The sequence below is a fragment of the Phoenix dactylifera genome, chromosome 4 (genome assembly GCF_051530095.1).
Source record: "Phoenix dactylifera cultivar Ajwa chromosome 4, Ajwa_hap1_PhDact_Kaust_v1.1, whole genome shotgun sequence".
In the NCBI taxonomy this organism is placed as follows: domain Eukaryota; kingdom Viridiplantae; phylum Streptophyta; class Magnoliopsida; order Arecales; family Arecaceae; genus Phoenix; species Phoenix dactylifera.
The window spans coordinates 46,482,830-46,554,918 of record NC_143193.1 but is presented as its reverse complement, the minus strand read 5'-3'; the positions used below and the strand labels follow the sequence as shown (position 1 = coordinate 46,554,918).

Genomic DNA, 72,089 nt, shown 5'->3' with positions numbered 1-72,089 from the left:
ACTTGGATAAATTAAATTACCAGACATCTGAATTCATTTATGGATTTTACTTCCTTGTTTATAGAGCAATTCACTTTACATATACTCAATGTTTTGTCATCATCAAAAAGGGGGAGATTGTGGAGTGATTGATTAAAACCCTATTTGATTTTGATGAGCTCAAAGCATTTGAGTATATCTCTTGTTTACTAATGAATTCAATTAAGTGTTTCAGTGAAAATCTTGTCTAAGTGTCTCTAGACTTGGTTCATAATATTTTGGATAAGTTAAGAAGTCAGCTTGAACCAAAGTCTGAGACTCGAGTCGACTCCAGAGTATCACGAGTCGACTCCAAGCGTATCAAGTTCACTGGCACGAGCTCGAGTCGACTCCGGATCAGTACGAGTCGACTCCGACTGAGAACAGACAGACGAACAGAAAGCATCAACTCAAAACCTGTCAGCGAGTCGACTCCTGAACTGCGCGAGTCGACTCCGATGTTCACCGAGTCGACTCCAGGGTAGTATGAGTCGACTCCTAGGAGTCACAGGCAGAAAAGTCAGAGAGCAGTTTTCGGGTCTGAGATTCGAGTCGACTCCAGTGGAACGCGAGTCGACTCCGATGGTTGGCAAGTCGACTCCAAAGAAAGTGAGAGTCGACTCTCAGAGGAACACAAGAAAAAAGTCAGAGAACGTTTTTCGGACTCTGAGATTCGAGTCGACTCCCGCAATACGCGAGTCGACTCCTAGACACCGCGACCCCAAAGAAGACAGAAGACCAATCTGCTGTGTCTGAGAGCCGAGTCGACTCCTAGAAAGCTCGAGTCGACTCCAAGGCAGCGGTACACCAAAAGGGCAGAAGACTTAGTTTCGGAAATTGAGAGCCGAGTCGACTCCGGGGAAGTTCGAGTCGACTCCAAGACTGGACGAGCCAAAAGACAGAAGATCGGGAGTTCGGGCTCTGAGCGCCGAGTCGACTCCCAGGACAGTCGAGTCGACTCGAGTTGGCCAAGTTGAAAATTGGCTCCGTGGACTTCATGGGATGAGCCGACTCCGAAAATGCCAAGTCAGCTCCAGAAGTTGGCGAGTCGACTCCGAGTCAAGACGAGTCGACTCCCAGTCGAAGAGGCTACTTTAATTCAAATCCGAAACAGTTGCCGAGTCGACTCCAGAAAAGCATGAGTCGACTCCCGCTACAGCCGAGTCGACTCCTGATCGCGCGAGTCGACTCCAACCCACCAACGGACATATTGTCAGGCTGTGCAAAGTGTGCAGAACGGGCAGAAAAAGGTCTCTAACGGCTAGTTTCCGTGGGGGTTGGTTTAAATAGCCACAGAGGACTGTAGCAAAGTAGAGAACAACTATTCCACTCAAAGTAATCAAGCATTCAATCTCTGCAACCTGTTCTTCAACGAAAAGAGGGAAGAGCGGCATTAACTCCATCCAACTTCCTCTTCCCAGCAATTAAAGAAGCCTCCTCCTGCATTCAAGTCAACCACACATTCAAGAGGAGACCCGAAGTTCGAGAAGCCCCACTCAACTCCAACTCAAACATGTTTGAGGGCTTCTAACTTTTCTTCTGTTTATATTGTTATTTATCTGCGTTTTGAGAAGCTGTGTTTTTTGTTTGTACCTTTTATTTTCACCTGGTCTTTACTTGGTTCAATTGGGGGATTGAATCAAGGGTATTGAGGTTGGTTGGTGAGCCGAGTGTAAAACCAACGTGTGTAAGGGTTCGATTGTGATCCCGGGAAAACAATCGGGGCGGTTCTAGTCGGTGAGCCAGAAAAAACCGACCGAGTTCGTTGTGAGCTCGTAAAACAACAAGTTTGGTTATGAGCTTGGAAAACAACCGGCTGTAATCCAAGGGGTTATAGTGAATTCCCAAGTGAGACTTGGGGAGTGGACGTAGGAGCAAGGGTTAGCTCCGAACCACTATAAAACTTGGTGTTTGTGATTGATTGTCTCTCTTTCTCTTACTCTCATATCACTTACAGCACATAGCAATTAATTAAACAACTTGCAATAGTTTTAATTAGTCATCCACAACGTTTTAAATAGCTAAATTATTTTAAAACCCAATTCACCCCCCCCTCTTGGGTTGTCTATCTGGGCAACATATCTTTCCGACTTTGGGCTACATCCCGGTCACGTTTCCGACCCGTGACGGGGCAATCGATAGTATCACATTTCCAGCCTGTGACGGGGCAATCGATAGTATCACATTTCCAGCCTGTGATGGGGCAATTGATAGTATCACATTTCCAGCCTGTGACGGGGCAATCGATAGTATCACATTTCCAGCCTGTGATGGGGCAATCAATAATAACGAGATAAGCCCAAAGTCCCTGTTCATTTAATCAATTCACACACACACATCAATTCCTTTTTCCATCTTATATCCGGCCTAGACTAACCAAGGTCACGTTTTCGGCCCGTGACAGGGCAATCAATATAACATGGTTAGTCCATCCACCATATCCATTGGTCTAATTATGTAAATGTAAATTATGCTCAGGATTGTATCCATCATACTATCAATTACAAACAAATATAACCAAAACACGATTTAATACCATCCTATCATAGGAACCATATTTATAAATCCAATTATGCAGGTGTAGGTTATGCGCATACATGCATCCACCATAGAACCAATCATAAGCCAATACGATCAAAATATAATTTAATATAAAACTATTTTTGCTTTGTCTGGATCATAGCATATCAAATATATATGGTGTAAAAATATTTATATCATGCAGGATTGGCGTACAAGGATTCTTACCCTTTATTGAAAACTCAGACAACTAATCACCCGCCCCCACGACGATCTATGAACCGGAATACGCAGGACTCTGCTCAGCGTCCTCTCGTCCAATAGATTGTTCCCCTACAGAACCAAGGGATCATTAAAATTTATCAAAGATATATGATGATCTAGGACCCCTGTTTAATCCTCTAAAGGGTCCTCTAAAGTCTAGCATCCCAAGACTATCTAGAGTCCTCAAAGCCATGATCTCCCCGGATCCAAGTGTAAGGAGAGAACCCAACAACAAATAATATAATAAGAGAAAAATATAATAAGAGAAAGGGAGTGGAAAGACCCTCTCTCTTTCTCTCTTCTTCCTTCTTCCCGACGGAAAGGGGAGAAGGGGGTTCGGCAGCAGGTGGCCCACGGCCGGCGACGCCCCCTGGTCGTCGGCCTGTGGCGGTGCCACGCCCGGCGACGGCCGGCCGGAACGGAATAAGAAACCAACGGCTCGCCGACAGTCGGCAACCAGAGCTTCTTGTCTCCAAATCCAACGGCTCGCCGGCCGGATTCAAGAGGAACAAGGATCCAGAGGTTGAGAAAGGAGGAGGGACGACTCACGTTGCCTCCGGCGAGATCCTTCCGGCCGGATCGACGGCGGCCACTTCGATTCCTCCCGCGGCAAGGTAAAACCCAATCTCCCTTCTCCCTTTTTTTTTTTTTTTTTTTTTTTTGTGGAAGCCTGTCGGCTGATGCCCTAGGAAGAGAAGGGAGGAGATCCTCGCTGGTAGGGTTTTATCGCCCTCTAACCTCCCCTCCGATGGATTTGGAAGGAGGGGAGAAGGGTTTGAAAACAGGGGAGGGAGCCAATCGGGAGTCTCCCTCCCCCCTTTCTCATGCGTTGGGCCGCCTTGCTTGGAGGCCGGCCCAACCACATGTGGGCCTTTACATTTATTTTCTAACCAATAATCTTTTGAATAATATTGTAAAAGTAGTATCAATTAATTTCGGTACTCTATTAAACATTTATTATCTAATAAATGTATACATTGACTCCTCGGTGAAATTTCTGGGTCCATCCCAGCCAATTTTTCAATTTTCATTTGTTTTAATTTTCTTTTAAGCAATATCCTATGTTTGTACGAATCAATTTTTATATAATTAAATGTGCCATTAAAATGCAGAATATGCAATGGGCAGCCAGATATCCACACAGGGAGACGTGTATAGCTATGGAATACTATTGCTAGAGATGCTTACAGGAAAGAAGCCTACAAAATGACATGTTTAAGGATGGCTTAAACCTTTATAAATTTGTCGATATGGCTTTCCCAGAAACAGTCATGGAGATTTTAGATCCACAAATTTTGCAAGATGAAAGTGAAGAAGTTGATGGCAATATTAGAAATGAAGATTTAAGTAGAATGCAACTGATGAGATGCGTAGTTTCATTGATTAAATTGGTCTCCTATGCGCCAAAAAATCACCGAATGAACGACCGAGAATGCAAAATGTCACCACTAAAGTTTGTGCGGCCAAAGAAATATTATCAGCAGTCGAAACTATTGAAGAGGGAGCAAATTTGCCTGAGTAAATGGAAGTGCACCATATTCGGGTTACCGATGTTTAATAAAAGAGCCTGTTGTAATTATTGCATATTTTCTAAGTTCTATTTCTTTTTTCTATTCCTTGTCACAAATAAGTGTGCCTTGTCATCATATTATGTACTTAATTAAGCTACCATTGCCTGAGAGTAATTTGAAGTTTTCAGGAAAGAACAAACGATGTTATTCTAGTAGAGAGTAGTGTCAACATCTATGAATAAAATAACTTTCAAGAATCCTAAAAAAGAAAAGTGTTTGGGCTCAATTTTCTTTTTTCTTGCCCCAACTTGATTAAATCAAGTATATGTATTAAATCAAGTATAAGTTCAACACATAGATGAATCAAGTTTTTTGTTCTTTTATTACAGAGTAAAGATTGGACAAGGTCCAACAAAAATATGGATGAATCAAGATAAATGCGATAAAATTTTTCTTTAGTGCAAAGTTTCCGAGTTTGAGTTCCATAAAAAGGGACATCGGTTATATTTTGAAGTCCACAATCAATTTCAAACTTGGAGGTGTACCACCAAGCACTTGCATGGTTGGTACCACCCTTTGCGACCAATGGGGGTTTGATTCCATTGACCCTAATTAACAGAGCCTAATTACCGAAATGCAAAGCAGGTTGGCCGAGAGCTAAGGAGTAGCTTCTGGGATTCGACAGACCAAAATTACAGCTCCAAGAAGTGAACACGACCTATAAGAAAGTCCACTTACTGGAAAGCTTCCGGCGAGCGACCCTTCAATGCTTAAGTTAGTCAATATCTAGAGCAACAGTGGGAGTAGGAGAGAAAATGAGGGTGGAAGAGTGCTCGAGTGAGAAAGTGTTCGAGCATGCTTAACGAGAGTCCCCCGGTCACCCCTATATATAGAATGGGGCAAGTATTCGTTACCTTATTCATCGGATGGCACGATAATTGTACGGTAACGGCTCCTCGCAATATATCCCCAATATTAATTGTCACTACAGAAATAGCGTCGGCAAAAACCCCGCCGACGCAAGAGCAAGCGTCATAGACGCGTCGGTGATACCTGAGTGGGAAAAGTTTTTGCCGACGCAAAAGGAAAGCATCGGCAAAACCAAAGATTTACCGACACTTACTAAAGCGTCGGTGTAGCTTCTTTTTCCGATGCAACTTTGCGTCGGCATAGACTACTACTAGGGCATGCCGGTATAGTTGGAGGGGTTTTTGCTGACGCTTATAAGTGTCGGTGAAAGGGTTTCAGCCCGTTCCAAACTTGCATTACATTTACATCAACACAAATATTCAGATCATTCAAAATATTCATATTGTCATATATGATTAAATTTACATAATAAGTTTAGAATTACAATGTACTTTGAAAAATATAAGAAAGATACATATAAAACTCCTTAAATAACAGTCTAAAATGTATCAGGGACCAGATTCAGTACCATCATCATCTCTACGAGCTATTGAAGTATCAAGAATCTACAAACAAAAAAAGAGAAACTTTAGAAGTTAGGAATATGAAAATCATTAACTCATGCAAAATAAGTGATAATTATGTAAAATCATCAAATATATATAGTTATTTACCTGAGGAGGAAGAAATCGTTGTAACATAGATGAAATATGCTCAAGCTAAGACTGCAAAGTTTGTTGGTTCTGCTTCAACTCCGCCAACTCTGCCTGATGGCGATCCTTCATATCTTCAATTGTTGCCCGAAGTCTACTAACTTCTGCATTGCTACTACCTTCTCCAGCATTTCTTGTATACATGCCCACCGCAGACAACTGAGTGGGGGTAACTCCAACGCCATAACCTCTCACTCTACCATAACGCTCTGGGCCCAATAATTCAGCAAGCACTTGAGCTTCGACATGACTGGTTGCGTCGGATGATGATGACTCCCCGATGCGCTCTGAAATAAGAGTTGTTGCCCTATCCTATATTTCTCAAAAGAAAAAGTTATATTAATGTTTGCCAATAATAGAACAAATAAAAATATCGTTGAAAGATTCAAAGATGAATACATACAACTATATCTCTTGACTCCTCCCGAACAAAACTGCCATCTCGGTGGGTGTGAGTCATCTTATAAAACTCCACCTTACCAGGCTCCCTCCTATTATCATCCATCTACAACAAAATATCTATTGGCAAGCTAGTTATCATGATACATGCTATATGATAGAATAATTTAAAATAGTTTCAAAGAGTTTCAAAAAAACTTACGAATTCAGCTTTACGTCGAGCATAACTCATCGAGTCTGAAGTATGAGGATAGTCTGAGAGACTCGGGCAGCTCTACCAATGTTGGAATATATCTTCCAAAAAAAGAATAAACAATATAAATTTATAATCTAAATTATTAGTAAATACAATCTAAGGTATTGAAAAAATATACACAACCTGAGCTTTCTCGGAAAATCAATAGTGGACAAGCTCCCTCCACTGATGAGGGATTACATCAGGAGAACAAACACGAGCAACCTCCTCTTCTGTCATACCATCGTCCTTTCAGTCCGCCTTTAACTTGGCCCTATATTCTTTCCACTTGCGGTTGACAGACTTCAACACCCAATCATGGCTCTGTTTAGGGAGCAAAAACTTTTTCTACACCAAAGTAATTAAAGAATGTTATAACAATGTTAAATCAAAAAATAAAATTGTGATAGTAAGCAAATTCAATTCTTTACCTCAATAACTTTAAGAAGCTCAACCTTATATAAAGGAAGCATTTAATTCCATTTCGTATAGTTGAGCAGACACAATTGACCCTTCCGCGCAACCGATCCTAGAAAAATCGATAAAATGCTTGCAGCCCTCTTGATGGGCTGCCCCAGTTCATTGCAATGTACCACGATCTTCTTATCCTCGCGTAGGCTCCACACGTTCCGTGCTCGAGTGGGTCCTCGTGTCCTCCTCACTCTGCCCAGTCCATCTATAAAAATAAAATAAAATATCCATTAATTAAAACATTAAAGGCAAATGATTTAATATAATTAGATTGTAAGAAAAATTAATATATAAAATGTAAATTAAATTATCCTAGATGTGCACGTCATCCATGTCTGGACAATCAGCAGGTGGCACATGCTCAGACTGAGACTCGTGCTGAGTATGGAACTCATGCTGAGAATGGGACTCGTGCTGCTGGGGCTCGTCGAGCTACTGGGACCGCAGGAACTGATCGGAAGAAGATCTCACGGATGTGTGCTGAAACTCAACATCTCTGAATTATTTTCCTCGCGGCATGTTGTTACCTAGTATGCACAAAAAGAAGCAATATTAGTTAAATAATAAATAAAATCTAAATAAATTGCTAATTAATTCAATGTGATCAGCTGAGCAATTGAGTATACATAATGGAGGTGTTATACACTGTTCTAGTATGTTCCCCATTCCATAGTGTTACACTGTTCTACCAGCATGGCGACACTTTTGTTGCCAGACCAAAGCGTCTCCAAAAGTGAGCATACTAGGTATTCTTCAGTGATCAGCACATACAGTGATCACCACCACCACCAGCAGCAGCAGCATAGCGGGTGACTTCTGATTGTGGTGCTCACCAATTCTTTGGTAAGATTGTTTCTGATGCTGAGCTGCTCGATACACTACCCATTGTTTACTCATGATATATTAACAATTCATGCAACTCTGAATCACAACTCATTCTTGCATAAGAGCTTTTATTTCTCAGAAAGAAGGGTTGTAAAGAGATGTTATAGATGCTAAAAGGAATGAAAGATTTTATTAATGTTTCGCCTTCTCCTTCGTATTGACCTGTGTGCTAGTGTTCTTGTTAATGCTATAAATCTTTTTAAAGCAAATTAGCAAGTATAAATCTTTCTAAATGATTTTCTCAAAAATCATTACCTAATGAAACAGAAGAAACATATCAGTAATCACATAACTGTCAAAATTGCCACGAGAGAGAAAGAGAGATGTAATTCATAAGTGCGGGAACAATGTATACATGTTTACAAGTAGGGCAAGTATCACTCCTTTCATCCATTGAAGAATACATTGTATGTGCTGATCTTTATTTCTCATTTTGACACTTTTTTAATAACCAAAAACCTCTAAAAATATTAAGGCCCTGTTTGGGGGAGCTGTGAGCAGTAGAGCTGTTAGAAGTAGAGCTATTGGAAGTAGAGCTGTCTGAAGTAAAGCTGTTATAAAAAGTTGTTTGCTATTTGGTAACTACATTTGTAAAGTGCTGTGGCACTTTAACATATGTTTGGTAAACAAACTGAGAAAGTACTTTTGTATGACAAAATTACCATAAAAGATATTGCATAGTATTATACAAAAGAACATAATAAAACATAACATATATTAATATATAAATATACGATATAGTATAATATTTTTATAATATAAAATAATATTATTATAATATAGCATAATAGTAATATAATTATTAGAGTAAATTAATTTTTGATAATATAACATAATATTAAATTATTTAACATAACACATTAATGTATTATGATATAATGTAATATATATTATATTTATAGTATAATACAATAATAAAGGTATAAAATATTATAATTATTAGTATAAATTAATTTTTCATAATATAACATAATATTAAATATTTAAAATAACATAATAATGTATTATGATGTAATCTAATAAAATATAATATTTATAGTATAATACAATAATAAAGGTATAAAATATTATAATTATTATTAAAAATTAATTTTCCATAATATAACATAATATTAAATTATTTAAAATAACATATTAATGTATTATGATGTAATGTAATATAATATAATATTTGTAGTATAATACAATAATAAAGGTATAAAATATTATAATTATTAGTAAAAATTAATTTTTCATAATATTAAATTATTTAAAATAACATATTAATGTATTATGATATAACGTATTATGATATTATATTTATAGTATAATACAATAATAAAGGTATAAAATATTATAATTATTAGTAAAAATTAATTTTCCATAATATAACATAATATTAAATTATTTAACATAACATATTAATGTATTATGATATAACGTATTATAATATTATATTTAAGTATAATACAATAATAAAGGTATAAAATATTATAGTTATTAGTATAAATTAATTTCCATAATATGACCTAATATTAAATTATTTAAAATAACATATTAATGTATTATGATGTAATGTAATATAATATTATATTTATAGTATAATACAATAATAAAGATATAAAATATTATAATTATTATTATAAATTAATTTTCCATAATATAATATAATATTAAATTATTTAACATAACATATTAATGTATTATGATATAACGTATTATAATATTCTATTTATAGTATAATACAATAATAAAGGTATAAAATATTTTAATTATTAGTATAAATTAATTTTTCATAATATAACATAATATTAAATTATTTAAAATAACATATTAATGTATTATGATGTAATGTAATATAATATTATATTTATAGTATAATACAATAATAAAGGTATAAAATATTTTAATTATTAGTATAAATTAATTTTTCATCCTCCGAATGACCATTTAGCTCTCTAACAATTTTTCTTGCGGAAGAGAGTCTAACGGGTAGAGTTCTTGGCTCCAGCAGATTTTTAGATTTATAAAGGGACAAACTATGTAATTATTATATTTTAATATAGGCATTTTTGTCAAAAATACAGCTTTCCGACAAAACTGAAAATAGCATTTTCGGAGAGCTCCAAATTGGAGCTTCTCCCCGAAAGCTGTTTTCAGCTTCCCGCAAAAGCTGAAATAGCTTTTCGAAAATTTTACCAAACACCATTTTTTATCTAAAAGTACTTTTGGAGAGCCAGAAAATACTTTTTGGCCCTCCAAAAGCTTCCCCCAAACAGGGCCTAAAATTTTATTTATGAAAAGAATGTTTTTTAAAGAATTAGACATCCCCTTGGAGACTGAAAATATTTTTACGACAGACTAAATATTTTTAAGTCAATGATATGCACTTAATAAACCTTCACCTGTTGTTCAGTTGGCTTTCCAATGGCTTCCTTCCCCATTCTCCTCAAAAAACAAAATGTCAAAGAATTAAAGAGATAAGTGCATAAATATGGAGATATCATAAAAATTGACATAGTTCTAAGCGTTTATATCATATTAGGGATTGCAAGCGCTGCCCCAATCATACACGAGTGAAGCATTCCCAGGACGTTTTAAGCAAGTGTAAGATCTCCAAAACATCACAAAAGAAGTTACATGAATTGGCATTCTGTAAAGTTACATGTCTTAAAGTTAAAAGTATATTACAGCCCCATGAACCAAGAGGAACAAGACTATAAAAGAATAATAAATGACGGGAAATAAAAACTCTTTAATCCATCTGAATAGCTAGCATAGCACTTAAAGAAATGGGATGAAGGGAGAAATTAAAATCATATAATGCATATTTAATACTTTTTTGTTTTTAATGGTTGCAAGTGCATTGACATATCTATCAATTTCCTCTCACAACCTATTCCCTGTCCAAAGCCTGAAAGGGAAGGACAGCAACAGAAAGTCTCGTGACGGACCCCACCAACCCTCTATCTCTCTCTCTCTCTCTCTCTCTCTCTGTCTCTCATATTCTCTTATACTGGGATTAAATTGGCTTCTAGGCCTGAACAGCATCCTTAAACGAAAAAGAGAAGAAATGGAAGTACCAATGTACCAAATACCAATGAGCTCGCTACTCAGTGTGACCCCCCCCCCCCCCCCCCCCCCCCCCCCCCCCTCTCCTTCCTGGAAATACAAAAAAAGAACACCAGATTAAAGACACATCGGCCAAAGAACCTAAGAACACAACGAAAAGAAAAACATAGCCTAAAATGCATCTAACCCTGCTTTGTTTCTAATCCCAACATTTTGTGAGATTTGATTGTCATTGCTAGCATACTTCCATTAGCATTACCCAAATTCAAGAAATGCAGTAATACCCGGTAGAAACAAATAGAAACGGTCGCCAAAACCATTAATTTCATAAGCACACTACAAATTCCTTCTAAAATAAGCATTCAGCATACGAATCATTAAGATGTAAGGTTTCATTTTTGTAACCTATCTTTGCCTCTAAAAATCTTTTGAATTACCTTTTTCTCAGGCGGAGGGAGATGGGGTCGGCCGGTCGGCGCCGCAGAGGAGGGAGGAGGAGAGGAGGATGCGGACGGTCGCTCGGCACCAGAGAGGAGGGAGGAGGAGAGGAGCTTGCCGTCGTACGTCGCTCAGCGCCGGAGAGGACAAGGGTCGGTCGCTCGTCATCGGAGAGAAGGGAGGAGGAGAGGAGCTAGGGCTTAATCGATCGGGATGCAAAATGAGGAGGGGGCCGACCGCTTGGTTTTGTTGTTAATTTGACTTTTGACGACGCTTATACGCGTCGTCTTAGGACGGCTACGACAATGCTAATAAGTGTCGTCTATTCCTACGCTTTTTAAAAAAGCGTCAGCTTTTTCTATAACATTACGATGACGCTCTTGCGCGTCGTCTATTCTTAAGAATTGCCGACGCTTAGTTAAAGCGTCGGCAAATGTTGGCGGTATTTCCTTTTTTCCCAACGCTTCTCCCTAGCGTCGGAAAAAAAGCGTCGGGAAAGGCCGATTTTCCTGTAGTGTGTGTTGATTGCGTATTTATGGCCGAGCTGGATCGACTATTGTCGAGACCATAATTGTCATTCCTTTAATGACCTTTGGCATTATTCTGATGCTCGACTGACCGGCATAACACGTCGACCAATGCCGAAGTCATTCACCATGTTTAAAGAAGAGGTCAACAAGATCGAAACAACCCGAGGTTAAAATGACCAATATTCTCCCCATCAAATCATATCATAGTTTTAATTATCTATGTATTGATTTTTGCATTGCCCTTGCATCCAATGTAAAATTATGTATTGATTTGGGCCCCCTACTTCGGCTTTTGGTGAATAATTACCATTAAATTCTAGATTGAAATCTGTCAAGCCATAATGTCATTCCATCACATGCACATTTTTTTCCATCAGCAACTACACATCAAAGATCTTCGTGATCGTCTTCCTGGACGTAACCTGGGATTCAGTCAAGTATTGATCTTTTCTTTCAAGATATGCATAATAAAACTTGGGCAATGTGCATTGGATAGTATTTTGACAAAGTGCAAATCATTGTCTCTCTCTATTTTTTTTTTTTTAAGAACAATGATAAGTTTTAACCCCACCCTCTCAGTCTATACCATGCATCCTTCCTCCAACTGTGCTAAAATCACGTTCCTAGACTAGATGTGAGAGAGGACCATAAAAAATTCGGCCACATCCGTTCTCGTATATGAGTCTATCTGGATATGGAGAAAAATTTGAGCATATGACTAATATCCGTATCCATATCTATATCCAAAAAAAATGAATATGAATATGGATGGTCAACTACCCGATCCGTATCCAAATATGCGATTTTATTTATAATCCTATTTAAGTTTATGTAGAACCATGTCAATATACTGTAAGTTTGATTTTACTATCCACTTTGTAAAACCTTTTATTCTATAATCATAAAGTTTAATTATCTGACTTATATCCATATTTATATCTATACTTTCAGTATCCGATTTGTATCCCTATCCATATAAAATAAATATGGATATAAATTTTTGTATTCAACTAATATTTGTATCTATATTTGTATTTGTCAAATAAAATAAATATTGATATGAATATAATATGATCCATTTACGATTCGATTTCAGCCCTATTCCAAATAAATTAAGCTTAAAGTTTATGAAACTGAAATGCTGAAAAATATGGGCGGGAGGGTTGACACCTTTCGGCATCAAACCCTATGCCCTGCCTTAAGGGCCAAAAGATGGGTTCTATTCTAATGAACAGCCGGTGGTGTCAATTTTAAACTCACAAGCATGCCGGCACTGTTGGGCAGCGCCACAAGTGGCCAAAATGGTTCGAGACCGCGCATTTTCTGAAGTCGGTCTTTAAAATATTTTTAATTTCACATCTTTTTATATTACATGATTTATTTGGTGGTCCTCTGGTTTGATGGCAACATTTCAAGAAAAGCGATACATAAAATCATTTGAGCCACCCAGGATCGAGTTGTTCCTTGGACGTCGGTGCAGGGAAAGCTCAAGAGACTATTTTCCAACATCCAAGTCTTTTGAGCAATAAAAGAGCTTGTTGTAACTATCAGCAGACCTGCTCATGACCAGCTGGACAAAGCCATCGGGTTAAGCTTTGCACTTCAACACACGTCCCGGCTCAAACGTTTCAGTGAAACGTTCTCCTAAACGGCGTTGTGTCTAACGGATCTTCAACAAACCAGCTGGGCAACAAAATCCTAACAACCTTCTGACAACTCTGATCTCTCCGATCTCTATATATACCCTATCAAGTAAACCGATATGGAATGAGCAATGAAAATATATTCTTCTTCTTCTACATTTCATCTTCTTCCTCTATTCTCTTCTCAATCTTCATAATTGTTATCATGGTATCAGAGTGGAACGACCTCACTGGGACAACCTCAACTGATACATCTAGTCTTCCTCCTACAAAATGAAGGGATTCTGAAGCTTATGCAGTCTCCAAACTTCAACCTCGAAGTTGTTCTTCCGATGGCCTCACCTGGATCAATAGATGCTACCCAATCAAATGAAGGACTTCAAGCAATGGAAGATCAAAGCATTCCTCCTAAACTGAAGTTTCTGCTGAATAACATCTCTAATCTGGTATCCACTCCTCTCACACATGACAACTTCCTCATTTGGAAATCCCAAGTTTCAAGAGTTGTTAAGGCCAGCGGATACTTAAGTTTTTTAGATGATTCTTACATCTTAACTTCATCTACAACTTCACTTGATAATTCCTCATATGAAGCATGGATCCTTGTGGACCAATTCCTTGCTACAGCCCTGTCTTCCACCATTTCTTCCTCTATTCTTCCCTATGTGATAAACCTGGAACACTGCTACCAGATCTGGGCAGCCCTTGAATGTCGGCTTAATTCCTCCACTAGAACACATATCATCCAACTGAAAAATGAATTACATAACATCAAAAAGGGAAATCAGTCAATGTCTCAATATCTTCAAGAAATACGGCTGAAAGTCGACACTCTAGCTGCAGCAGGCTCTAAAATAGACTCTGAAGATGTTATTCTGCACATTCTCTCTGGGTTATCCACATCTTACGATGCTTTCACTACAGCCATTCGTACCAGATCCTCATCTATACCATTAGATGAATTATATGCCCTCCTCAGCAGTGAAGAACTTATTCTTCTCAACAAAGAGAAACAGCAAAATTCCCAGGATGTTTCTTTTGCTCTCCCTGCTTTTCGAGGACGTGGAAGGTACAACTATTATTCTCCTTCATCTCGTGGCAGGGGAAGAGGACGGCAAATGCCCATATCTGGACCCTGGATCAATTCTGGCAGAGGCAGAGACAACAGACCATCAATTGAATGCCAAATCTGCAAGAAGTTTGGACATTCTGCTACCCACTGCTGGTACAGAATGGATCCAAATTTCAATGGGAGATTTCTAGCCACTGCTTCGTCTTCATCAAGTCATCAAGCTCTTGCTACTACCCAATCTCCCAACACTGATGCTTGGATCATAGACAGTGGTGCTACCAATCATCTAACAGGTGACATTTCAAATATACCAAATGCCACGACTTACCAAGGTACAGATCAAGTGTTCGTTGGAAATGGAGATAATCTCTCCATCAGTCACACTGGTAATGGCACCCTTTACACTCCTAAATTTCCCTTTCATCTCTCAAAAATCCTTCATGCTCCACAAATCTCACATAACCTGCTGTCCGTTCATAAACTCGCAAGTGATAACAACTGTGTTATTATTTTCGATTCTGTCAGCTGTGTTATAAAAGAAAAACACACCAATCGAATCCTTTTTTAGGGTCACTGCAACAATGATGGTCTATACAAACTGCCCTTCACATTCCTTCAACAAAGTACCGCATTCATTTCATCCCACAAAGCTCTCACATCGTCAACTCACCCTGCTGTCAACTGGCACCAGCGTCTTGGTCATCCAGCATCATCAGTCCTTTCCCAAATCGCCAAGAGAATAAATCTACGTATTCCATCCAAGTCTACTACTCTTTGCACACCTTGCAGCCTTGCAAAGAGCCACAAATTGCCTTTCAATACAGTCGGAATTTCTACCAGTTCTCCCCTTGAACTAATACACTCTGATCTATGGGGGCCATCTGTAAAGACCCGCATGTGGTTGGGCCGGCCTCCAAGCAAGGCGGCCCAACACATGAGAAAGGGGGGAGGGAGACTCCCGATTGGCTCCCTCCCCTGTTTTCAAACCCTTCTCCCCTCCTTCCGAATCCATCGGAGGGGAGGTTATAAGGTGATAAAACCATACCAAATCAGGGAGATTTCCTCCCTTTCTTTCCCCTAGGGCATCAACCGAGGGCTTCTACACAAAAAAAAAAAAGAAAAAAAAAAAGAGAGGAAGAAATCGGGTTTCTACCTTGCCGTGGGGAGGATCGAAGCTTTCGCCGTCGATCCGGTCGGGAGGACCTCGCCGGAGGCAAGGGGAACAGTCTGCTGGACGAGAGGACGTTGAGCAGGATTCTGTGAATTTCGGTTCTTTATCGCCGTGAGGGCGGGTCATTGGTTGTCTAAATTTTCAACAAAAGTAAGGATCCTTGTACGCCAATCCTGCATGATATAATATTTTTATACTTAGATATGTATGATATGCTATGATCCAGACAAATCAAAAATAGTTGTATATTAAATTATATTTTGATCGTGTTGGCTTGTGGTTGATATTATGATCGTATTCGCTTGTGGTTGGTATCATGATGAATGCATGCATGCGCATAACCTATACCTACACAATTGGACTGATGGATGTGGTGCTCTAAACTAACCATGTGATATTGGTTGCCCCGTCACGGGCTGGAAACGTGACTGTGGTTAGTTTAAAGCCAGAAATAAATATAAAGGAATTGATGTGTAGATGTAAACTGGATTGTATGAAAAGGGACTTTGGGTTTATCTTGTTATTATGGCAGGCCCCGTCACAGGCTGAAAAATGTGGTACTTTGGTAGGCCCCCTCACAGGCTAGAAATGTGGAACTATAATGTGCAGGCCCCGCCACAGACTGAAAATGTGATACTTTGGCAGGCCCCCTCACAGGCTAGAAATGTGGAACTATAATGTGCAGGCCCCACCACAGGCTCAAAATGTGAAACTTTGGTAGGCCCCATCACAGGCTAGAAATGTGAAACTCTAATGTGCAGGCCCTGCCACAGGCTGAAAATGTGATAAGTTGGTTGCCCCACCACAGGCTGAGAAATGTGACCGAGATTTGACCCAAAGTCGGAAAGATAATTAATCCGGTTCAAATTGAAGGAAAGGCATTAAAAATATAATACGGATTTATGAGCTATTATATGCTATATTATTCTTGTATGGCTGGACTTTTATTGATGTTTGGTGTACATATTTATATTGATTATTTGAGCTTTGATAGTTGGTTTATGACTTCATGGTATGTGATTCGACTTGCCGTGGTTTTCATATTTATATTATTATTGTGTTGGTGTGGATGTGTAGGGATTCTTACTGGGCTGTAAAGCTCACCTCCTTTTTTTTCTCTTCTTTTTCTTTACCAGAGTTGCAGGATGCATAGTTTTGGATGGGATGGGCGCAGAGTGCGAGTACCAGAGTCATTAGTTAGTTAGTTGTTTATCCTTCTTTGATGTCGATGAACATTTGAAGAGCTCGTAATTGAACTAAATTGTTTATTTGACATGTCGGATTTGTTTATTGAATTATTAAATTAATTGTGGATTTATTGGAATTTTGTTAATCATAGGCCTTGCATGATCTTTAGGGCACTGCTCTAGAGCTCATGCGGCTGGTCGCGTACCAGACCCCGGGTGCTGGGTTCGGGGCGTGACACCATCACCAACAACCTCACCCCAGGGATCTCGGTATTATGCACTATTTCTTGATGATTTCACTCGTTTCAGTTGGGTATACCCACTGTCCTCAAAGTCTGATGTATTCGACATTTTTGTAACCTTCAAATCAATGGTTGAAACACAGTTCTCCACCAAAATTAAACTGTTTAAATCTGATAGTGGGGGGGAATTTGTTAATCGCAGATTTCAAACACTCTTTTCTTCCTCTGGAATAATTCACCAGTTGTCCTCTCTTCACACCCCCGAACAGAACGGAGTGGCTGAGAGGAAACACAAGCATATTCTCGAGACAGTAAGGAGCTTACTCATTCAGTCCTCTGTCCCTGCATAATTTTGGGTTGAAGCTCTTTTAACCGCTGTTTACTTAATTAATAGGCTACCAACACCACTTCTTTCCAACCAATCACCATATGAAAAACTCTTTAATCGCCCCCCAGACTACAGTCTACTAAAGACTTTTGGATGCAGGTGCTTTCCATGGCTAAAACCTTACACCACATCCAAACTTGAACCACGCTCCTCCCCTTGCATCTTCTTTGGATATAGCTCAACACATAAAGGTTATAGATGCTATTACCCTGTCACAGGCCGCATTTTCATCTCCCGGCACGTCCGTTTTGATGAACACCACTTCCTATTTGCTACAGCCAAAACAGAAACCTCCAATCAACCAGCCCTACTACCATATCCACTTCTTGTTCCAGCTACTCATACAGCCTCTACTCCTCCTACATCTTCCTCACCATTAAGCTCCACCAATCAGCATAACTCCCCCATCATCCCTACATCATTCACAGAACACACTGTCCCGATTCCTGTTCACCCAGCTCCTGCTCCAGAAACAGCTGAACCTTCTCAGCTCCCTGAACAGCAATCTTACACTCATCCAATGATCACAAGATCTCAGACGGGAACACTTCGGCCAAGAAGGATTCTATCTTTGCAACATGAAGTAACTACTCCAACTGAACCAACCTGCTACACCATTGCTTCAAAGGATCCACAGTGGAGGGAAGCAATGTCCCAAGAATTCAATGCTCTGCTGGAACAAGGAACCTGGGATCTTGTACCTAGAACACCAACTCAACATATTTTAGGATGCAAATGGATCTATAGAATTAAACAAAATTCAGATGGATCAATTGCCCGCTTCAAGGCCCGACTGGTTGCTCAGGGTTTCCAACAACAATATGGTCTAGATTTTTTGGAAACCTTCAGCCCTGTAGCTAAGTTTCAAACTGTTCGGGTTCTCATATCCATGGCCTTATCTTCCGGCTGGATCATTCGGCAACTCGACATATCCAACGCATTTCTTCACGGCACACTTGATGAGGTAGTGTTTATGGAACAACCCAGGGGGTTTACAGATTCTACTCTATGCAATCATGTTTGCAGGCTAAAAAAGGCCATCTATGGTCTCCGTCAAGCGCCAAGACAATGGTTCTCCACACTTTCTGGGTTCTTACTGCACCTTGGATTCAAGTTTAGCACAACAGATCCCTCCTTGCTAATTCTACACAAAGATCATACTGCCACCTATGTCCTGATTTACGTTGATGACATCTTGATATCAGGAAATGACTCAACCGCCATAACCAATCTCATCAGCACTCTACATCAAAGATTCAAAATCAAGGATTTAGGTACCCTGGCTTATTTTCTGGGTATCAAGGCTGAATACAGCTGTGCAGGGGTCTACCTTAATCAAACTAAATATGCCACAGATCTTCTAAACAAGGCAGGCATAATAGACAGCAAGGCAGTGCAGACACCCCTCTCTCTCAAACATCATCCAACCACTGTATCTGAACCATTTCCCAACTTGGAACTCTACAGAAGTCTTGCCGGTTCTTTACAATACCTCACATTAACAAGACCGGACATCTCATTTGCAGCAAATTTCCTCTGTCAGTTCATGCATCATCCACAGCAAACTCACTTTCAAATGCTGAAAAGGGTACTCAGGTATATCAAAGGAACAATTCACAATTCTCTACACTTTTCACCCGGCAACTCAGTCTTAACAGCCTTCTGCGATTCAGACTGGGCAGGGGATGCTTCGGACAGACGCTCCACAACGGGATTTTGCATTTTTCTGGGGACAAATCTCATTTCCTGGTACGCAAAAAAACAACCAACAGTTGCAAGATCTTCTACAGAAGCAGAATACCGGGCTCTCGCTGTTACTACCACCGAAATTATTTGGCTCCGGCAACTACTTCAAGATTTTCAGATTACAACAACTCTACCAACTGAGCTATTTTCTGATAATATTTCTGCAATGCTATTGGCCTCCAATCCAGTATTCCACGCTCGAACGAAACACATCGAGGTGGACTACCATTTTGTTCGAGAAAAAGTTCGCTCCAAGGAGATTCACTTATCCCACATCTCCTCCATAGACCAGCCAGCAGACATTTTTACCAAATCCCTCTCCTCTACAAGACATTCATCTCTCTGTTCCAAGCTTCATATTCTAAAAGAACATTCAGCTTGAAGGGGGATATCAGCAGACCTGCTCATGACCAGCTGGACAAAGCCATCGGGTTAAGCTTTGCACTTCAACACACGTCCCGGCTCAAACGTTTCAGTGAAACGTTCTCCTAAACGGCGTTGTGTCTAACGGATCTTCAACAAACCAGCTGGGCAACAAAATCCTAACAACCTTCTGACAAATCTGATCTCTCCGATCTCTATATATACCCTATCAAGTAAACCGATGTGGAATGAGCAATGAAAATATATTCTTCTTCTTCTACATTTCATCTTCTTCCTCTGTTCTCTTCTCAATCTTCATAATTGTTATCAGTAACCATTGCACATTTTCTAAGCTCTTCTGCATCTTTTTTTCTACTCCTTTTCACAAATAAGCGTGCCTTGTCATCATATTATGTACTTAATTAAATTACCATTGCCTGAGAGTAATTTAAAGTTTTTAGGAAAGAACAAACGACGTTATTCAAGTAGAGAGTGGTGTCAACGTCTATGAATAAAATAAATTTAAGTTTTCATTATCTCTGTATTGATTTCTGCACTGCCCTTGCATCAATATATATATATATATATATATATATATATATATATATATATATATATATATATATATATATATATATATATATATATATATATATATATATATATATATATATATATATATATATATATATATATATATATCCAGATTGGAGTCCACTACTTTAGCTTTTGGTGAATTACCATTAACTTCTAGTTTGGAATTAGTCAAGACGTAATGTCGTTCCATCGTATACGTGCATTTTTTTTCCGTCAGCAACTACACATAAGATCTTCGTGATGATCTTCCTAGACGTAGCCTTGGATTCAGTCAAGTATTGATCTTTTCTTTAAGTTTACATCTTTTTATATTTAAATGATTTATTTGGTGGTCCTGTGGTTTGATGGCAACATTAATTTCAAGAAAACCGATACATAAAATCATTTGAGCCACCCAGGATCGAGTTGTTCCTTGGACGTCGGTGCAGGGAAAGTTCAAGCGACCGTTTTCCAATCCAAGTCTTTGGGGCAACACTTGCCACCTTTTCGAGAAAATATAATATATTGAGACGAAGAAAATGGCAGCAGGGGCAAGGAAGGCGACTTCAATCTTTGCGTGTTGATACTTCTGCCTCTTTTGGTGTCTTATGGAGCTCGTAGCACTTTAGACTCCCTTCAACAACAAAAAAGATCCTTCGGTCTCTTTCTTTTATTCTTCTGAGGTGGGCTCCCCAGCGACCTCCATGCTTCTGCGTCGCATCACCTGCTGGGCAAAGGATTCTGAGCGCTAGATGGCGATAAACCAAAGAGGTGGAGATATCTTAGAGCCATTAATACGTGGGAGACCTGCCCATGTTTTGTTGACTTCGAATCCCATCTTAATTGGCTCCTCCTCAGGGTATGCCCACTCCTAGGGGTGGCAAAATATGACCCGACCCGCCAACCCGATCCGTATTCTACCGACCATAAACAGGTTTGGATTTGATATAAACAGGTTCGGGTCGTAAACAGGTTGACCCGTTTAACCTGTTTATTAATTGGGTCGAATACTGTTGCCCAGATAGACAACCCAAGAGGGGGGGGGGGATGAATTGGGTTTTAAAATAATTTTGCAATTAAAACGTTGTGGATGACTAATTAATGCTTTACCAAGATGATTAATTAATTGCTATGTGCTGTGAATGAAATGAGAGTAAAAGAAAGAGACACACAATCACAAACACAAGGCTTTTATAGTGGTTCGGAGCTAACCCTTGCTCCTACGTCCACTCCCCAAGTCTCACTTGGGAATTCACTATAACCCCTCGGATTACAGCCGGTTGTTTTACAAGCTCACAACCAAACTTGTTGTTTTACGAGCTCACAACGAACTCGGTCGGTTTTCCCTGGCTCACCGACTAGAACCACCCCGATTGTTTTTCCGGGATCACAATCGAACCCTTACACGTTGGTTTTACACTCGGCTCACCAACCAACCTCTACACCCTTGATTCAATCCCCCGATTGAACCAAGTAAAGACAATATGGAAAGAATAAGAAACAAACAGAAAAACTGAGCTTCTTAAAAAGCAGATTTGCTACAATATAAACTAGAGAGAAGTTAAGAGCCCTCAAACACTTTTGAGTTGGAGTAGAGTAGGGCTTCTTGAACTTTGAGTCTCCTCTGGAATGTCTGATCGACTTGAATGCAGGAGGAGGCTTCTTTAAAATGCTGGGAAGAGAAAGTTGGATGGAGTTAATGGCGCTCTTCCTTCTTTTCGTTGAAGACAAGTATGCAGAGAATGAATGCTTGATTTCTCTGAATGGAATGGTGCTTCTCTACCTTGCTACAATCCTCTGTGGCTATTTAAGCCATCCCCCATGGAAACTAGCCGTTAGACACCTTTTTCTGCCCGTTCTGCACACTCTGCACAACCTGACAATATGTCCGTTGGGGGTCGGAGTCGACTCGCGCGATCAGGAGTCGACTCGGCTGTAGCGGGAGTCGACTCATGCTTTTCTGGAGTCGACTCGGCAACTGTTCCGGATTTGAATTAAAGTGGCCTCTTCGACTGGGAGTCGACTCGACTTGACCCGGAGTCGACTCGCCAACTTCTGGAGCTGACTTGGCATTTTCGGAGTCGGCTCATCTCATGAAATCCATGGAGCTAATTTTCAACTTGGCCCACTCGAGTCGACTCGACAATCCTGGGAGTCGACTCGGCGCTCAGAGCCCGAACTCCCGATCTTCTGTCTTTTGGCTCGTCCAGTCTTGGAGTCGACTCGAACTTCCCCGGAGTCGACTCGACTCTCAGTTTCCGAAACATAGCCTTCTGCCTTTTTGGTGTAGCGCTGCCTTGGAGTCGACTCGAGCTGTCTGGGAGTCGACTCGGCTCTCAGAGACAGTAAATCGGTCTTCTGTCTTTTTGGGGTCGCGCTGTCTCGGAGTCGACTCGCGTATTGTGGGAGTCGACTCGAATCTCAGAGTCCGAAAACTCCTCTCTGACTTTTGCCTTGTGTACCACTGAGAGTCGACTCTCGCTTTCTTTGGAGTCGACCTGCCAACCATCGGAGTCGACTCGCGTTCCACAGGAGTCGACTCGAATCTCAGGGTCGAAATTCGCTCTCTGACTTTTCTGTCTGTAACTCCTTGGAGTCGACTCATACTACTCCGGAGTCGACTCGGTAAACATCGGAGTCGACTCGCGCACTTCAGGAGTCAACTTGCTGACAGGTTTTGAGTTGATGCTTTCTGCTCATCTGTCTGTTCTCAGTCGGAGTCGACTCGTAATGATCCGGAGTCGACTCGAGCCCGTGCCAGTTATTCTGATACGCTTGGAGTCGACTCATAATACTCTGGAGTCGACTCGAGTCTCAGACTTTGGTTCAAACTGACTTCTTAACTTATCCAAAATATTATGAACCAAGTCTAGAAATACTTTAGACAAGATTTTCACTGAAACACTCAATTGAATTCATTAGTAAACAAGAGATATACTCAGATGCTTTGAGCTCATCAAAATCAAATAGGGTTATGATCAATCACTCCACAATCTCTCCCTTTTTGATGATGACAAAACATTGAGTATATGTAAAGTAAATTGCTCAATAAACAAGGAAATAAAATCCATAAATGAATTCAAGTGTCTGGTTATTTGATTTATCCAATCTTGAAAGGTGTGAAACAATAAATTTTGGAGTTAAAGCTCCCCCTTTCATTTGGAATTATATAAGCCTTCATATCATGCAATCAATTGTTTGGCTTATATATATTTAATGATTTAGCTTTCTTAAAAATTCAGATTCTCCCCCTCAACATATGCATTCAACTTTGTTTTGATTCTCTGAATTTCCTTTTAATGCATTGAAGTTTTTGAACTGAAATTTTTGGTTTTTAGAGGAAAAATCTGACAATTTGTTCTTGAGTTGGATTCAACTAATCTCCGAATATCCCTTGAATAGATTCTGGAGATTACTCCATTAGGAGCCCCAACAGAGAGATAATGAGCCTCGAGGTACCAAATCCACTAAGAACAAATTATGTTTTAATTTTTGATTCTCATTTTGAGTTCTTTTATGTTGATTCCATTTACATATCTACTAAATATTTCTCCCCCTTTTTGTCATCATATCAAAAAGGAGGTAAGCAGAACAAACAATCACTTAGAGATCAAATTGCACACAATTGAAGAGAATATATCTACTCATTGTATTGATGTGTATATAAATATATTTTAGAATACAATAAGTAAAGCAAAAAAGTACATGTCAAAATAACACAAAATGATCTAAGGCTTCCTCGAGGAGGATGCGGCTCCTCCTCTCGAGGATGTGGCTCCTCCTCTCAATCTGTTCTGCTCCATGAGGAGGATGACCGCATCTGTAACATGCCCGAGCTGAGAGATAATGGACGAAGTGGCCCTGCTATGTGTAGTGGAGAGCTCGGTCACCGACTTCTGAAGTGCGTCCAGCTTGTCGATGAGCACGTTCGACAAGCGCTCGGCCCCCTGAGTAGTGGTGCTCATGTCCTTCCGGATGTCATCGTGCATCTTCCGAGTGATGCCCGTGACCTCACTCATACTGGAGAATTGAGCCTGGATCAGGCTCCGGACGTTGTAAATCTCTTCCCGCACATGGGCCGTCATCTCAGTCACGGCTGTCAAGGAAGGGACCAACGCTGACGAAGGTGTAGGAGTGGGAGCAGGCACTGAACCCCGGAGCTCCCGAAGTAGATCATCTCGCAAATCTCGGACAATCTCCTGCCGCAACTCCCGGAGCTGCTCAGGAGCGATCCGGACCTCCATGACCTGAGGAGCTGAGGAGGAGGGTCCGGCTGAGGTGGTAGGAGCAGAAGTGGAGGAAAAGTCAGGATAATCTGAGTCTGGCTCAGGACTAGGGGAATGTCTGGTGGTATGTGTGGAGGTGGAAGACTTCCTAACCCAGGTTCCCTCTACCTTCCGAAACCCCATCCTGTGTAGGGTCCCCGGACGCATGCGATCTGTCCATCGCAATGCGCGAGAGGGTTCCCCCTCAGGAATGGGAATCTCGACCTCCCTAAACAAAAGGGTGAACATCATGCCGTAGGGGAGGGTGAGCCTAGGTCTATCTAGTGGCTCACATAGATATCTATAAATAAGTTTTGGAAAGTTGACTGGGGTGTCCTGGAGAATATAGAACATAAGGGCGAGGTCCCTCTCAGAAACAAAGTCGAAGCGCCCAGTCTTCGGGAAGAGGGACCTAGACAGGATGCTCAGGAGGATCCGCACCTCAACTGGAAGTGAGCTAGCGGATACCTCATCCAAGGGGGACTGGGGTGGATGCCCTAGAATGGCCGTAAGGGCCTCAGTCCTATCCTCAGGGTGTGCGGGTGCCACCCCAACTTGGGGAAGATGGAGGACCTGAGCAATGATATCCTCCGAAATGAATAATGGGACACCGGCTACCGTGCCCTCTATACCCCCATCGCCCCTATGGATGGTACCGTAGAACTCCCTAACTAGTCCAGGGTATGTGGGGAGATCTAAGGTGAGGAAATACTCTAAGCCCTGGGCCCTAAGTCTCTCTCCTATCGTAAAGCCCTCCCGGGAGAGATAGTCGAAATCGACGTATCTCCCGGTGGAGACCGCCTTCCCGGCGCACGGCCTCGAGGGAACCGCCCTCGGCGGGGAACGAGCCGGAGGTTGTGGCCTCGCGGGATCGTTCCGAGCCTTGGAACGTCGCTCGGTGCCGGTTGCGGGTTGGGGCCTCTTCCGGCTTGGGACAACGGTTTTACGAGGCATGGTCGACCTAGAATGGAGTAAAACGCTAATGGACGGTGAAAGGTCGATGGGAAAAAGCTTAGGGACGGCCGGAGACGATCTAGGAGTCGGCTCTAGGGTTTTGAACAGTGGCGGCGGTGAAAATAAGTGTTTTCTAAACGATGGAGTTAGGGTTAAAAAGTCGGATCCCGACTGCGAGTCGACTCCTCTGAGTCGCGAGTCGACTCGACCTCGAGTCGACTCCAAAATAGGCGCGAGTCGACTCTCCTTATGTGCCTGTTAGCCTCGAGTCGACTCCCGTCTGTATGCGAGTCGACTCCCCCTCTGCTGCCATCGATCTCGAGTCGACTCCCGCAAATGCGCGAGTCGACTCCCCCTTACGAGCCGACTCTGAAACTTGCTCGAGTCGTCTCGAACTCTGGCACGCACCTAAAAATCATGCTATGTTCGTGCCGAATGAGGGAAAATCACTAAATTATGATCTGATTTGATGATCATTGAAACGAAACTCTATATTAATCACAATCTAATCATCAAAATCAAATGAATCTAGTGAAAAATACCACTAGGATGGATCAATCACTCCTAATCCCCTCCTAAGCACACTAAATCTCTCTTCACTTAGGGGTTTTGTAAAAATGTCAGCTAATTGATCATCAGTACAAACAAATTGTAGTGTCATATCACCATTCAGTACATGATCTCTTATGAAGTGATGTCTTATCTCAATATGTTTAGTTCTTGAATGCTGAATTGGATTCTTAGTTAGATTAATGGCACTTGTATTATCACAATTAATGGATATTTTATCTTGTTTAATGCCATAATCTTCTAATTGTTGTTTGATCCATAAGATTTGAGCACAACAACTCCCGGCTGCAACATATTCAGCTTCAGCAGTAGATAATGCAACCGAGTTTTGTTTCTTGCTAAACCATGAGATTAAGTTTTCTCCTAGAAATTGACAAGACCCGCTGGTACTTTTTCTATCAAGTTTACATCCAGCAAAGTCTGAATCTGTGTATCCTATTAATTTTAGGCTAGATTCTTTAGAATACCATAAACCTATATTCTTAGTTCCTATTAGGTATTTAAAGATTCTCTTAACTGCAATTAGATGTGATTCCTTAGGATTAGACTGATATCTAGCATACATGCAAACACTAAACATGATATCAGGTCTACTTGCAGTAAGATACAATAAAGATCCTATCATACCTCTATATAGTTTCTGATCTACAGATTTACCTGATTCATCTTGGTCTAATTTGCATGATGAGCTCATGGGGGTGCTGATTGACTTGTTCCCCTCCATATCAAACTTTTTAAGCATCTCCTTGATATATTTGGCTTGATTGATGAAGATGTCTCCTTCAGACTATTTGATTTGAAGCCCGAGGAAGTAGTTCAGCTCTCCCATCATGCTCATCTCAAATTCACTCTGCATCAAATCAGCAAATTCTTCGCAGAGGCGATTGTTAGTAGCACCGAAAATAATATCATCAACGTAAATCTGCACTAATAACATATCTTTGTTTTGCTTTTTCAGAAATAGTGTTGTATCTACATTACCCCTAGAGAACTCATGTTCTAATAGGAATTTGCTAAGCCTCTCATACCATGCTCTAGGTGCTTGTTTCAAACCATAAAGTGCTTTGTTCAATTTATATACATGATTAGGGTATTGATGATTTTCAAAACCAGGAGGTTGTTCTACATATACCTCCTCATTAATATACCCATTTAAAAATGCACTTTTTACATCCATTTGAAATAGTTTGAAGTCCTTAAAGCATGCATATGCTAATAATAATCTAATAGCCTCAAGTCTAGCTACAGGAGCAAAGGTTTCATCAAAATCTATACCTTCTTCTTGATTATAGCCCTTTGCTACTAGTCTAGCCTTATTCCTTATGACAATTCCATTTTTATCAAGTTTATTTTTATAAATCCATTTGGTACCTATAATTGGATATTCAGAAGGTCTTTCAACTAGATTCCATACTTTGTTTCTAGTAAATTGGTTTAATTCTTCTTGCATTGCATTTATCCAATTTACATCGTTTTCAGCTTCTTCTATGCGTTTAGGCTCAAAATGTGAAACGAAAGCTAGATGATTGTTTAAGTTCCTAAGGGATGCTCTAGTCCTAATAGGTTGAGACGGATCATCTAGAATTAATTCCTTAGGATGCCCATGAGCATACCTCCAAACTTTAGTTAGCCCATGATCTACTATAGTCTCTTGGCTTGATGATGCATCTTCAATTAATTTTTGACTGTTATCTTGTAATGTCATCTCGTCAATCTTTTCTTCAAGAATTTCCGTATCATCATCAAAATTAACTCTCTTGCTAGAAGAGATATCACTAGAATCATCGAAGACAACATGTATGGATTCTTCTATAACTAGGATTCTTTTATTAAAGACTCTATATGCTTTACTAGTTGTAGAGTACCCTAAGAATATGCCCTCATCAGATTTAGAATCAAATTTTTCTAGATTATCTTTCCCATTATTATGAACAAAACACCTACATCCAAAGATATGAAAATAGTTTACCTTTGGTTTTCTGTTTTTCAAAGTTCATAAGGTGTTTTCTTTATAATAGGTCTCAATAAAACTCTATTTAATATATGACAAGAAGTATTAATGGCTTCTCCCCAAAAGTACTTAGGGAGGTTACTTTCACATAACATAGTTCTAGCCATTTTCTCTAGAGTTCTGTTTTTCCTCTCCACAACTCCATTTTGTTGTGGTGTCCTAGGTGCAGAAAAATTGTGTGTTATCCCCTTTTTACTACAAAACTCATCAAATAAATGATTTTCGAATTCGGTACCATGGTCACTTCTAATAGCTATTACTGAAGTATCTCTAGCATTGGTTACTTCTTTATGAAATTTCTTGAAAACTGAAAAAGCTTGATCCTTATGAGCTAAGAACATGACCCAAGTGTATCTAGAATAATCATCTACAATAACTAGACCATATTTATTTCCACCTAGGCTTGTGGTTCTAGTTGGTCCGAATAGGTCCATGTGTAGCAGTTCTAGAGGTCTAGAGGTTGAGACACAATTTATAGATTTAAAGGAGTTCTTTGATTGTTTGCCAAATTGACATGCTTCACATATTTTATTCTTTTCAAACTTTAATTTTGGCAAACCTATCACCGAATCTCTTTTAACTAGTTTAGATATTGTGTCCATGCTTGCATGACCTAACTTACGGTGCCATAACCAACTAGCATCATTGTCCTTAGTTTCATTAACAACTAAGCATGGGTTGTGTTTGGCAAGATCCTCAAGGTCTACAACATACACATTTCCACGTCTTATTCCTTTAAAAACTAAACTATTCTCATTTGGGTTTGTTACGATGCATAGTGATGGTTTAAACATAGTGTTGGGGGAAAAACCCCAAGTCATACATCCACGGAGGCGCTCGGCCAAAGAGCGCCGACCGAAAAGCTGCTCGGCCAAGGAGTGCCGACCAGAGAACTGCTCGGTCAGAGAGTGCCGACCAGAGAACTGCTCGGCCAAGGGGTGCCGACCAGAGAGAGCGCCAAGAAGAGGCGCCCAGCCAAAATAATCAAAGTAGGGATGCCCGGCCAAGGGATGCCGACCAGGGGGCAAAAAGCGCCGAATAGAGGCGCTCTGCTAGAAGGTGCTCGCCTAAAGAGCGCCGACCAGGAGTACTCAAAGCGGCCCCGCCACAGGGCGCCCCATTGGGCGACCAGCTCGGCTCGGCACCCCTGCCGAGCCGATGCCTTAATGTTTAACCTCCGCCTAAAGTCCAAGTGACTTGACAACTCTTGCAGCTTGTAACCTGCCGTTATCTCCAAGCCATCAAGGCATAAGATCTTCGCAGGCATTCGCCACGACCTGCCATTAATGCACGAGACTCCCTCAAGTCTCCGATGCACTCAGTCATTTAATGAACACGGCCCAAGACGATCTCCGGATCACGGAACCATCAGAGCGTATGGCTCTACCTGACCGCCGGTTCATTCGGTAATAAATGCACTTACCATCCACGGACCCCAGGCCCACCACGGCCGGCGGTTCAACAACTCCAACAGGTCCGATCGACCGTGACAACTCCCTGGTTCCGGTCTGATCCGGTCCCGTTCTCCACTACGCCATTAATGGGCTAAATCGTGCCCAATTATCACAGAACAGGACAAACCTCCTGTCACCTCCCAGGTAACCAAATCCTTTTATAAAAGGAAGCCTGGGGGGAAGAGGAGGGGGCGACTCTGGGGGGGGATTCTCAGGACTCTCGAGACTGGACTCTGAGAAACCCCTAACAAAAACTCGGAAGCATAGACACAATGGATGACGTCATCCCTTTCATCTTCTTGATCTTATCCAAATATCCTCTGTGTCTTCTCCACATACTCTCCTCCCCGCTCTCTCCATACACTGGCCCCCTCTGACTTAGGCATCGGAGGGCCGGCGCCGGGGAGCCTGGCCATCGGCTTTTTTGCAGGACAGGACTGGACTGGACGCACCACCCCCCCTTCGGACGCTCCCACGCCCCCCGGTGGAGGACGCAGCCGGCCGGCGCAACGCCGTCCGCCCCCTGTAGCACCGGAGCTCCTCCTTCTCCGGCTTCGCGGCGGCCCCCGGGTCCAATTTCTAGCAACAGTTGGCGCTAGAGGAAGGGCCCGAGTTCGCTGCCATGAAGCTAAGAAGCAAAGGGGCTTCCAATGCCTCTCGACGTCCTCCATCTAGCCCGGAGCGTTCCGTCCGAAACCCATCACCTCCGACCGAGTCAGTTCATCAAGTTCGGCCGGAGCAGTTCGATGCCCTGGTACAACAGGTGCAGGCCCTGGCTACCGCTGTCCAAAGCCTGCAGCCCAGGGGCATCCCAACGGTACCGCCTCCTCCAGCTCCGGTTCAGCCGGAGCCTCCCACAAGTGGACTTCCCCTTCAAGGTCAGGACTCCCAAGTCCAGGCCTCCCTCTGGAGAGAGCGCCCAGCCAGAGGCCACGGAGGTTGGCCATAGCCTTCAGAAGCTGAGTCGGTTCCAGGGCAACCTGCGCCCGAACGAACCGCTGCAGCGATCCTCCAGAACGATGAACTCGACCGGAAGGTCGAGAAGCTGGAACGTCAAATCCAGGCACTCCATGGGAGGAAGTCAGGACATAACGGCGACTTCGAGTTCAATACAAAGTCGCCCTTCTCCCAGGAAATTGAAGATGAACCGGTTCCGTTACGGTTCAAGATGCCCCAGGTGGAGCCCTACAACGGCAAGGCTGATCCCCTGGACCACCTGGAAAGCTACCGGGTCTTAATGGCCCTACAAGGAGCCTCGGAGGCCATGATGTGCAAAGCTTTTCCGGCGACACTCCGAGGACCAGCCCGGTTGTGGTTTACCGGGCTGAAGCCGAGTACTGTCTCCTCCTTTGAGCAGCTCGGCAGACAGTTTGCTGGCAATTTCGCCGCCAGCCAGCCCCAGCGGCGGACATCCGACTCCCTCCTCGATATCAAGCAAAAGGAGGGAGAATCCTTCAAGGAGTATTTAGATCGGTTCACCTCCGCAACATGGGAGGTCCGGGAGCTTGACCAGTCAATCGCCATGTCGGCGCTGAAGACTGGAGCCCGGTCCTACAGATTTCTCTTCTCGATCGAGAAGAGTTTTTCCGCGGACCTCACCAAAATGTTCGCTCGGGCGCGGAAGTACGCCAAGGCAGAAGAAGCCGTGGCAGCCAGGCGGGGCGGAGCCGAGCAGAACCCCAAGAAGAGACGCCGCGAGGAGCGCGGCCAGCCTAAAAGCCCGTCTCCGCAACGAGCTAAGAATCCGCCCCGCCTAAAGAGTCCACCCCGGCTGAGGGGACCGCCACGGCAGAGGTCACCACCCCGCCCGAGGTTCCCACTGCAAGCCCCTGCACCTGAAGGGAGGTATGAAAGATACACTCCCCTCAACGCTCCTCGGGCCGAAATCCTCATGGAGATCGAGAGTCGAGATCGCATCCGGCTCCCACCTCCGAAGCCTGATACCCGAACCCGGCGCGATAACCGGAAGTATTGCCGTTTCCACCGGGATCAAGGCCATGATACCGAGGAGTGTTACCAGCTCCGAAATGAGATCGAAGCACTCATCCGCCGGGGGGTGCTCGATCGGTTTGTGCAAGGCCGGCGTGAAGAGAAGCAGCCCGCCGAAGGAGCAGCACAGCCTGAAGGTTCGAATGCCAACAGGCCCATCGCCGGCGTCATCAACACTATCCGAGGAGGAGCCTCGGCTGGAGAAGCTTCGGAGGAAGAAACCTCCTCAAAGCGCCTGCGCGCCTCTGAAGCCATCTCCTTTTCAGATGATGATTTAGAGGGAGTCGAAACTCCCCATGATGATGCCGTGGTCATCTCCATGATCATAAATAGATTTGATGTAAAACGCATCTTAGTTGATAATGGAAGCTCGGCGAACGTTTTGTACTTTGGTGCATATTGTAAAATGGGGATGACCAAAGAATAGCTGCGGAGGATGAATGCTCCGTTGGTTGGATTCACTGGGGATTCAGTCCCAGTAGAGGGCGAGATCGACCTTTTGGTCACAGCCGGGCTCGCCCCCCGTGAAAGTACCGTGGAGATGAACTTCCTCGTGATACGCCTTCCCTCGGTCTACAATGCCATCCTCGGAAGGCCAGGCCTCAATGCCCTCCGAGCTCACCACCTGCTCATGCGATTCCCCACCAGCCAGGGGGTCGGCGAAGTCCGAGGAGACCAAATGGTGGCAAGGCGATGCTACCTGGCGACCCATGAGGCAAAGCGACCCGCCGAGGTGCCTGCCCCAGCGACTGACCAGCCCTCAACTGAGGTCATGGAGGCACGGGTCGACCCTCAGAAAGAGCGGGTACAGCCCGGTGAGTTACTAATCCAAGTTCCCTTACGAGAGAGCTTTCCTGAGCTAACCGTGCAGGTCGGCTCTGGCCTCGATGAGCACGAGAGGAGTCGTCTCGTCAATTTCCTGCGAGACAACATGGATGTCTTCGCATGGTCGCCTGCGGACATGCCGGGGATAGATCCAGAGATCGTGGTCCACCAGCTCCAAGTAAAGCCAACCAGCAAGCCTGTGCGGCAGAAGAAGCGAGGCGCCGCCCCTGAGCGCCAGCGAGCAGCAGCCGAGGAGGTCAGTAAGCTCCTTGGAGCCGGCTTCATCCGGGAGATAGCCTACCCGGAGTGGCTCGCCAATGTGGTCCTCGTCAAGAAGGCCAACGGGAAGTGGCGTATGTGTGTGGACTACACCGACCTGAATAAAGCCTGCCCGAAGGACAGCTTCCCACTTCCCAGCATCGACCAGCTCGTGGACTCCACCTCGGGTCACGAGCTGCTGGCATTCATGGACGCCTTTTCCGGATACAACCAGATCCGCATGGCGCCAGAAGACGAGGAGAAGACCGCCTTTATCACCGATGGGGGAACCTACTGCTATAAGGTGATGCCATTCGGCTTGAAAAATGTCGGGGCAACTTATCAAAGGCTGGTCAGCCGGATCTTCAAAGACCAGATAGGCTGGAATATGGAGGTCTATGTGGATGATATGCTGGTAAAAAGCAAGGTGGCGCAAGATCATATAGCCAACCTCAATGAAGCATTCTCCACACTCCGAAAGTACCAGATGAAGCTCAATCCAGCCAAGTGTGCATTCGGGGTCACCTCCGGCAAATTCCTCGGCTTCATCATTACACAGCGAGGAATTGAGGCCAATCCAGAGAAGATCCGAGCCCTCCAAAAGATGACGCCCCCCAGGACGGTCAAGGAGGTACAACGGCTCACAGGCCAAGTTGCAGCCCTCGGGAGATTCATCTCCCGCTCGGCTGAGCGCTGCCTTCCATTCTTTGCAGCCCTCAAGAAGCCGAAGAATTTTTTGTGGTCGGACAAGTGCCAGCAATCTTTTGAAGAGCTCAAGCACCTCCTGGCTTCCCCTCCCCTGCTCACAAAGCCTCACCAGGGCGAGCTTCTCTACCTGTATCTGGCCGTCTCCCCTGTGGCAGTAAGCTCGGTCCTGGTCCGAGAGGAGGGCAAACTTCAAAAGCCAGTGTATTACACCAGCCGGGTCTTGAGGGACGCCGAGACCCGGTACACCAAGCTCGAGAAGACCGCCTATGCTCTGGTCATCTCGGCTCGGAGGCTCCGACCCTACTTCCAAGCCCACACAGTGGCTGTGCTGACCGACCAGCCGGTCAAGCAGATCCTGCAGAAATCAGATCGCGCGGGACGGATCGCCAAATGGGCCATCGAGCTCGGCGAATTCGACATCGAGTACCGACCCAGACCGGCGATCAAAGCACAAGCGCTCGCAGACTTTATTGTCGAGTGCACTATACTGGATGAGATCGAGCCCGAACCTGAACCACCAGTGGAGCAGACCCCGAGTTTGACATGGACTCTGCATGTCGATGGCTCTTCAAACTCGGGGGGTAGCGGAGCAGGGCTCATCCTCACTAGCCCAGAAGGGGTGGTCGCCGAGCAAGCCTTGCGCCTCGAGTTCCCTGCTTCCAATAATATGGCGGAGTACAAAGCGCTCGTCGCCGGGTTCAAGCTAGCCAAAGAGCTAGGAGTGAAGGACTTGCAGGCCTTCAGTGATTCTCAGCTCGTCGTCAACCAAATTGTGGGCGACTTCGAAGCCAAAGACCCGACCATGCAGAAGTATCTTCAGAAGGTACGGGATCTCGCCTCGACCCTGGACTCTTTTCACATTCAACATGTTGCCAGGTCGGAGAACCTCAGGGCCGACCAGCTATCAAAGCTGGCGTCCTCTCGCATGAGCGAGCTTCCCAAGGAGGCAGTACTGGAGTATCTCCAAAAGCCTAGTACAGATGAGCCCGAGCAAACCCTCTGCACTGAGTTCGAGCCAAGCTGGATGGACGAACTCATTGGCTACCTGCAAGACGAAGTCAGCAAACCCTCTGCACTGAGTTCGAGCCAAGCTGGATGGACGAACTCATTGGCTACCTGCAAGACGAAGTCCTCCCCACCGACGAACAAGAGGCTCGCCGGATCAAACGCCTCGCTACCCGGTACATATTGTACGAGGGAAAGCTCTATCGGAGATCCTTCACCTCTCCCCTCCTCAGATGCCTCCGCCCAACGGAGGCTGATTATGCCCTACGCGAAGTCCACGAAGGGATTTGCGGGAACCATTTGGGAGGGCGAGCATTGGCCCATAAAATTCTGCGCCAAGGATATTATTGGCCGACACTCCAGAAGAATGCTATGGACTTCGTCCAAAGATGCGACCGGTGCCAAAGGAACGCCAATGTTCAGCGCCGGCCCTCGGCCCCTTTGACTTCTATCAGCTCCCCTTGGCCCTTTGCCCAGTGGGGAATTGACATCCTAGGGCCATTTCCACTGGCCACCGGGCAAAGAAAATTTCTGGTCGTCTCCATCGACTACTTCACCAAGTGGGTGGAAGCCGAGCTCCTTGCCCGGATCACCGAGCAGAAGATGCGGGATTTTGTTTGGAAGTCCATTATCTGCAGATTCGGGCTTCCCCGCATCCTCATCTCTGACAACGGTCGCCAATTCGACAACATTCACTTCAGAGAGTTCTGCTCCGAACTTGGCATTGACCACCGCTTCACCTCGGTCGCGCATCCTCAAACGAATGGAGAAACCGAGGTAACAAATCGTACTATTTTGCAGGGTCTCAAAGCCAGGCTCGACAAATCCAAAGGACAATGGGTCGAAGACCTATATAATGTCCTGTGGGCTTACCGGACCACGTTCCGTGTCCCCACCGGCGAGAATCCCTTCAACCTAACTTATGGAACGGAGGCCATCATCCCACTGGAGATTGGGCTTCCCTCTCCAAGAGTCGAGCATCATGATGCCAGCTCCAACTCCTCGCAGCTCAGAAGCAACCTCGACTTGATCGAGGAAACAAGGGAGGCCGCACGAGTTCGTATGGCGAGGTACCAGCAAAAGACAGCTCGGTACTACAACGCCAGGGTCAAAATCAAATCTTTCAGACCAGGGGATCTTGTCCTCAGAAGAGCTGAAGCCTCCCGACCAACTGAGCAAGGGAAGCTGGCCCCAAACTGGGAAGGACCATACCGAGTCACGCGCATCCGCGGACCCGGGACTTATCAGCTAGAGTCCCTAGACGGGACTCTTATTCCGCGGAGCTGGAGCTCTGAAAATCTCCGCGTGTACCATCAGTAGAACCCTAAGGGGTTCCCCATTATTCAACTATTGAATTTCATTTTATGAATTCCATTTTATAATAAACTTATGGTCCGCATACTCATTTTGAGCTCACTGATTTTCCTGATGGTGTCAGGATTATTTCTCCTTCCCTGACCACGGTCAGGATGCCCTGCCGCAATGGAAGGCCCCGGCTATAGGGATGCCCGAGACGCCGGGATATGAGTTAGCGGTCCTCTCTGACCGGACGAGCTCGGCTCGTGCTCCATCGGCTATGAGTTAGCGGTCCTCTCTGACCGGACGAGCTCGGCTCGTGCTCCATCGGCTATGAGTTAGCGGTCCTCTCTGACCGGACGAGCTCGGCTCGTGCTCCTACCCTGAGACGTCAGGATGCCCCAATATATTGGGATGCCCTGCCGCAACGGGATGCCCCGATCCGTCGGGATGGCCCGAGGCGTCGGGATATGAGTTAGCGGTCCTCTCTGACCGGACGAGCTCGGCTCGTGTTCCTACCCTGACCACGGTCAGGATGCCCCGAGACGTCGGGATGCCCCGATCCGTCGGGATGCCCCGAGACATCGGGATGCCCCGGCTATAGGGACGCCCGAGACGTCGGGATATGAGTTAGCGGTCCTCTCTGACCGGACGAGCTCGGCTCGTGCTCCATCGGCTATGAGTTAGCGGTCCTCTCTGACCGGACGAGCTCGGCTCGTGCTCCATCGGCTATGAGTTAGCGGTCCTCTCTGACCGGACGAGCTCGGCTCGTGCTCCATCGGCTATGAGTTAACGGTCCTCTCTGACCGGACGAGCTCGGCTCGTGCTCCTACCCTGACTACAGTCAGGATGCCCCGAGACGTCGGGATGCCCCGGCTATAGGGATGCTCGAGACATCGAGATGAGTTAGCGGTCCTCTCTGACCGGACGAGCTCGGCTCGTGCTCCATCGGCTATGAGTTAGCGGTCCTCTCTGACCGGACGAGCTCGGCTCGTGCTCCATCGGCTATGAGTTAGCGGTCCTCTCTGACCGGACGAGCTCGGCTCGTGCTCCATCGGCTTCAGCCAACGAGTTCGGCCCGCTCTTCATCACCGGATCTCTGCCGGCGTCCCCAAAGAACGGAGTCCGAGCAGAGAAGCGTCTTCAGTCGCCTCGGCGCAAGGACGCACACGGTACAAGGTACCCATTTATGTAATGCTTTTACATTATTCTATCTATTTTCGGATTTTTCTCTGCCGGCGTCCCCAAAGAACGGAGTCCGAGCAGAGAAGTGTCTTCAGTCGCCTCGGCGCAAGGACACATGGTACAAGAGAAGCGTCTTCAGTCGCCTCGGTGCAAGGACGCACACGGTACAAGGTACCCATTTATGTAATGCTTTTACATTATTCTATCTATTTTCGGATTTTTCTCTACCGGCGTCCCCAAAGAACGGAGTCCGAGCAGAGAAGTGTCTTCAGTCGCCTCGGCGCAAGGACACATGGTACAAGAGAAGCGTCTTCAGTCGCCTCGGCGCAAGGACGCACACGGTACAAGGTACCCATTTATGTAATGCTTTTACATTATTTTATCTATTTTCGGATTTTTCTCTGCCGACGTCCCCAAAGAACGGAGTTCGAGTAGAGAAGTGTCTTCAGTCGCCTCAGCGCGAGGACACATGTTAAAGGTACCCATTTATGTTTCTACATTAATGTTTACATTACCTATTCTGTTCTCGGATTTTCTCTGCCGATGTCCTCAAGGAACGGACACCGAGCAGAGGAGCGTCTTCGATCGTCTCGGCGAAGGAGTGCTCGTGACACCAGCACATTATCATACAAAGTCCGGCGAATCCCCGTCACAAGCTGACGGGCATTCGACTTGTTCGTTAGAAACGAATGTGGTCCGCCCCGGCAACGCGAGGATTGAAAATAGGTAACTTCGCTGAAATTTGAGTCCTGGTGACCGCCTTAGGGCTCGGTCAAGTCCTGGACTAGGCACCGAAAAACTCTCTGAGCCCAAATCCTTGGTATAAGCTCAAGCGTTGCTATACCACTGGTTGAAGGACCGAGCAACGGAGCTCGGCAAGCCAAACTTAAACTCAAACCCTGTGGCGGGAAAAGCCGAGGCCCTAGAGCCCATATCCTCGAAACCTAAAACGAATCCGAGCAGAAAAACTTTGGACTACGACAGACGAGTTTCCAAAAAGAAATGTATATTCATTTCAAAAGGCCCGTAGGCTAAGTACAAAATTCGGGTTTGGCCCTTACAAGTATGGGAGGCCATCCCGACTTTACAAGAAATAACCAAAATTACATCGAAGGCTCGAGCTCGACCACCTCGGCCTCGGCAGTACCGGGACTGGTTGGCTCAGCACCCGGGACCTCTTCGGTGGCCTCGGCAGCAACGGGGGTAGCCTCGGAGGCGACCTCGGCAACTTCGGGGACGGCTTCGGCCGCCTCGGCCAGACCTCCCTGGTCGACTTCCGGAGTTTCTGCCTCCGCCTCCGCCCCCGGCCTTTCGACCCCTGCTCCCGGCTTGAGCAGGTTTACGTCGAAGTCCGGGAGAAGCCGCCGCAACTGGTTGCGGAAATCCCGGAAGCCTTGGATCAGCCCGTTCACGCCCTCCTCTGCCATGAGTTCGCAAAACTCCTCCGACTCGCGGAAGAGCTTCACTGCGTTTTGGGCGTACTCCCGGGCTTCTATCTCCCGGGCCTCGTGGTACGCGGCTTTCCGCTCGAGGCCCCTCAGCTCCTGCTCGAGCTCCGAATGTCGGAGGCGGGCATCCCCCACCTCCTGCTCGCGGGAGGCCAACGCCTGCTCGGCTTTGGCCAATCGAGCCTCTGCGGCGCGCAGCTCGGACCTCGCCAATGCGTGCGCGCCTTTCTCTTCATCGAGCTCAGCGGTCAGAGCTCGAATCTTTTCATCAGATGCTCCGACTTTCCCTTGGAGCACCTGCTGTTCGGCCTCAGAGGCCTGGTATTTCTCCTCGGAGGCCAGGTACTTCGCCTCGGCGGCCATGTACCTCTTCTGGGCCTCCTCGTAGCTGCGCTGGCACCTCCGGGCTTTCTCCCGGTACTCTTGAACCAGGTGCATCAGCATCTCCGTCTCGTGCAAGTGCTGTAAAAAAGAGACGTAAGGCGCCACGAGTAAAAAATCTCTACAAATCACGTAAGAGGAAAATTTTACTCACCCGGACGGTATTGCAGCGGGTAAAGTCCATGAAAGTGTTGTAGCTCATGGACTGCATCATGGCCCGGTCAGCCGGGAGCAGCGCGAGCCGAAATACCTCGCGCGCCACTTGTGGGTTTTCGAGGGCTGAGTCACCCTCGAACACTGACCAGGTGGGTGCATAGGGCACCCGTTCCTCCGAGCCTGATAGGCCCGGAAGGCCAGCATCGGCTGGCCTAGGCAGAGCCGACCCCGGGGCTCCCTGACTGCTCCCCGCCGCGGAGCTAGGGGGCTGGGGTCGGATGAGCGGCCGATCTGACCGCCGCACAACTATAGCGGGGCGTGCAAGCACGGGACCCGCTGAACTCCTCCCCTGGTCGGCAACTGGAGCGTCCTGCCGACCAGGGACCTGCGCCAAGGGCGCCGGGCATAGGGGCGCCATCGGGGCTCTGGAGCCCGAGCCCCCGGAGCCCGCGCCCTCTCTCCGATCAGCCTCAGGGCGCGCGGGCTGAGAAGGCCCCGCCTCGGAGTCAGCGGGGCGAGAAGGCCCCGCCTTGGGATGCGCAGGGCGAGAAGGCCCCGCCTCGGGATGCGCGGGGCGAGAAGGACCCGCCTCGGCCACCACCGCCGCCGAGGGAGTCGAGGTTGCCGAGACCTTCTGCTTCTTTCTCGACTCGGCGGGCTCTCCTGAGAGCTCGGCCGCTCTCTTCTGGAAGCGAGCATAAAGAACTTCGCTTTTCGTCACCATCTTTGCGATGTCTGCAAAGACGAACGAAATTAGAACATTAGAACAATTAAGGAAATAAAAGGTTGCTGTAATTATCCTTACTCTGAGGACGTGCCGAGCTCAGGCCCACGTTCACCAGAGCGTCCTCGCTAATGAGGCCGTTCAGCAAAATCCTGTCCCCAAGGCTGCAGATGGTGTCGAGGATCTCCTGCTCACGCGGAGAAAGCTGGGGGAGCCTGTTGATGGACTTAAGCTGGGCCGGCCTCCACCTGGGGTCAAACCCCCAGGACCGTTCAGAATCCAGGAAGAAGAATTTCTCCTTCCAACCATGAATGGATGAGGGGGCACCATGGAAGAGTGGCCGACCCGTCCGAAGGGCAATGTAGAGCCACTCCCCGTCTCCCGGATTCGACTTAAAAATAAAAAGTCGCCGGAAGACGTTGACAGAGGTAGGAATCCCCTGCAGTAGACACAGTGACAGGAAGCCCATCACTGTCCTCCAAGCGTTCGGAGTAAGTTGCGCCGGAACCAACTGGCATACCGCCAGCAACTCAGTCACGAAGCTGTGAAGAGGAAACCGGAGACCGGCCCAGAGTGACTCCGAGTGCACTCCGATTCGGCCCACCGGAGGATCGGTTATCCGATCCCTTCGCCTGGCGGGTTCCAAACGGAACCCGTGAAGAGGGAAAAACCACTCTTCGGTCATCTCGACCTCCAGGACACTCATGGTGGACACTACTTCACTAGGCAAAGAACCCATTGCAAGAGAGAGAGGTCAAAAAGAAGGGGGACCTGGGGAAAATGCCGGAGAAAAGGGACTTCGGTCTGAGGAAGACTGGAAGAATAGGAAGCTGGAAGCAGAAAGCAATAGAAAGAGGACAGGGGGCCGGGGGAGAGTTTATATAGACCTCCCCAACGGTCCGGATCAGCGAAGAAAATGCTGCGTCCCGGTTAGATGATAACACGTGTCGGTCTAAAAGACAGAACGACGCACTTAATTAGGGCTAGCGCTTCGAACATCGAAGCGCCCCATCGGATCGTGCGGAAAGGCGTCCGCAATCGAAGATCGTGCGGCCCCATCATGAGCCCACGACGCGAGGACGCTTCGCAAAAAGTGTCCCAATAATGAGGCTTTTCGGGAAGGAAGAGACGCCGCCTATTAAAGGCACCTCGAAGCTTCCGATAATTCAAAACGCGCAGTAAATTGAAATTTTCGGAATTCATAATGACCCAACTAAAGCTACTTCCTGCGCTCCAGCTGGTAGCCAACTGGAACTCGGAAGTCGGGGGGTAGTGTTGGGGGAAAAACCCCAAGTCATACATCCACGGAGGCGCTCGGCCAAAGAGCGCCGACCGGAAAGCTGCTCGGCCAAGGAGTGCCGACCAGAGAACTGCTCGGTCAGAGAGTGCCGACCAGAGAACTGCTCGGCCAAGGGGTGCCGACCAGAGAGAGCGCCAAGAAGAGGCGCCCAGCCAAAATAATCAAAGTAGGGATGCCCGGCCAAGGGATGCCGACCAGGGGGCAAAAAGCGCCGAATAGAGGCGCTCTGCTAGAAGGTGCTCGCCTAAAGAGCGCCGACCAGGAGTACTCAAAGCGGCCCCGCCACAGGGCGCCCCATTGGGCGACCAGCTCGGCTCGGCACCCCTGCCGAGCCGATGCCTTAATGTTTAACCTCCGCCTAAAGTCCAAGTGACTTGACAACTCTTGCAGCTTGTAACCTGCCGTTATCTCCAAGCCATCAAGGCATAAGATCTTCGCAGGCATTCGCCACGACCTGCCATTAATGCACGAGACTCCCTCAAGTCTCCGATGCACTCAGTCATTTAATGAACACGGCCCAAGACGATCTCCGGATCACTGAACCATCAGAGCGTATGGCTCTACCTGACCGCCGGTTCATTCGGTAATAAATGCACTTACCATCCACGGACCCCAGGCCCACCACGGCCGGCGGTTCAACAACTCCAATAGGTCCGATCGACCGTGACAACTCCCTGGTTCCGGTCTGATCCGGTTCCGTTCTCCACTACGCCATTAATGGGCTAAATCGTGCCCAATTATCACAGAACAGGACAAACCTCCTGTCACCTCCCAGGTAACCAAATCCTTTTATAAAAGGAAGCCTGGGGGGGAAGAGGAGGGGGGGGACTCTGGGGGGGATTCTCAGGACTCTCGAGACTGGACTCTGAGAAACCCCTAACAAAAACTCGGAAGCATAGACACAATGGATGACGTCATCCCTTTCATCTTCTTGATCTTATCCAAATATCCTCTGTGTCTTCTCCACATACTCTCCTCCCCGCTCTCTCCATACACTGGCCCCCTCTGACTTAGGCATCGGAGGGCCGGCGCCGAGGAGCCCGGCCATCGGCTTTTTTGCAGGACAGGACAGGACTGGACGCACCACCCCCCTTCGGACGCTCCCACGCCCCCCGGTGGAGGACGCAGCCGGCCGGCGCAACGCCGTCCGCCCCCTGTAGCAGCGGAGCTCCTCCTTCTCCAGCTTCGCGGCGGCCCCCGGGTCCAATTTCCAGCAACACATAACATCATAACCTTTATCACATAATTGACTAATGCTTAATAAATTATGCTTAAGACCGTCAACATATCTAACATTATCAATAAAAGTAGAAGGGGTAATTTGTACTTTACCTATACCAATGATGTGACCTTGGTTGTTGTCTCCAAAAGTCACAGCACCTCCCTTCTTAGCTTCAAGGGTGAAGAATTGATCCTTGTCACCCGTCATGTGTCTTGAACAGCCACTATCCAAGTACCAGCAATTTTTGTTGACCTTGGCTGCAAGACACTCCTACACAAGCAGATCATATAATTTTAGGTACCCAAGTTTTCTTGGGTCCTTCATGGTTAGTCATGTTGGTTTCTTTTGGAACCCATACCCTTTTGATTTTTCTTTTAGTTTTTCCTTTCCTATAGTCACATACATTTGCTTTATGTCCTACAGTTCCACAACAAAAACAGGTTATTTTCTTAATTTTACTTTCTCCTGCTTTAACAAAGAAGTTACTAAGAAGTTTTTGCTTGTTCTTTGGTTTGTATCCTAGACCTGCTCTATTGAATACAGCTCGTTGACTATTAAGTATCATATTTAATTTTTCAGAACTATATGTAAATTTTTCAACCAAGGGTTTGTATTTCTCAAGTTCTTTAGTTAGTGTCTGTTTTTCTGCTTTTAGATCATTTAGTTCTTTTGTGATACTCTCATTTATATGTTTATAGTTTTTGGGTTCTAATGTTTCTTTGTTCAGCCTTTCATTTTCTTTAGTTAAGGTATTATTCTTTTGTATCAAGATTTGGTTGCTTGTTTTAAGTTCTGCATTTTCTTTGGTGATACAATCCTTATCCTTAACTAACTTATCGTATTTATGTAGGTAAGATTGATTAGCTATTTTTAGTTCTTTATTCTTAAGATTTATGGCCTTATATTCAATCATTAATTCATTAAATGCATCATACAATTCATCAAAGGTAAAATCGAGATGCGTGTTGGATGTTACCTCATTTTTATTGGCCATGAAACAGAAATTGGCCTTTTCTTCTTGTTCCTCATCCGATGATGAAGATGATGCGTCGGAGTCCGATAAGGTGGTGACAAGGGCTTTCTTCTTCTTGTACTTGCTGCCCTTCTTTAGTAAGGGACACTCAGCTCTGATGTGCCCCGGCTTCTTGCACTCATAACACCCAATCCCCTCATTTTCCCTTTCCTTACCTTTATCCTTGCGATAGAAATTTGAGGGGCCTCTCCTTTGATGATAGGACTTCTTGTGGTTGATGAATTTTCTGAACTTGCGCACAAGAAGAGCCTCATCATCATCTCCCTCATGATCTTCTTCTTCACTGCTGCTACTGCAAGACAAATCTTTGTTAGATGATGTAGATTTGAGAGCTATTACCTTTTTCTTATGGGAGGACTCTTCTTCGCTGTGCTGCTTCATTGTTAGCTCGTGAGTCATTAGGGATCCAAGGAGCTCTTTAAGTGGAAGCTTGTTCAAGTCCTTAGCTTCTTGGATTGCCGTCACCTTGGCTTCCCATGACCTTGGTAGACAGCGAAGAATTTTCCTGACAAGATTACTGTTAGTATAGTTTTTGCCAAGGCTTTTTAGGCCATTGACAATGTCAGTAAACCTAGTGAACATGCTAGTGATTGTCTCATTAGAATCCATCTTAAATAGTTCATACTTATGAACTAATATATTTATTTTGGATTCTCTGACTTGATTCGTGCCCTCATGGGTCACTTCAAGTCTGTTCCAAATCTCTTTTGCAGAATTGCAAGTAGAGACTCTATTGAATTCATTCCTATCTAATGCACAGTAAAGCACATTCATTGCTTTAGAATTGAGTTGTGCCTTTCTCATGTCATGTTCATCCCAATCCTTTTCTAGTTTAGGTACAGTGACACCCTCTACATAGATGGATGGGACGTATGGTCCATTTACTACAATGGTCCACATCTCATAGTCTTGGGCTTGGATGAATATTCTCATCCTAGCCTTCCAATATGAGTAGTCGGATCCATTAAAGAATGGGGGTCTTTGGGTGGACTGACCCTCAATGTGGGAAGATCCAAATGGGGTTGTCATTTTGATCTTTTACTCTTAGGGTAGAAGAGTTTAGGCTCTGATACCACTTGTTGCCCAGATAGACAACCCAAGAGGGGGGGGTGAATTGGGTTTTAAAATAATTTTGTAATTAAAATGTTGTGGATGACTAATTAATGCTTTACCAAGATGATTAATTAATTGCTATGTGCTGTGAATGAAATGAGAGTAAAAGAAAGAGACACACAATCACAAACACAAGGCTTTTATAGTGGTTCGGAGCTAACCCTTGCTCCTACATCCACTCCCCAAGTCTCACTTGGGAATTCACTATAACCCCTCGGATTACAGCCGGTTGTTTTACAAGCTCACAACCAAACTTGTTGTTTTACGAGCTCACAACGAACTCGGTTGGTTTTCCCTGGCTCACCGACTAGAACCACCCCGATTGTTTTTCCGGAATCACAATCGAACCCTTACACGTTGGTTTTACACTCGGCTCACCAACCAACCTCTACACCCTTGATTCAATCCCCCGATTGAACCAAGTAAAGACAATATGGAAAGAATAAGAAACAAACAGAAAAACTGAGCTTCTTAAAAAGCAGATTTGCTACAATATAAACTAGAGAGAAGTTAAGAGCCCTCAAACACTTTTTGAGTTGGAGTAGAGTAGGGCTTCTTGAACTTTGAGTCTCCTCTGGAATGTCTGATCGACTTGAATGCAGGAGGAGGCTTCTTTAAAATGCTGGGAAGAGGAAGTTGGATGGAGTTAATGGCGCTCTTCCTTCTTTTCGTTGAAGACAAGTATGCAGAGAATGAATGCTTGATTTCTCTGAATGGAATGGTGCTTCTCTACCTTGCTACAGTCCTCTGTGGCTATTTAAGCCATCCCCCACGGAAACTAGCCGTTAGACACCTTTTTCTGCCCGTTCTGCACACTCTGCACAACCTGACAATATGTCCGTTGGGGGTCGGAGTCGACTCGCGCGATCAGAAGTCGACTCGGCTGTAGCGGGAGTCGACTCATGCTTTTCTGGAGTCGACTCGGCAACTGTTCCGGATTTGAATTAAAGTGGCCTCTTCGACTGGGAGTCGACTCGACTTGACCCGGAGTCGACTCGCCAACTTCTGGAGCTGACTTGGCATTTTCGGAGTCGTCTCATCTCATGAAATCCATGGAGCTAATTTTCAACTTGGCCCACTCGAGTCGACTCGACAATCCTGGGAGTCGACTCGGCGCTCAGAGCCCGAACTCCCGATCTTCTGTCTTTTGGCTCGTCCAGTCTTGGAGTCGACTCGAACTTCCCCGGAGTCGACTCGACTCTCAGTTTCCGAAACATAGCCTTCTGCCTTTTTGGTGTAGCGCTGCCTTGGAGTCGACTCGAGCTGTCTGGGAGTCGACTCGGCTCTCAGAGACAGTAAATCGGTCTTCTGTCTTTTTGGGGTCGCGCTGTCTCGGAGTCGACTCGCGTATTGCGGGAGTCGACTCGAATCTCAGAGTCCGAAAACTCCTCTCTGACTTTTGCCTTGTGTACCACTGAGAGTCGACTCTCGCTTTCTTTGGAGTCGACCTGCCAACCATCGGAGTCGACTCGCGTTCCACAGGAGTCGACTCGAATCTCAGGGTCGAAATTCGCTCTCTGACTTTTCTGTCTGTAACTCCTTGGAGTCGACTCATACTACTCCGGAGTCGACTCGGTAAACATCGGAGTCGACTCGCGCACTTCAGGAGTCGACTCGCTGACAGGTTTTGAGTTGATGCTTTCTGCTCGTCTGTCTGTTCTCAGTCGGAGTCGACTCGTAATAATCCGGAGTCGACTCGAGCCCGTGCCAGTGATTCTGATACGCTTGGAGTCGACTCGTAATACTCTGGAGTCGACTCGAGTCTCAGACTTTGGTTCAAACTGACTTCTTAACTTATCCAAAATATTATGAACCAAGTCTAGAAACACTTTAGACAAGATTTTCACTGAAACACTCAATTGAATTCATTAGTAAACAAGAGATATACTCAGATGCTTTGAGCTCATCAAAATCAAATAGGGTTATGATCAATCACTCCACAAATACAGGTTTTAGTTGTTTGACCCGTTTAACCCGTTTATAATTTGATGTGAACAGTGCTACTATAATTTGATGTGAACAGTGCTACTATAATTTAATATAAAGTATATTAATAAATTTCTTCTATAATTTGTCCTGTCGCTTCAGCTGATCAGCTTGCGGACGTTTTCACCAAAGCTTATCATCCTTACATCTTTCAATCTCTTGTTTTTAAATTTAAGTTGGTGTTCACTTTGCCACCTTGAGTTTGAGGGAAAATGTTGGAATCATTGTAGGTCATTGTAGAATATTGTGCCAAATTTAGTCGTCCTTATCAAATTTCATCTTAATTGATTGTGCCAAACTTAGGCTATCTTACTAAAATTTATCAGTCTTTTAGTACTATATAAAAGCTACTTTTGCATACCGTAATACACAGACAGAAATATAATTTTTTTTTATTCTTCTCTCTCAATGCATTTGATGATGGTAGCTACCAATAATTAACAATACTACGTTGGTTGAGAAATCCACTTCTGCAATTTGAGACTGCGTGTTAGATGAGATGATTTTAATTAAAAAAATTGTCTACCAATATCGGAATATGCCTACCAAAAAAAAAGTAAACAATATAATATATTCATTGTATATATTTGCAATCTATATTAATAATAAAGATAATATAAGATTTTGAAACAATATACACAACCTGTCCTCTTTCAGAAAACCAGTAGTGAATAAACTCCCTCCACTGCGGAGGGTATACATCAGGAGGACAAACATGAGCAACTTCCTCCTTTGTCATACCCTCGCACTTAAAGTCTGTCTTCAACTTCGCTTTATATTCTTTTTATTTGCGGTTGAGGGACTTTAGCACCCAATTATGGCTCTCTAGAGGGAGTACAAACTTACTCTATAAAAGATACAGAATGTTATAATAATATTAAATCAAAAATTAAATTTATAATAGTAAGCAAATTAACATACAAGAGGTATTAAATTAACAAGAACAAATTCAATTCATTACCTGTATAAGTCTACGAAGCTCAACCTTATACGAAGGAAGCATTTCATTTCACTTCATATAGTTGAGCAGACACAGCTGACCCTTGCATGCAATCGATCCTAAGAAACTTGATAAAAAGCTTTCAGCCCTCTTGATGGGCTGCCCCAATTCGTTGCTCGAGTGGATCCCCATCTCGTCCTCCCCGGATCTTGTCCATCTATTAAAATTAAATAAAATATGCATTAAAACATTGAAGACAAATAAATTAAAATAATTAGATTATTATAGAACTTAAAATATGAACTTTAAATCAAATTACCCTGGATCTGCAAGTCATCCATAACAACCTCCTTCCCCGGGTAATCAGAAGGAGGCTCGTGCTGAGATTGGGACTCATGCTGCTGGTGCTCACTGGGCTATTGAGACTGCACGGACTGATCAAAAGAAGATCCCACCTGAAACTGCTGGATCTCCACATTTCAGAGTCATTTATCTCGGCGCATGTTGTTACCTGGTATGCACAAAAAAAATATATTAGTTAAATGATAATTCAATACTAAATGAATTGTTAATAAAAGAGAACACAATAATTCATTCAAGGTATACATCGTAAATTTTACTTACCATTAAAAAACTACATTCTCATTCAACATCCGTCCTAACTAAACTCATTGGCGTATTTACTTCATCAGTTGGCACAACATTATAAAGTATACACTGAGTATAAGTATCATCGTCCTCCTCTTCCAACCTTTTTTTCATATCATACAAGTCCCTAAGTTTCGTCTTAATGACAACAGACCATTTTTTATCTTTTGAGTCTTGCACAAAAAATACTTGTCGAGCTTGAGATACAAAATTAAATGGGTCATCTTTCAATAACACACCAGTATGTATCAACCTTGAAAAATTTACAAATGTGAATTCATTTATGTCTTACCTCAAACCTCCAGGTGAGTTTATGTCCACCCAATCACATCGAAATAATACTACCTTAAACTTTTCAAAATAATCCTACTCATAAATATCTGTTAGGGCACCATAATAATTTTTTCCATCCGCCTCAACCATAACCCCACTATTTTGGATTTTTCTAAATTTCTCATGCTCTTTAGTATGAAATTTAACTATTTATAATGAACCCATCATATCTATTAACAATATTATTCAGACCTTGAGCAATGACTATTAATTCATCAGAATAATTTCTCTCCATCATCATTGGTGCCTAAAAAGAATTATAAAAGTAATGATTAATTTCTCTCTATAGAAATTAAAAAAAAAAGCTTAAAATATTAAACATCTAACCTGTTTGAAAAGCTATTCAGGAATAACTCAACCAACCATCGTTACTCAATCCTTGGTGTAGGACGAATGTTATGGTTGAGACTTCGCTGAGCTATTAAAAATTCTCTGCACGATCAGAAAATCTTTAGTTAAGTAGCTTATTTTACATTCTCCTAATATGATAATAAATTTAGATTTCAAATAACCATACTAACCTGCAAAACTCGGATATTATGTCATTATGAAGTAAGACATAGTGATGTGTCTGTGCCAACAATTTTTGGTCAAGAAACAGAATCATGAGTGGTCAGTGGGCAATCATGGCATGGAAGTCTTGAGTCAAAGTCTTTCTAGTTGTCCATAAGCTCTTAGTCTCCTCACATTATTTTCCAGAGAGGAAAAACTTGCACCCAATTTAATGCATGATGGGGGCCTTCCGAGAAACACTTGCACCCTGACAGGAAAGTCGGACTACGACAATTGTCACCTTAAAATCAGAGTCTCTGTCTATTTGAAATTAGAAAAAAAAAAAAAAAGGAACTTAATAGCATAATAGCATTTCTATTCATTGAACCTATGTGTGATATTGAAGCCTTTGATGATGCCATGAGATAAGAAAAATGTGAAGGGAATGATCTGAGGGAAGAGTCGTCTGGGGGATGCTGTTGTTACAGCCAAGAACGACAAAGGCTGCTCATGTTTTGTGAATTCGAGCACTATATAGTAAAAAAATTTAGACTGGTGTGACATTACTACAGTGACAACTAAGTTTGTCTGGGTCAAATCAACAAATGCCTTTATCATCTACAATCCAGAACCGGAAGCCAATTAAGGGCCATAAGCTAGAAGAAGCATGTACTAAATGGATGGCACCTCAAACTTCTGTGCAAGGGTTTGGGGGACCACTTCCATCATGCAAGTTGGGCCAAGCATCTTAGAAACCGTGAAGTCATCCCTACGTTTCTGTCAGAAGGGTCAAAAGGACTCTTCCTAGAATGTCAAATATTGTACCAAATGGACAGTCCTCACTCGGTTTGTCTGACCAAGTAGTCTAACATGCACTCCTGACAACCAAAAAGAACAAAAATGAAAAAAAGGACTAGCTCCTGTCACAAGCCAGCAAAAGATTCTGTAAAAGGACGCCCTCCCTCATGGAGGATTAGAACTTACAAGAAGCCTGCAGATTTTCTGGGCAATTGGAAAGACTTGGATAATGTCAAAGCCTTTCACATCAATAGAGCAAAAGTGGCAGTACACCGTAATGCAGGGAATGCATGGATACCATGGAGAAACTGTTTGTCATCTTTACTACCAATCAGGCGCTAAAACAAATCAAAACAGAATCATGAGTGGTCAGTAGGCAATCATGGCATGGAAGTCTTGAGTCAAAGTCTCCGTAATTTCCATCAAAAGAAAAAAAAGAGAGTCAGAGTCTTTCTAGTTGTCCATAAGCTCCTTAGCAGTCTCCTCACATCATTTTCCAGAGAGGAAAAACTTGCACCCAATTTAATGCATGATGGGGGCGTTCCGAGAAACACTTGCACCCAATTTGTTCTGACAGGAAAGTCGGACTACCACAATTGTCACCTTAAAATCAGAGTCTCTGTCTATTTGAAATTAGAAAAAAAAAAAACTTAATAGCATAATAGCATATCTATTCATTGAACCTATGAGTGATATTGAAGCCTTTGATGATGCTATGAGATAAGAAAATGTGGAGAGAATGATCTGAGGGAAGAGTCGTCTGGGGGATGCTGCTGTTACGGCCAAGAACGACAAAGATTAGCCGCTGCTCATGTTTTGTGAATTCGAGCTCTACGCAGGTGTAGTTGTAGTTTTACTTTATTATGTAACTATTATAAGCTGTACTTGAGCAGCAGTAGGATGGAGCAATTTCGGGAATGTTCTGGGCTTCACGGAGGGAAAGAAGCATGAGGATCTCTTTCAAGCTTTAGCGATCCTTGCAACTTGTGAAAGGTGCTCCAGAGGCTCAAGTTCAATGGGAGGTAATGTCTTTGGGTGGATGCTCTATGTACGAAACGAAGCCAAACTTGAGGTTCCTCTGTTTTGGATCAAATGGTGTTCGGATCAATGGGATGCTTCAGTTATATGAACCTCTGTTTCTTGATGTAGAGGAGTAGCATGGACCTTGCCAGGTTTCTTCCAAGTAATTTATCGAAAAAATAGAAAGAATGCAAATCAAACTTGAGATTTATGGTGACACAGTACTACCAATTTACAGCTGGACTTATAACATCATCAGTATTCCTAAGAACATTTACAGTATGGATCAAGAAAGTTTTAACACCCATATGTCCAACAATACCTAGTGGAAAGTATTTTTGGTATGAGTCAAGAGCTAAAATGGTGGTGCAAATTATAAGATGATGCATAGTGCAATACCTCGGGCGGAGGTGGACCTCGATTGATCGGGACTTGGGGCCAGCCGGTCGATGCCGGAGAGGAGGGAGGAGGAGAAGATCCTCGGGCAGAGGCGAAGCTCGATCAAGACTTGAGGGTCGGTCGGTCGGAGCCGAAGAGAGGGAGGAGGAGAAGATTCTTGGGCGGAGGCGAAGCTTGATCGAGGCTTGAAGGCCGATCGGTCAATGCCAAAGAGAAGGGAAGAGGAGAAAATACCTCAGGCAGAGGTGGAGCTCGTGCCAGAGAGGAGGAAGGAGGAGATCGATAGGGGCTTCAGGTCGGTAGGTGGGCGCTAGAGAAGAGGAAAAGGAGGGCTATTGCTTGAAAATGAAGTCTTCAAGTCGATCGGGCTGGGAGAGGAGGAAAAGGAGGGCTAGGGCAGGAGATGAAGTATTCAGGTCAATCGGGCTAGGTATTTGGGGAAGGCGGCCTCCGACGACTCTTATAAGCATTATCTTAAGCCAGGCCAACACGTGTGCGATGGCCTTCGACGACGCTTATAAGCGTCGTCTGAGGTCCAGGCCTTTGACGACGCTTATAAGCGTCGTAAGAGGTCAAGTTGATTACGACGATGCACTTTAGCATCGTCTACTCCCCGTACCTCCCGATGCTTCAAAAGAAGCGCCGGCAAAATTTGGCATCTGAGCGAAAATTGCCGACACTTCTACCTAGCATCGGCAGAAAAAGTCCGAAAAAACTCTTTTTCCTGTAGTGAATATACGCTAACAAAACTATTTGACCATTGATGGTTGATGGCAACAGGGCAACAAGGGAAAAATCTTGGCTACAATTTTTTTTTTTTTTGGCAAATCTTAGCTACCTTCATCTATATTTGAAATAACAGATGTTGCATGAAAGATTTATCTAATTACTGACTTCACAAGAAACCATCGGATTTATTTTTTCTTACCAAACGTTACACATGTAGAGGGATCCCCTGATGATTTTGTTCCTAGAAGTTTATGGCAAGCTGTAATCTAAAGAAATATGCATCAGATATTCAAAATATATATTGAACATAAATAAATATGTAGTAAACTTTTAAATTTATGTATAGTCTATCGCTTACACCCCAAGAAAGGCATCATTTTGTGGGGAGAGAAAGAGAGATCTATTTCTTTTATGGAAAATTTGTTAAATAATATATGTTTCTTTCCTCTTAGTTTACCGCATTTGTCAAGCATAATAAGCTGCTGCATCGCAAGTGCATTTTTTAAGCGACAATGGATTAAATCCAGCTAGTCGGGTATTGATTCTTTCTTGCCAATGCCTGACATCGTGCAAACTAAAAATTGGATGTTGCTTTAATAAGTAATAGTTAATACACACTTTCTCCCTCTTAAAAAAGTGGCACTCATTTTTGATGTGAATACGCTTACCCTGACGAGACGTGGAGTAACCTTATAGGGCAAGATTATGTCTTGGCGAAAGGGTACAAAATTTCAAAGCCCTGTAGAGAGCATTTGGAATGGGGTGATCATCCTAAGATCAAAGATGATTAGGATGAAGGTGATGAGATCACTATATTTGGTTTTACTATAGTGATTCTATAAGGCAGTGATCCCAAATCACCTTCCGACTTAGTGATAGGATGCCCGTCCTTGAGGTTAAAAATCCAAGATCACTCCAGGACAGTGATCTTAGGCTAAAAATTGAGAATAAAAATGTCCTTCAAACTAGCAAAAAAAATTGGTATATCAATATATCGTTAATATATTATATCGACAATATATATATATATATATATATATATATATATATATATATATATATGTATATATATATATATGTGTATATATATATATATATATATATATATATATATATATGCCTTTTTCCACTAGAACTGCACTTAAATGGTGCTGGTAGAATAAGTATCCGACGCAAAGAATTCGCCTAATGGAGGAATTTTCAACTTGACTTTTGTAACGAACCCCTCCCTTCAAAGTCAAGCTGTCTCAGTCGAAACCAGAATATAGAGATGACGAAGAATGGTAACCAAGACTATAAACAGGATCTTATCAAAAACAAAAAAAATCTATATATAGGGTGGCTTGTGCAGTGGAATGGCAGCAAGAAGAGCCCTGGGTTGCGCATTCCCCCCAAAATCCAAGGATGCCTCTCTCGTATGCTCCGAGTTCGAATTCATTTTGGCCATTTGTTCTCGTCTTTCTTACTTTCTCTTCCATCTCGTTTTCCCTTCACCCTGCATCCGCTGCTACTACCACCTCACAGAACCTCACTGACTGGCAGGCGCTTCTATCCTTCAAGTCTCTGCTGTCTGATCCCCTGGGATCCTTGGCCTCATGGAATAACGAATCCCTCCATTTCTGTAACTGGTGGGGCATCACTTGCGGCAGCCGGCGGCACCCGCTACGGGTCACCGCCTTAGATCTCGACTCCCAGGGCCTCGCTGGTCCTATATCACCCTCCATGGCCAACCTCACCTTCCTTAGACGAATCAACCTCCCAAACAACCAACTCCAAGGACGAATCCCGCAAGAGCTCAGCCTTCTTCCTCGGCTTGAATACCTCAACCTTAGCACAAATTCACTTGAAGGAGAGATTCCATCCAATCTCAGTCACTGCCCCAACCTCAAGAGCCTGAGCATAACGAACAACATGCTTGAAGGAGAGATACCCAGGGAGTTCAGCTCCCATCGCAAGATCCAAATACTGAGTGCCAGCAACAACAATCTTACAGGTAGCATCCCAACTCTGCTGGGGAGTAGCCCCTCCCTCACTGTCGTTCGTCTACGAAATAATGGTCTTACAGGAGGCATCCCACCTTTTCTTGCAAATAGCTCATCCCTTACTGTTGTTGATCTTTCAAGCAACAGTCTCACAGGAGAAATCCCGCATTCACTTTTCAACAGTTCCTCCCTCCAAGCCATTCATCTTTTTCACAACAAACTGACAGGTGGGATGCCATCCTTTCTAATGATCCGTGCTTCTCCCCTTTTCCTTCTTGGTTTGACATCTAACTCACTCTCAGGAAGCATCCCGCCATCGTTGGGAAACCTCTCCTCCCTCCTGTATCTTTACCTCGCTGAAAACAACTTGGAGGGAAGTATTCCAGAAAGCTTAGGCAAGATTCCGGGCATAGAAAAGATCGATCTATCCATAAACAACTTGTCCGGAAGAATGCCGCCACCTCTTTACAACCTCTCGTCACTAGCTTCTTTGGGCGTCGGCAAGAACCGGCTCTTCGGGACCCTGCCACCAGACATAGGCGTCACCCTTCCAAACCTCCAATCTCTGGTCATGCAATCCAACCTATTTCAAGGGCCTATCCCAGCTTCATTGTACAATGCTTCAAATATTCATGTGCTCGATCTAGCCATGAACTTGTTCAACGGATTACTGTCCTCCAATGTTGGATCCCTGAAAAATCTAGTCGAGCTAAATCTTGGGGAGAATCAGCTCCAAGGCAATATTTGGAGCGTGCTCTCCTCTTTGACCAATTGTAGCCTTTTAGAAAGGTTGTATCTGGAAGACAATAAGCTTGAAGGCACTCTCCCGGCATCAGTAGGCAATCTCTCTACACGGCTAGAGTTCCTGCTGGTAGGAGCAAACCAAATATCTGGGACCATACCAATTGAGATCGGAAACCTTGTCAACCTTACCATTCTATGGCTAGATAATAATCTTTTTACAGGAAGTATCCCTCCTACCGTTGGAAGGCTTCGGAACTTAAATATCCTAGGCATGCATAGGAACAAAATTTCAGGGCCCATCCCATCTTCCATAGGAAACCTCACCCAGTTAAGCGAGCTTGACATGCAAGAGAACGAATTGAGCAGCAATATCCCTTCAAGCTTCGGATACTGTGGAAATTTAAATATATTAGACCTTTCTCATAATGCACTTTCTGGATCTATACCGAAGGAACTTGTTTTTCTATTCTCACTAACACGATCTCTGGATTTGTCGCATAATAATCTCACTGGGTCCCTTCCCATGGAAGTGGGTCGCTTGAGCAACCTCGGCTGCTTAAATGTCTCCAATAACCGGTTGTCAGGTGAAATTCCTGGCACTCTCGGTGCTTGTCAGCATTTGGAATACCTTCGCTTGGAAGGCAACTTCTTTCAAGGAAACATTCCACAATCCTTCGTGAGCTTAAGAGGAGTCGACGAGCTGGATCTTTCTCGAAACCACTTGTCCGGGCGAATTCCTGAATTCTTCGGGTCCTTTAGGTTTTTGCAGTATCTAAATTTGTCATTCAATGACTTCGAAGGTGAAGTGCCTAAGGATGGCGTCTTTGGCAATTCAAGTGAGATTTTTGTCGATGGGAACAAGAGGCTTTGTGGAGGTGATCCAAAGTTGCAACTACCACCATGCTCTGTCCAAACCTCCAAAAGAAATCTATCCAAGATAATAATCATAATTATTGCAGTTGTTGCGGCAATCTTATTCTTGTGTTTTCTGGTAATTTTTTGGCAACTGAGGAAGGGACGTAAAAAATCTCCATCTGTGGCCTCCCTGGAAGATGGGTTCAAAATAATATCTTACACTGATATCTTCAGAGCTACCGGTGGATTCTCTTCAGCCAATTTGGTGGGTACTGGAAGTTTTGGATCTGTATATAAAGGGAGATTGTATTGTGAAGAGAAGTTCGTTGCCGTGAAGGTATTCAACATTCAACGAGTTGGAGCTCTGAGGAGTTTTAAAGCCGAATGTGAAATCATAAGAAATGTTCGTCACAGGAATCTTGTTAGAATCATCACTTCATGCTCGAGTGTGGACTCTACTGGTAATGATTTCAAAGCTCTAATCTTCGAGTACATGCCTAATGGGAGTTTGGATGAGTGGTTGCATCCTAAAGCTCAAGAGTGTCATCAGACAAGAAAGTTAAACCTGACTCAGAGGTTGAACATTGCCCTTGATGTGGCTTCTGCTCTATATTATCTACATCACAGCATTGCAGTGCCAGCGATTCACGGTGATCTAAAGCCAAGCAACGTTCTTCTGGACAATGACATGACTGCCCACTTGGGTGATTTTGGGCTCGCAAGGTTCCTCTCTTCTTCGGGCTCCACGGCATCCGAAAATTCAACAAGCTTAATGGGGATAAAAGGAACGATTGGATATGTTGCACCAGGTAAGAATCACATATACTCTCATCTTATTATTTTCGCCTCAATAATTTCTTTTCTGAGGGAAATTTTCATATCCATAATTTAAATATAGATGCTACGGATCTAGTAGCAGCCTAAACCATTCTCATATACAAAACCACTATCCATAAAAAAGCTAAGGACGACATGCAGTCTTTGGGCATTGATTTCTTTTTGGAGGCAAGCGTCCCCGCCAAAGTATCATAAAAAAATAATTAACCCGAGAGAACATGTAATGATTCAGGCTCCTGCCTATAAACTTGTTTGAAGATGTTATTTAGATTTCTTAATAAGTATCCAAAATTTTTCTAGCGTATAATCAATATTGAAATGAATACATGCCGGCACGAAGTCTCTTATACTCCATTTAAGTTTCAACTTTCTCACCAAATTAAGGATTTAACCTTAAGTGCAAGCGTGCACCACAATTGGCTCTTAGTAAACCCCAAAAGGTGCCACGCTATAACAACCCCTAATCTACATAGGCTAGGTTGATCTGCTCTCATATTATTTTTAACAACTTTGAATTTCACTCGAAAAAAGCTAGCTAGATTCATTAGTCCTAGGTCCTTGCAGAACCACACTTTTTTCCCACCATTTTCATTGTTGATTAAATCTTCCTCCAACAATTATAATTGCTGATAACATTAGAGCATACCCAACCAATTGTCAGCAAATGATGTACGAAATTAAAGTTGGTACTTGGACGATTTGTGATTCTTGATTATTTACGGATAGAAATATTTTGTATTCCATGCACTAGCTAGATGTACTATACTAGATCTACTTCTTTCTTTTTTCAGTAGAAATTCAAGGATCAAATTGAAAATACAGCTAATTTTTTGGAATAAATATGATAATTTCTAGATCTCCTATATACGTAGTAGCTAGCTTTTGCTTAGTTATCTAGTTAAGAAATTAAAACGTCTATTTCAAACCCCATTTAGTCTTCCAACATGGTACGTTCATTAATTTTTTCATGGGGCAAAATAAAAATGAACCGTAAAGCAACATGGTATGGCAAAAAATAACTTATTTTTAGAGTAGTTTAATCTTTTATTTTTTGCCTCATGAAGCATTGAAATAAAAGATTGCTTATATCTTTTCTGTACCTAAACTTTGGGTCTTGGAATAGATTATTTTTTTATGCATGCAATTGTTATTAGCACAAAAAAAAAAATTTATTCTTTTAAAATTTCCCAATCATAATAAAATAATTTTCATCAACAAATTTTGATACTCTTTTAAGCATTTATTGTCTTTCTTTAAATTAATCATAAGCCCCCCAAATGAAATCTAGCTCCTCCCCTGTCAATTTTCTTTTTCTACCAATAATCTTTTGAAATAATATTATAAAATTAGAATCAATTAATTTCGGTACTCTATTAAATATTTATTATCTAATAAATGCACACTTTGACTCCTCTATGAAATTCCTGGCTCCATCCCTGCCAATTTTCGAATTTTCATTTTTTTAAAATTTTGTTTCTTTAGCAATATCCTGTGTTTGTGCGTATCAATTTTCATATAATTAAATGTGCCATTAAAATGCAGAATATGCAATGGGCAGCCAAATATCCACACAGGGAGACGTGTATAGCTATGGAATACTATTGCTAGAGATGCTTATAGGAAAGAAGCCTACAAATGACATGTTTAAGGACGGCTTAAACCTTCATAAATTTGTCGATATGGCTTTCCCAGAAAGAGTCATGGAGATTTTGGATCCACAAATTTTGCAAGATGAAAGTGAGGAAGTTGATGGCAATATTAGATATGAAGATTTTAGTAGAATGCAACTGAGGAGATGCGTAATTTCATTGATTAGAATTGGTCTCCTGTGTGCCAAGGAATCACCGAATGAACGACCGAGAATGCAAGATGTCACCACCAAAGTTCGTGCCGCCAAAGAAATGCTATCGGTAGTCGAAATTATTGAAGAGGGAGCAAATTTGCCTGAATGAATGGAAGTGCACTACCATATTCGGGTTATCGATGTTTAATAAAAAAAGCCTGTTGTAGCTATTGCACGTTTTCTAAGTTCTTCTACTCCTTTTTAATATTCCTTGTCACAAATAAGTGTGCCTTGTCATCATATTATGTACTTAATTAAGCTACCATTGCTTGAGAGTAATTTGAAGTTTTCAGAAAAGAGCAAACGATGTTATTCAAGTGGAGAGTAGTCTCAACGTCTATGAATAAAATAAATTTCAAGAATCCGACAGAAGAAAAGCGTTTGGGCTAAATTTTCTTTTTTCTTGCCCCAACTTGATTAAATCAAGTATATGTTGAATCAAGCTTTTTGTTCTTTTAAGAAGAGTAAAAATTGGACAAGGTCCAACAAAAATATGGATGAATCAAGATAAATGTGGTAAAGTTTTGCTTTAGTGCAAAGGTTTTGAGTTTGAGTTCCATAAAAAGTGACATCGGTTATATTTTGAAGTCCACAATCATTATCAATCTTGGGGCGTACCATCGAGCACTTGCACAGTTGGTACCACCCTTTGCCACCAATTGGGGGTTTGATTCCATTGACCCTAATTAACAGAGCCTAATTACCGAAGTGCCAGGCAAGTTGGTCAAGAGCTGAGGAGTAGCTTCTGGGATTCGACAGACCAAAGTTACCACTCTGAAAAGTAAGCACGACCAGCAAGGACATCCACTTGCTAGAAAGTTTCCGGCAGGCGACCCTTCGATGCTTAAGTTAGTGGAGATCTAGAGCAACAGTGGGAGTAGGAGAGAAAGAATGAGAGTGGGAGAGTGCTCGAGTGGGAGACTGTTCGAGCATGCTTACTTGAGAGTCCTTTGGTCACCCTTATACATAGAATCGGGTGAGTATTTCGTTACCTTATTCATCGAGAGGCACAATAATTGCACGTAACAGCTCCTCGCAATATATCCCCGATGTTAGCTGTGTTGATTGTGTATCATGGCCAAGCTGGATCGACCGTTGTTGAGACCATAATTGCCGCTCGTTTAATGACTTTTGGTGTTATTCTGCGGCTGGACCGGCCAGCATAACACGTCGAACAATGCCGAAGTCATTCACCTCGGTTAAGGCTGTGGTGAACAAGATCAGAACAGCCCGAGATCAAGATAACCAATATTCTCCCAATCAGATTATATGGTAGTTTTCATTGTCTATGTATTGATTTTTGTACTGCCCTTGCATCCAAAGAAAAATTTGACCAGATTGGCCCCCACTGGTTTGGCTTTTGGTTAATTACCATTAAATTCTGGTTTGGAATTAGTCAAGACATAATGTCATTCCATCACATGTACATTTTTTTCCATGAGCAACTACACCTCAAAGATCTTCGTGACCATCTTTCCGGACGCAACCCGGGATTCAGTCAAGTATTGTTCTTTTCTTTCAAGATATGCACAATAAAATCTATGCAATGTGTATTGTATAGTATTTTGACAAAGTGCAAACCACTGTCTTTCTCTATTTTTTTTTTTTTAAGAACAGTGATAAGTTTTAACCCCACCCTCTATCCTATACCATGCATCCTTCCTCCAACTGTGCTCGTAGCACTTTAGACTCCTTTCCATTAAAAAAGATACTTCGGTCTCTTTCTCTTAATATTCTGAGGTGGGCTCCCCAGCGACTTTCGTGCTTCTGCGTCGCATCATCTTCTGGGCAAAGGATTCTGAACGCTAGATGAGAGGTGGAGATATCTTAAAGCCATTAATACGTGGGAGACCTGCCCTGGCTGCCCATTTTTTGTTGACTTCGAATGCCATCTTAATTGGGTCCTCTTCGGGATATGCCCACTCCCCGGTGAGTGTAATCTCGGATCTTCCAAGCATCTCGCTCGGTAAAAAGCCTACAGCATATCGAAGGTGAATGAGATTCCATTGGGAAGCTGAGGCTGAAGCCCTGTTTGGCGACCCCTGTTTTTTCTATTTTTGAAATAAAAATACAGTATCCAACGCAAGAAAATATGTTTTGTTATCTTGCTTCTATTTATTAAAAAAAAATTCATTATTTCTGAAAAAATATAAGTAAAAAATTTTTACTTCTATTTTTTTAAAATGAGTTTTTACCCCTCTCCTCAAGCACGTCGCCTCTTTCTCCAATTTACTGGATATTCAAACAACAATGGATTAAATCTAGCTAGTCGAGTAGAGTATTTAAAATATTTTTTATTTAAAATCCCTTTACATTAGCATGATTTATTTTATGGTCCTATGATGACAACATTTCAAGTAAAGGGACTCACATTATCATTTGGCCCACATAGGATGATTTTTTTCTTGGACCTCGGCACCGAGGAAACTTCAAGTGACCATTATTCTACCCACCAAATCTTCCGGCGAACAAAAGAGAAAATATAAGTCTAACATGAAGTGCCCATTTTGATCCCATTACTAGTCTAAGTAGGAACGCACGAATAGGAAAAAAGGGTCTAGAAAAAATACCACATTTTTGAGAAAATATAATATGCGCTAACAAAACTGTTAGACCATTCATAGTTGATGGCAACATGGCAACAAGGGAAAAATCTTTGCTACATTCACCTATACTTGAAATAATAACAGATGCTGCATAAAAGATTTATCTAATTAGTGGCTTCACAAGAAATAATCGGATTTATTTTTTCTTACCAAACAGTACACATGTAGAGGGATCCCCTGATGATTTTGTTCCTAGAAGTATATGGCAAGCTGTAATCTAAAGAAATATGCATCAGATATTCAAAATATATATTGGACATAAATAAATATGTAGTAAACTTTTAAATTTATTTATAGTCTATCGCTTACACGCTAAGAAAGGTATCATTTTGCACACACAGAGAGAGAGAGAGAGAGAGAGAGAGAGAGATCTATTTCTTTTATGAAAAATATGTTAAATAATATATGTGCCTTTCCTCTCAGTTTACTGCATTTGTCAAGCATGATAAGTTGCTGCATCGCAAGTGCATTTTTTAAGCGACAATGGATTAAATCCAGCTAGTCAAGTATTGATTCTTTCTTGCCAATACTGATACCGTGCAAACTAAAAATTGGATGATGCTTTAATAAGTAATAGTTAATACATGCACACTTTCTCTCTCTTAAAAAAGTGGCGCTCATTCTTGATGCGAATACGCTTACCCTGGCGAGGCGTGGGGTAACCTTACAGGGCAAGGTTATGCCTTGGCGAAAAGGTATAAAATCCCAAAGCTCTATAGAGGGGCATTTGGAATGGGGTGTGTTATTGCTGGAAAGCAGACCCGGGGGTGATTGTGAACCAGGAGGAGGAGCTTCTGCCACAGACGGTGGCGAACGGCTGTCTCCAGCAGACCTGCAAGAAGCCTAGGCTAGGGAATCCGGTGAAGGCTCTCTAATGCTTAAGTCAGAGAGGATTTTTTCATGTTCTAATGGAAAAATCTTTTTTTGTCGAGGAGGAGAGATGCCCCTCTCCCCGAAGTTCCTCCCTCTTTATAGAAGGGGATGTAGCGGTTACTCGCAATCGGATGTGATTGCGCAAATCTTGGGTTAAATAAATTATCTTAGATGGAACGGAATTTCAGGCTAGCTGGCAATCGGTTGAGATTGCAAGGATTCAAATTTTGACAGCTGTTTTGACGGTGGCTGCGGAATTTGATCCCGAATATGGAGGATTTGGTGACCCCTTCTTTATGCAGATGCTCCGATTTGGAGACCAGCTTGATTGTCGGTGGAGTCGGGGTCGGTCTCAGCTTCTTACTAGGTCTTCTTTGGCCTCGAGGTCAATCGAGCTTTGCTTAGCCGAGACCATGCTTATCGAGATCACGCTCGCCGAGACCATGCCTGCCGAGACCATGCTTACCGAGACCATGCCTGCCGAGACCAGGCTTACTGTTGGATTCAGGTGCTTTAACCATATGTGTTGGGTGATCCACTTTTCCCCCCATCAGGGTGATCATCCCAAGATAAAGAGTGATGTAGGTACACTACAAGAAAATGGGGTTTTACCGATCCTTTTTTGCCGACGCTTTTTACAAGCGTCGGCAATTTTCGGCCCAGCCCCAACATATGCCGACGCTTTGTAAAAGCGTCGGCCATAGATGACGCTAATTAGCGTCGTGGTAGATTGTGGCCTAAGACGACGCGTATACGCGTCGTCAGAACTCAAATTCACAACAAAAAACAAGCGGGCCATTCCCCTCCTCATTCTGCATCCCGATCTCAAGCCCTAGCTCCTCTCCTCCTTCCTCCTCTCCGGCGATGAACTGCCCACCTTTGTCCTCTCCGGCGCCGAGCGACGTCCAACGGCAAGGTCTTCTCCTCCTCCCTCCTCTCCGACAACGAGCAGCCAATCCTTGTGCTCTCCGGCGCCGAGCGACGTCCGACGGCAAGCTCCGCTCCTCTCTGGCATTTTATTGCAGGTGAGTTTTTTTCCCAACCCCCTCCCTGACTAGGCAAGGGCGAAGGGCTCCTTGCCTAGTTAGGGACTCTGTAACCCTAATTTTTTGAGGATGGAAATTATTATATTTTTCTGTTTAAGGGCATATCGATTTCATCTTCTGATTCATTAGATAAGCCATTGGGGCCGCAATCTAATTATACTTACATTGCTTGCATGGGTGGCCCACTACAGAAAAATGGGCCTTTCCCGACGCTTTTTTCCCGACGCTAGGGAGAAGCGTCGGGAAAAAATGGAATACCGCCGACATTTGCCGACGCTTTAAATAAGCGTCGGTAATTCTTAAGAACAGCCGACGCGGGTGAGCGTCGTCGTAATGTTAGGGAAAACGCCGACGCTTTTTTAAGATTCCAAGGAATAGACGACGCTTATTAGCGTCGTACTAGTCGCAGCCTAAGACGACGCATATAAGCGTCGTCAAAAATCAAATTAACAACCAAAACCAAGCAGCCGGCCCCCTCCTCCTCATTTTGCATCCCGACTGATCGATCAACCCTAGCTCCTCTCCTCCTCCCTTCTCTCCGACGACGAGCGACCGGCCCTTGTCCTCTCCGGCGCCGAGCAACGTACGACGGCAAGCTCCTCTCCTCCTCCCTCCTCTCTGGCGCCGAGCGACCGTCCGCGTCCTCCTCTCCTCCTTCCTCCTCTGCGGCGCCGACCGGCCGACCCCATCTCCCTCCGCCTGAGAAACAGGTAATTCAAAAGATTTTTAGAGGCAAAGATAGATATGTCATTAAATTAATAGATAACTCAATTTTGGTAATCCACGCCAATCGACTTGGATTTTAGGGTTCTTTCCTGCATTGATGAATTGAGTAGATAAACTTTCCTTTTAGGATTTGTGCATGCTAGATTTCTTGTAGCAAGTCAAAATTTTCAGATTTTTTGAGTGAAGTATATGCGATTCAATGGCGGTGGCTTTAGCTGCAGCCTCTGCTTCTCTCCTCCCCACTCTCTTGCTATTTATTAAACCAGGAAAATAGCGGGACTCCTCTAGGTTTCTGCTTCTTGGTTTCTTGAGAGGTTTGACGCTGCCACTTTGGCCATCTGGGGATACCAGATTCTAAGGTTTCAGATCCGGGTTCTAACCTTATTTTTCCGTAAGCCTTCTTGCCCTTTTTTTTTTTACAGATAATGGGAGCGGGTTTCATGCCTCCACCCTCACGTAAGCCATATTAATGATTTTTTTTGGTTACTTAGAAGTCTAAATTTCAAATTTTAATCTTTATTATGCATCTAAATTTCAATCTTTAATCGTTTTCCCTCAACTGTGGCGTTTAATGATCATCTGAATATAATTAGCTTCGATGGTCATGAATTCCTGGCACAATTTCTATGATTGCAGTTGAAGTATTGAGTGTAATGGTTCTTCTGGATGATCGCTGCTAGATTATCATATTTACGCATGACTACTGTTTTATGGACTCATAGCTCGAGGTTGAAATTGGTTTCCTCTGGATTCTTTAAAGAGGAAATTGATAGATATGTCAATGCACTTGCAACCATTAAAAACAAAAAAGTATTAAATATGCATTATATGATTTTAATTTCTCCCTTCATCCCATTTCTTTAAGTGCTATGCTAGCTATTCAGATGGATAAAAGGGTTTTTATTTCCCATTATTTATTCTTCTTTTATAGTCTTGTTCCTCTTGGTTCATGGGGCTGTAATATACTTTTAACTTTAAGACATGTAACTTTACAGAATGCCTATTCATGTAACTTCTTTTGTGATGTGTTGGAGATCTTACACTTGCTTAAAACGGGGTTCTCAGAAACCTACAGCATGCCTCATCTTTAGTTGTATATTGGAGACTTGCTTTGTCCCCTATTTTGAATGCTCACTTTTAGGAACAGAAACAATAAAGATCAGCACATACAGTGTATTCTTCAGTGGATGAAAGGAGTGATACTTGCCCTACTTGTAAACAGGTATACATTGTTCCCGCACTTATGAATTACATCTCTCTTTCTCTCTCGTGGCAATTTTGACAGTTATGTGATTACTGATATGTTTCTTCTGTTTCATTAGGTAATGATTTTTGAGAAAATCATTTAGAAAGATTTATACTTGCTAATTTGCTTTAAAAATATTTATAGCATTAACAAGAACACTAGCACACAGGTCAATACGAAGGAGAAGGCGAAACATTAATAAAATCTTTCATTCCTTTTAGCATTTATAACATCTCTTTGTAACCCTTCTTTCGGAGAAATAAAAGCTCTTATGCAAGAATGAGTTGTGATTCAGAGTTGCATGAGTTGTTAATATATCATGAGTAAACAATGGGTAGTATATCGAGCAGCTCAGCATCAGAAACAATCTTACCAAAGAATTGGTGAGCACTGCAATCAATATTTAGATTTTATTTATTATTTAACTAATATTGCTTCTTTTCGTGCATACTAGGTAACAACATGCCGCGAGAAAAACGATTCAGAGATATTGAGTTTCAGCACACATCTGTGGGATCTTCTTCCGATCAGTCCTTGCGGTCCCAGCAGCACGAGTCTCATTCTCAGCATGAGTTCCATACTCAGCACGAGTCTCAGTCTGAGCACGTGCCACCTGCTGATTGTCCTGACATGGATGACGTGCACATCCAGGGTAATTTGATTTACATTTTATATATTAATTTTTCTTACAATCTAATTATATTAAATCATTTGCCTTTAATGTTTTAATTAATGGATATTTTATTTTATTTTTATAGATGGACTGGGGAGAGTGAGGAGGACACGAGGATCCACTCGAGCACGGGACGTGTGGAGCCTACGCGAGGATGAGAAGATCGTGGTCCATTGCAATGAACTGGGGCAGCCCATCAAGAGGGCTGCAAGCATTTTATCAACTTTTCAAGGATCGGTTGCGCGGAAGGGTCAGTTGTGTCCGCTCAACTATACGAAATGGAATGAAATGCTTCCTTCGTATAAGGTTGAGCTTCTTAAAGTTATTGAGGTAAAGAATTGAATTTGCTTACTATCACAATTTTATTTTTTAATTTAACATTGTTATAACATTCTTTAATTACTTTGGTGTAGAAAAAGTTTTTGCTCCCTAAAGAGAGCCATGATTGGGTGCTGAAGTCTGTCAACCGCAAGTGGAAAGAATATAGGGCCAAGTTAAAGGCGGACTGGAAACACGATGGTATGACAGAAGAGGAGGTTGCTCGTGTTTGTCCTCCTGATGTAATCCCTCATCAGTGGAGGGAGCTTGTCCACTATTGGTTTTCCGAGAAAGCTCAGGTTGTGTATATTTTTTCAATACCTTAAATTGTATTTACTAATAATTTAGATTACAAATTTATATTGTTTATTCTTTTTTTGGGAAGACATATTCCAACATTGGTAGAGCTGCACGAGCCTCTCAGACTGTTCCTCATACTTCAGGCTCGATGAGTTATGCTCGACGTAAAGCTGAATTCGTAAGTTTTTTTTGCAACTCTTTGAAACTATTTTAAACTGTTTTATCATATAGCATGTATCATGATAACTAGCTTGCCAATATACCTTTTGTTGTAGATGGATGATAATGGGAGGGAGCCTGGTAAGGTGGAGTTTTATAAGATGACTCACACCCATAGAGATGGCAGTTTTGTTCGGGAGGAGTCAAGAGATATAGTTGTATGTATTCATCTTTGAATCTTTCAACGATATTTTTATTAGTTCTATTATTGGCATACATTAATATGACTTTTTCTTTTGAGAGTTATAGGACAGGGCAACAACTCTTATTTCGGAGCGCATCGGAGAGTCATCATCATCCGACGCGACCAGTCATGTCGAAGCTCAGGTGCTCGCTGAATTATTGGGCCCAGAGTGTTATGGTAGAGTAAGGGGTTATGGCGTTGGAGTTACTCCCACTCAGTTGTCTGCGGTGGGCATGTATACAAGAAATGCTGGAGAAGACAGTAGCAATGCAGAAGTTATTAAACTTCGGGCAACAATTAAAGATATGAAGGATCGCCATCAGGCAGAGTTGGCGGAGTTGAAGCAGAACCAACAAACTTTGCAGTCTCAGTTTGAGCATATTTCATTTATGTTACAGCGATTTCTCCCTCCTCAGGTAAATAACTATATATATTTGATGATTTTACATAAGTATCATTTATTTTGCATGAGTTAATGATTTTCATATTCCTAACTTCTAATGTTTTTCTTTTTTTGCTTGTAGATTCCTGATATTTCAATAGCTCATAGAGATGATGATGGTGCTGAATCCAGTCCCTGATACGTTTTAGACTGTTATTTAAGAAGTTTTATATGTATCTTTCTTATATTTTTCAAAGTACATTGTAATTCTAAACTTATTATGTAAATTTAATCATATATGACAATATGAATGTTTTGAATGATCTGAATATTTATTTTGATGTAAATGTAATGCAGGTCCATATTTCTGTAAATGTCGATTTATGATATGCATGTGTTTTTCTAATATTTTTTTTAAAAAAAATATTCTACGCCGACGATTTAAAGCGTCGTTAAAAACCACGTTTGTAAAGGGCTGAAGAGGTTTCGCCGACGCTTAAAAGCGTCAGCAAAAACCCACCCGCGGCACGCGTTATTTTTAGTCTATGCCGACGCTATGTTGCGTTGGAAAAGGAAAATACACCGACGCATTTTTAAGCGTTGGTAAATCCTTGGTTTTGCCGACGCTTTTCTTTAGCGTCGGGAAAAACATTTCCCACTCAGGTATCCCCTACGCGTCTACGACGCTCTCTGTTGCATTGCCGGGGTTTTTGCCGACGCTAATAAGCGTCGGTAAAGGTCAAGAAAAACGCCGCTAAAAGTTACCATTCCTGTAGTGGCCACAATCAGAGCGGAAAAGATATGCATTTTATTCTAGGAAAAGAATGAATACTTCAGTCCATACAAGATGAAATGAAAAATCTGCATAGATAGGTTGGTCCTCTTGAAGCAGAGTTCGTGTTTTTGATTCCAATACCTTATTTTTGATGCTTGTAAATGAGTTTCTTCTGAAATCCGACCGTACGTTGGAATGGTGGCTGCTGAAATTTTCTTTGTTTCCTCCTTTTTTCTTAAAAAAAAAAATCCATGTAGTTGAGCGTTTTAGGTTAAACTAATACACAATTAATTTTCAGAATTTTGACTGTCAAATTTTTGTTAGATGTGGGGTTTGGGAAGGAGAGGCCATGTTTGTCTCATGATTAGTAGGGTGTCTTTGGCTTAAAAAAAAAAAAGAGAGAAAAAAAAAAAGAAAAAAAAAGTGGGGATGGGTGCAGAGGAAGAAAAGTTGTTTGGACTGTTCATCTCTTTCTTTTCCATCTGGTCCTGGTCATAGACAAAGGAGGGTCTTACATAATAAACAGGGAGGGCCGACATGTGCTTCTTTACTTGACCGTGAGTGTTTCAAAATTGACGGCCAATGCCAACACCAACATGTGACGTTTCTAATTTTTGGTGGCCCTTTCATGTTTTATTATGTTACAGTTACAATTTTTTTATAACAAGTTTCTGAAGCAACCAACAGATTTTTATATTAGGTCTAGGATCCTACTTTATCTGTGGCATTAGCTGATTTTTTCCACTAGTTAAATATCTATATAATGCTTGTTTGAACTAGTACATGAATGGACTATTCCTGTTGCATGCTCTAGATTTTTGGATAATATATGGGAGAGAATGTAAAACAGAAAGAGAATTATAAGTAATATATGCTGATTACTTCCACCTCAGTATTTCTGCTAGGTATTCATATCTTAGAAAAGGTTGTGTAAAGTTTAGCCTTAGAAACTTTTAAAATCCTCATTCGTGAATCCTACACTGTTACCAGGCAGAGTTTCTTTCAACCGCCGATGTTTGCATGACATTGGGCATACTCCAAACCCATATGAGCAGGCATTATCAATTATTGGAAGAACTCTATCTGCTTTTGATGAGGATAATCTTATTCCTTGCTTTGGATTCGGAGATGGTTAGTGTCGCTCTAGCTTGTAGAAAAAGGTCTACTTAATTTTGCTACAAATTTCAAGGCTACCTTTCTAAAACTGTCTAGGGATTCTTGTTATTGTTTCTATATTGCAGCATCCACCCATGATCAGGAGATATTCAGTTTTTATCCAGAGAACTGACCATGTAATGGCTTTGAGGAAGCACTACAAAGATGTAAAGAATTAGTTCCACATCTTCGATTAGCTAGTCTGTACGATGCTCTTACTTACATGCTATTTTTTTGTCAACCTCATATAGATCATTGTGAAGTTCCTATTTGGTCATGACTCTGGACCTTCTTGACAGGACCAACATCCTTTGCACCAATAATTGAAACAGCCATCGGCATTGTAGATAATAGTGGTGGCCAATATCATGTTCTTCTTATAATAGCAGATGGACAGGTCAGCTATTTAAGATGCTTCTCTTTTCAATTTTTCGTTGTTATTTTTCCTATTCATAGATTTTTATTTTATGCAATAAAAGAGCACTAATTTGAGATAGTAAAGCCTTTTTATTTTTTTTTAATCATATATTTACTGTTAATTATTCTGACTTGCATCTCTTATGTTGGTACTTGGTAGTGATTACCCGCTGTCAATAGTTCTAGTTGGAGTTGGTGATGGACCATGGGACATGATGCGAGAATTTGATGATAATATACCTTCACGTGCATTTGATAATTTCCAAGTTACAAACTGAACATACATAAGTATGATACTACATATGCATATGAAGAGTGGTCATTTTGTGATTTGGTTTTATGCAGTTTGTGAACTTTACAGAGATCATGTCTAGAAATATTGCCAACAGCAGAAAGGAGACAGAGTTCGCACTTGCAGCATTGATGGAAATCCCATCACAATATAAAGCTACAATAGACCTTCAACCTTTGGGGTATTAGGATGATGTTTCTGATTCATGATTCTGATTAAACAATGTTTCTGTTGTTCAAGTTATTTCCTTTTTGTTCCCCAGTAAACGAAGAGGAACACCAGAAATGACTGCTCTCCCTCCAATTAAAAGTCATGGTTCAGCATATTCAAATCCAAAATACTCACACTCAAGCAGCTCGGAGCAAGGTGCTGGAGTTCATAAAAGGGCGTCCGCCATTCCATCAGAGAGTTCTCTAGAAGAGAAACAAGTAAATAAATTGATTTACATATATGGTTTCCCCTTTTTTTTTGCAGATTCCTGAGACTTCAAACGCTCATAGAGATGATGATGATGGAGCTGAATCCCGTCCCCGATACCTTCTAGACTGGTTTTTATGGAGTTTGATATGTATATGTTTCTTATTTTGCAAAGTACATTGTAATTCTAAGATATGAAAATTTAAATATTTCGAATGATTTGAATGTTTGTGTCAATGTAAATGTAATACAGGTTCATATTGTTATAATGTATTTTTATAATTTACATTCATATTTTTATTTTTTTAAAAAAAATAGCAATCCCGACGCTTTAGTGCGTTGGTAAATAAAAGTTGTGGCACGCCTACGCCGACGCTTTAAAGCATCGGCGAAAACCTAGAATTGGGCATCCTTTGGGCTTTCCTGACGCTTTAAAGCATCGGCGAATGTCGTTTTTGCCGACGCTTTCATTAGCGTCGGGAAAGCCCTGTTTTTGCCGACGCTTTCTCTTAGCATCGGCAAAAACTTTTGCCACTCCGGTATCGCTGACGCTTTTGCGACGCTTCTGTTTGCGTCGCGGAAACTTCAGCCGACGCTTATAAGCGTCGGTAAAGATTATAAAAAGCGCCAGGAAAGATGAGTTTTCTTGTAGTGGTAGAGGTGATGAGATCACCATGTTTGATTGCACCATAGTAATCCTACGTAGCAATCATCCCAAATTACCTCCCGACCCAATGATAAAATGCCCGTCCTTCAGGTCAGAAATCCAAGATCACCTCAGGATAGTGATCTTAAGCTGAACATTGAGGATAAAAATACCTCTTAGTCTAGCAGAAAAAATTAGTATATTAATATACTGTTAATATATTATATCAATATTATATATACATTATATATTGACATTATATATATTATATTTATAAAATATTTTATTATAACATATTATTGTCATATTATTACTTAATAATAATTTTAAATTATAGTAAAAAATTATTAATGTACTTTATATTTATATAATGAAAGTATCTAATATCTTACCTCTATTTGCCTTATTTTTCTAACCCAAATAATTATTAGTATTAAAAAGATATTATAAGTATAAATAAAAATATTAATTCTATAATAATAATTAATGTATCTTATAGATTAGTAAGTAATGGAACTAATAAATATATTTTTTATAAAATATATTAGGGATAATTTTGGTATTATATGATAAGTGTTTTTGGATTCTTATGAGATATTAAATAGGCTATTCGTGGATACTCGAAAATTTTTAATCACTAGAACATAGCATACCAAACACGGCGATCTTAAATAATTAGGGATCAGATTATCCTGGGATAAGGATCACCAAAAAGATTACCTCAATGATCTTATTTGGGTCATCAAATGCAACCATAAAGTCTATTTAGTATTTCCTGTTCACACCAAGGAGCCCATTTTGCGTGCACAAAAATTTCTGGACGAGGGGATTGGCTTAACTGGAGAGAATTATTGTCAAACACGGCAAGTGGTCAAGTCTCGAGTCGCCGACTCAGTATTATTGACCCAAAAATTTTCTTGTGCACTTAATGGGTGTTCGGAGTATTTTCCTATGCCAAACGCGGGTGGTGGTTCGGTATGGTTGCCGCTTGCCAAATTAGTTTCATTGAGCTTCTCTGTGCACTTAACGGATGCCCAAAGTACTTTGTATTACTCTGATTTGATCCCATAGTCTCAGGGAAAGGGATGAGGGTTTGTGAGGTCATCTCGCAAACAAGTTCCATGACTTTGGGGCCAAGGAAATTTCAAGTGACCTGCGATCAAATCCCATCTTTGTCAAGATATGGAGGACTAGAGATATTTGGAGGAGGACAATTCGCTCTATAAACTCTTCTGTTTATATACGCCATCCTCGTCAAGTGACCTGCTTGCATATATATATATATATATATGCAAGCAGATGTGTTGGTTACTCGTACTAGCTATCTAAGAACAATATGGTTCTGAAGGCTCTTCTCCTATTAATCATGCTGCTGGTCTCGGGAGGCCCTCTCATCCCCACGGCCGTAGCTATAAGGGCAGTAAACAAGCCTCCAGGCAGTGAGTTTTCATTTTCTCCTGTTATAGACAATCTTGAGCCTACTGTATCCTCATGATACAATCTCTTTCTAGATGACAAATAATGTTTAAGATTCTTCTTCAGCATCGGCCGATTCACGAATACTTTTGGGGTCAAAATTCAGATGCATATAGTTAATACCTCCTTTGATTGTCTTTTTCGGTAATTAGGCACCTTACTTGGTTGAAGAAATTAATGCTTTGTTGCTTACAAGAAAGAAGAAAAAAAATAGGAGGAGTATGGATTTTTTTTGTCCCTCTGGAAGAGGGGTTGGATTGATATCAAAGTTATGCTTATTAAGATCACATAAATATTGCTATCGCTTATTTATGCTCACTTGATTCAAAAATAGGAGACTTCCAATATACACACATATGAGGATGCCCACACAATAGCACATGTTAGATTAGTCCTCCCAAGATGAAATGGGGACCTAGTACAAGCTCTATAAACTCTTCTGTGTACATACGCAGCGGTAACGTGTCGGTTACTCACCATCGATGAGCTTATATATATGTGCA

General features: G+C 42.9%; 2 protein-coding genes across 2 annotated transcripts; both read left to right on the top strand.

The window, feature by feature from the left end:
* The first annotated feature begins 52,918 nt into the window (after positions 1 to 52,918).
* Positions 52,919 to 58,212, top strand: LOC103722162 (uncharacterized). Its single transcript, XM_089930352.1, has 2 exons — positions 52,919 to 55,964; positions 57,535 to 58,212. Exons 1-2 carry the CDS (start codon positions 52,979 to 52,981, stop codon positions 57,942 to 57,944), a joined length of 3,396 nt encoding a protein of 1,131 aa, XP_089786478.1. The 5' UTR covers positions 52,919 to 52,978; the 3' UTR covers positions 57,945 to 58,212.
* Positions 58,213 to 63,406: 5,194 nt separating this feature from the next.
* LOC120106878 (uncharacterized) lies at positions 63,407 to 66,607 on the top strand. The gene is made up of 6 exons (XM_089930399.1): positions 63,407 to 64,308; positions 64,787 to 65,335; positions 65,419 to 65,801; positions 65,899 to 66,000; positions 66,092 to 66,442; positions 66,551 to 66,607. The coding sequence occupies exons 3-6, from the start codon at positions 65,772 to 65,774 to the stop codon at positions 66,605 to 66,607; spliced, it is 540 nt and encodes a 179-aa protein (XP_089786525.1). The 5' UTR covers positions 63,407 to 64,308; positions 64,787 to 65,335; positions 65,419 to 65,771.
* Positions 66,608 to 72,089: the final 5,482 nt, after the last annotated feature.

Bases quoted from the DNA above. Each gene is read 5' to 3' on its own strand.
- LOC103722162 (XM_089930352.1), top strand. From the start codon at position 52,979: ATGCCTCTCTCGTATGCTCCGAGTTCGAATTCATTTTGGCCATTTGTT. The intron at 55,965-57,534 runs GTAAGAATCACA...ATTAAAATGCAG, and splicing joins GATTGGATATGTTGCACCAG to AATATGCAATGGGCAGCCAA.
- LOC120106878 (XM_089930399.1), top strand. From the start codon at position 65,772: ATGAGTTATGCTCGACGTAAAGCTGAATTC. The intron at 65,802-65,898 runs GTAAGTTTTTTT...CTTTTGTTGTAG, and splicing joins CTCGACGTAAAGCTGAATTC to ATGGATGATAATGGGAGGGA. The intron at 66,443-66,550 runs GTAAATAACTAT...TTTTGCTTGTAG, and splicing joins AGCGATTTCTCCCTCCTCAG to ATTCCTGATATTTCAATAGC.